The sequence below is a fragment of the Ammospiza caudacuta genome, chromosome Z, assembly GCF_027887145.1.
Source record: "Ammospiza caudacuta isolate bAmmCau1 chromosome Z, bAmmCau1.pri, whole genome shotgun sequence".
NCBI classification, from domain to species: domain Eukaryota; kingdom Metazoa; phylum Chordata; class Aves; order Passeriformes; family Passerellidae; genus Ammospiza; species Ammospiza caudacuta.
This window is the reverse complement of record NC_080632.1, coordinates 7,193,897-7,264,947: the sequence shown is the minus strand read 5'-3', so window position 1 is coordinate 7,264,947 and position 71,051 is coordinate 7,193,897. Positions and strand designations below refer to the sequence as shown.

General features: G+C 44.8%; 1 protein-coding gene across 1 annotated transcript; it reads left to right on the top strand.

The window, feature by feature from the left end:
• Positions 1 to 32,373: 32,373 nt before the first annotated feature.
• On the top strand, positions 32,374 to 43,976 carry ELL2 (elongation factor for RNA polymerase II 2). The gene is made up of 10 exons (XM_058823921.1): positions 32,374 to 32,502; positions 33,806 to 33,872; positions 33,940 to 34,006; positions 35,273 to 35,417; positions 37,451 to 37,575; positions 38,591 to 38,757; positions 41,565 to 41,631; positions 43,087 to 43,258; positions 43,693 to 43,737; positions 43,878 to 43,976. The coding sequence occupies exons 1-10, from the start codon at positions 32,374 to 32,376 to the stop codon at positions 43,974 to 43,976; spliced, it is 1,083 nt and encodes a 360-aa protein (XP_058679904.1).
• The last annotated feature ends 27,075 nt before the right edge of the window (positions 43,977 to 71,051 follow it).

The window sequence follows — 71,051 nt, the reverse complement described above, 5'->3', positions numbered from 1 at the left end:
TTAAAAAATGTTCTTAGATTGATAAACATTTTAGTGATGTGTGAGTTCCAATGGGATGCGACATATTCTGTACTAAATGATGTGTTCAGCCAAGCAACCCAAATTTCATTACAACTGAAAAACTCTTTCCATTTCACATCTAGGAAAATAATAATTTCTGGAGCTGAGGAAAAGAGAAAGGGTTTTCATGCATGTTGAGAGTTGAAATTCAGATTGTGCAGATGAAATTCTTCTTAGAGCTGACACTGTGATGTGCTTCCATAGTGCCAAGTAAATCCCAGTGCTGGTCCTGCCCTGAATTCTTGGTTGTTTTGTGAACCACTCTCATCAGGATTGTTCGCTGAGTCAAGCTGGCCAGCTCAATTGTACTCAGGCACTGGAATTCAAGGGAAGCCTATGCCTATAAATGCCAGCAATTGGGAAAGGATGACTTGCTACTCCAAGGCTTGGCTGCATTAGAGGCTGAGTGAGGGTGGCTCTCTCAGGGCACTTTTGTAGCTGGCTCATTTCAGAGGGAGAGCTGTGTCAAAGCAGCCCTTTTTGGTGATGTGACAGCAAACCTTTGCAAATACAGGTCCTGTTTAAAAAGAAGGGTGTCAGAAATCAGAGTAATGGAGAGTAGGCTGAAGTTTTTACAGAAAATTTCTTTCCCTTTTTAGCCAAATGCCAGTGATGCCTGGCAAAATGGAAGTGCACAGGATGTCAAATTGTGTAACCCACTTGGAGGTATGGCTGCCTTTCATCTTTTGCTCAATGTCTGTAAGACTTTCAACTTGGTAATTCTTTTACACAGCATATTGTTGGGACAGGCCATCTCTAGTGTTCAGAGACCTCAAACTGGAGGTGGAGGTCAGCCTCAGGTCAGCCTTGCAGTCTCTTGTCACTGCATTCAGACAGTGGTTTATTTCCCCTGAGAAAGCCTGCCAGTCCTTCCTTGTTCCCATACTGCTTGATGGGTTGCAATTTGGAGCAAGGAGGTCAAGGTTTGGATCACCTTATGCATTTAAATTCACAGACTTGGTAGCTAAGATGTTGGTTTTGGAACACCTAGGCACTGTCATTACCCATTAAACTAAATTGGGACATTGAAATAGAGTGACCTTGAGCAAGTTGCATAGAGAATTTCATAAGATCAATATGAAAAACCATGCTAGATTAAATTTTTCATCTTGGTAATTAATAAGTGATGTTGCCACAATACTACACTAGGTTCTTTTCAAGGAAATGGAAAGGAAGATATCGATTTCATCTTACTGACAGATTCCAACATTCCCCTGAAAGCACAATGTGCTTAGGTGGTGCCATTTGTATTAAGCTGTTCTGAGTGCAGTTTCCCCAAGGAGCCTGGCTCCAGGCAGACACCAGGTGCACATTCCCCTTCCAGGCACTCAGTGGTGCTGCCTGCAGCAGGGAGCTGAGCCAGGCACAGCCAGGTGCCCTGAGCAAAACAGGCTCTGACCTGGCTGTGGCTGCAGTCACCTGCCTGCAGGGACATCCCTGCCCCTGCGAGTGCAGCTCTTGCTCTGCCTTAGCCTAGTGCAGTGGATTTTAAGGCAGCATCATGATGGCTTTTGGAGAGACAAAACTCAACTCCTGAGTTCTTCATTGGGGATGTTCTGTTTCACGTGTGATTGATGATTTGTGTGATTCTTGCTGGTGGTCTACATAGATCCTTTGGGAATATTCAACCTTGAATACCTGGCATGTGAGGACTGGCATTAAAGAGTCAATTTTGGAACTTTGTGCCACATCTGCTTTGGGCTGGCACAGAGCAATTCAGTTGACACAGGTCTGGTTGCTGGTAGGGTACAGGGTGCCTTTGCAACATGCTCCATCCAGTACCAGTTAGGGATTGGGCTTTGTCACAGAATCAGAGAATATATTAATTCAAAGGGAACCACAAGGACAGTGAAAATCAGCTCTGTAGCCAAGATTTCTATCATCATTTTAAATCAACTCTTTTCCCTTCTGAAAACTTCCCATTTGACACTTCTTTTTCTGCTTTCCTTTCCGTTGGGAAAACCAGCAGATGTGAGAAGGGCCGAATCACACACTTCATGTCCTGTCCCTGAGGAGAAGAGAACAAAGCCCATGAAGCCTGCAGGGAGTGAACAGAATCCTTGCAGTGCTGTTTATCGCCGACCCTACAGGGACAGGGTGATTCATTTACTTGCTCTGAGGGCTTACAAGAAGCCAGAGTTGCTTGCTCGCTTGCAGAGAGATGGAGTCATGCAAAAGGACAAGGGCAGCCTTGCAAAGATCCTTCAGCAGGTGAGATTGTGCAGTTTGTGCCAGCATTATTTCCACCACTCTATTCTTTTCCTGATTGACACTTTAAATTCTCTCTCTTTAAATTAGATACCCATGAACAAGTTAGGGAATGCTCCCTGTTAAGTTCTTCCATCGGCTTCATCCAGAGGTCTCAAACTGAAAGTCCATTTGACAGAAAGAAGGAAAACTTCAAAACTTTTGAGGCATTGTTGTTTTCCTAGAATGGCTGGCAATGAGTAACACTTTGTAACATTGTTGGTCTTCATGCCTTATTGCATTCTCTTTCTTTTCCATGCACTGTTTAACTGCTTCATGGAGTACCAGGTGTTCCTTGATTGTGTGAAATGGTTTGTGATGGCACGTAAAATTTCCTGGGAGAAGCTCCAGACCAGAGAAGTTCAGGAACTGCAGAGGCCAGTGTTTCATTTGAACAGTGTTGGTGGCCTCTCAATGGTACTTGGCTTCTGCTGGGATCTGTGGGGATTGCCTTCCAGGGTGTTCCAGGCACATCCTCCATGTTAAAGATGGTAGCGAAAATTGAAGCAGAGGGATTCTTTGCTGTCATGTGAATTAAAGCTCCATCTTCCTTGGATCTCATTTATTTACCAACTTCTGAAGTACTCCTCTGAATTCCATGGTTATTTTGTTACTACAGCCAACAATAGGATGCACTTGCATTGAAAGATGCAGTGGTTCTTTCCTGCCTTTTTCAATATTCCCTGTTCCCCATGGCTGTTGCTGAATGATGCCATCCTTAATATATCCAGTAGCAACATTTCCTCCTTATCTAGGAAAACAGTGTCTTGGAACCTAGCCCAAGGAGGAGAATTCAACATGGATACAGTTTTGGTTGATCCCACAGTGACTTTTAAGAACTCAATCCCTGAACCTGGGAAATTTGTTGCTGGATTTGCTCAAGGCCGTGGCAGAGCTTTTTCACCTTGAAGACATTCACAATATAATGAGAGCCTTGTTCTGCCACCCCAACTGAAGTAGCTCATTTAGATTTCAAGTTGGTTAGAAATTTTCAGCTCCTTAGATTGTAAAGGATGAAAACATTTTCTCCTGTGCCGTTGCAATATTTGATATTTCCCTGGAGTCAATGTGCTGTAGGAGGTGTGAACTGCCTCAGGGTCCAGGTTTGCATTGTGAAAGTTCTGTGTGAGCAGCCCTGCGGCCTGAAATGCCTTGCTCAGACTTTAGTGGACATCAGAGCAAGTGGGGGTTTATTTTGTAGAAATCTCAAATGGGCAGACTGAGTTTGCTGAGATCTGGTACACACACATTTGCTTCCTTTCCAACACAGCCTGAGTTCTGTTTCTAAGGAGTCAATCCCTGATTCTGGATATCTTTGTCACTTTTACATTTCTTTTTTAGCTGTGGGTAGATAGGCATCAATATAGACATAAATGATGTTTTCAAGGCAAAAAGTCAAAGCTGTGAAAATGGTGGTGGTGTGTTAGATGAGTTATGCAGTGTGTTGCAGGGGTCAAATTGATGGAGATTTTTCCCAATGCACTTTTCAGTGGAACTCTGCGCAGGTGTCAGGGGATGAAGTCAAAACCTGAACTTTAGAGATCAGTGGTCTGGAGGTTTTATTACCACAATTTACCTTTTTGAGTAGACTTTGTATTTGTCTTGAGGACGATATGATCCTCGTTTGAGTTCAGAAGAAAAGAGCAAGGCCTATGCATGGCCTTCTCATGGCAGGATTTGCTAGAATGAACCCTGGCTCTGCCACATGATGAGGGACCCTGGGCTTGATCCCCTCTCCTTACTCACTGTAGCTCTCAATGTTGTTTTCAAAGGAACTCTTGCTAGATATGGATGGAGATCCTTGGTGTTTTCTATTGGTGAAAGAGTAATATGGCTTAAAACTCATGTGATAGAGGAATAATCAAGCTCTGTACTAAAAGACATAATTTGGTTGAAACTGGGTTCTCACAAGCAGCTGTTCAGGACCAATCATATTTCTGTAGTTTGGCATGCAGCAAGCATAATAAAGGTTTGTTTTCCTACATATCTGCCTGTAGGTAGCCAAGTGGAATGCAAAGGATAATTCCTTCAGTCTGAAGGAACATCTCTTTCAAACCCTTCAGACTGATTGGCCTGGCTACACTGAAATAGACAGACAGAATTTGAAGTTAATCCTCTCTGGGTAAGTTCAGTTGCTCAGAGAAAGGGAAAAAAATCCCTAGTGAGTGAAGCTTAGATTGTTAGAATACGGGGAGGTAGAAGGAACCTGCCAGGATCCTGGCTCTGCACAGGACACCACAAGAATCACACCAGGTGCCCAAGAGTGTTGTCCAAACTCTTCTTGAAGCCTCCTGCAGTGGCCACTGGCCTGGGGAGCCTGTTGCAGTGCTCCAGCACCCTCTGGGGCAGAACATTTTCCTGGTATCCTGCCTAAAGCTCCCCCAACTCAGCTTCATGCTGTTTCCTTGAGTCCTGACACTGAAGGACTCTGATTTCCTTGCAAGGAAAGTACTATGACAGTTGATATTTAGGCTTTGTAACATAAAATATTGGCCCATCCATACAGAAAATTGACTCCATCTCAGAACACCACCAACACCAGCCAAGAGACATCTCCAGGGCCTTCTGAGACAGATGCTCCAGCAAGACCTGCTCAGGTATTTGTGCTTTTTTAAAATTCTGGACTCTATGGTAAATTTCAGAAGACGTGCAGGTGGTGTAAAAGCTGTGATGTGAAAGTGCAGGACGTTCCCTTTCAGGGAATCCTTTGATGGAGCTCCCAAAGGGAATGTCTTTCTCCCAAAGCTTTTTAGATACTGATATGAAGTAGGACTTGCTGAGTGCTAAGATGAGAAAGTAGGAGTGAGACAGACCCTCAGTACTTCCTTTACCTGCAGTACTTCCTGGTTTGAATGCACTTTTTAGTGCAGAAAAATCGTGTTTTCAACCTTTGCATGTTCAGAAGCGCTGCTTTTACAGAATGGGCGCAAAAGATGATCCCAATCATTGGTGAATGAATGAATTATTTTCTTCTTGATGCAGAAACGGCCTCTGGCTTCTGAGTTTTCCAGTCCTGTGACGAGCAAGAAGAGGAGAATTGGCCACCAGCACAGTCATGTCCAGCCAGCAGCTGGTGGCCACTTTTCTTCCTGCCTTCTGCCCTCCACATCTCTTTTCCCTTTGGACATGTCTCCAAGTGCTGGCTCCATTTCCCCCTGCACCCATGAGGTGCAACAAACGGAGACATTTCCGAGTTCCAGCGTCCCAGCACCTGCCAGGGAGCAGAAGGAGATCCCCAATTCAAACGGGGAGAAAAATGAATTGGGGCGGCTGAAGCAGTGGCACCGCTTGGATTTCGATGAAGGTATTGATGTGCTGGTTTTCCTGACTCCTGTGTGGATAACTGTGGTGTAGAGATTTGGTATTAAGGGAAGCTTCTGCCTAAATGAAGGTGCAAGCATGACTCTTTTCTACAGTCAATAATAAAAATGTTATTGAACAGTAAATGCAAACTAGGGAGATAGAAAGAAATGAGAGAAGAGAAGCAGGGTGAGGGGAAGAGAGAGACATTAAGTGTGGAGATAACATCATCAAATGGACTCTCTGTTGTCCAGCCTGTCCTTCTTCACCCTTGGTCTTCTCAATGGTGGGGATCTCCAAGTCTCTCTGGAGGTGCCACCTTCATACTTTCCAAGATTGGAGTATCCACAGGGTGGTCACAGCTGTCCCCACATCTTGGGCTAGAAGCCACGAAAGCAGCAATTTTCCTTACCCACAGTCTCTACTGTGGAGGTTTTTGTCTTGTGTCCTAATTGCAAACCTCCGCTTCTGTTATGCCAAGACTTGGAGGTTTTCTTCTTGCCATCTGTGTTTCTCTCACATTCCTGTTGTGTTGGCTTATCTTATGGGAAAATCCTTCTTTGTCAGTGTTCTGAAATAGTTAATTGTGTTTTTACACCCTGTGAAAAGGTAGCTTTGAAAGCGGGCACTGGATATACAAAGGCGCTGCACTGCATGACTGCTCAATCATTTTCCTTGATGTATGGTCATGATAAATCAAGACTTCTTTCTATTTCTGCCATTACATAAGATTTTGTCTCTTGGTTTAAAAGACAACTCTAACAAAGCCCAGAACCTGTGCTGATGGAACCTTGTTGAAAACTACAAAAAACTACAATCTCTAAACTCATTTTTAGAAATTATTTCTTTCTTTAAATAGTTCAAAACCAATGAAGAACAATGAATTGTGAAATAGATTGCTGTTAGGAGAAGCTGGTTAAAAGGAAGAGCCAGACAATGGATAGCCACAGGCAATGGATTGTTTTCTTTCCATCTGATTTCTAGTAAAATCGCAAGTGTTGATTGAGTCAGCCCTTTTTCAATCAGCAGATTTTCATGTTGAAGGCAGAAACCTGTCACACATTTATTGCAGACTCGTTTACTGATACATATTGATAAAATCTCAGTGATTCCATGGTTGTTTTCATTGACCTCAGCCTTTTCATGGAAACTGCAAAAGCTACAAATCCTGGGCTGTGGTTTCCTGGAGTTCTACTTTGAACTGCGCTGGCAGTTTCCTCTCCATCCCAGCTGCAGAATTTCATTCTTCAAAAGGTGTGGAAGTGGTACAGATTGGAAACAACATAGAAAAGGTAAACAGAAATGCATAAAGAACCCTTGATTTCTGATGACAGGGACACAGCCAGCAAGGCACAGTTCAGTTGCTTTGTTAAATCTGTGGGTTGTCTCTTTTCGAGGTTGAGCTTGCAAATTCCAAGTTGGGTTCAGCCTGGAGGCAGGTTTGAAGTGTGCAGATGCCTCTTGCAAGTGGTGGTGTGCTTGTGGAGACAGGTGCTTTGAGATGGTCTTTCCACATTTCTTCTGGACACAGACACGGTACCTGCAAACCTTGGGATGCCTTTGGAAAGATTTTTGCTTAAATTTATAAACTCGTGAGCAGCTTTGTTCAGGAGCCAGTTCCCAAATTCTGCCCAGCAAGTGAAGGAAAAATCTGTTCCGTGTTTCAAGTTGGGGCTTAGGTTGAAACTTTCATGTGGACTGAGGCATGAGAGCAAGTGTACTTTTAGGAATGAAATGCTCACAGCAAAGCTGCTCTTCCAAGTTGCTCTGAACAAACTGTGACTCTTGGTCTTTCTGTCCAGTTTTACTCCCACTTTTACTCTTCTTTTTATACCTCTGCTATACAACTGAAATCAAGAAAAGAAAGTGGAACATCACACAACAGTTCTTTCCTCAAGAATTGAAGTTCAGATATCTTCAATATTGTCAAGAATGGCTGAGTTTTCACAAGATTAATTTGCAAACAATGGCAAATGGAAGGTCACAAGGAATGGAACAGATCGTGTGGAGTTATTATGCTTGCCACAAGACCTGAAATGGAAAGCAGAGAGAGATTACCATGATCTTGATTGTTCCTTCCAGTTTCAGCTGCCTTGTCTTTATGGCAGCTCTTTTTCTTATGATGGTAATTCTTGAACATTTCTTTGGAAAGAGGGCTGAGAGGTTACGTGTGCACTGTTTCCCAAATGCCTCTGCCAAGAGCCAAAGGGCAATTCCCAAGTGCAGAGCTGTTTCCAACCCCATCCTGCCACGTTAATGAGGAGCACTGGGCTTGGTCTGCAGGGTATTGGAGCCTTAGTGCCAGTAAGCCCTATAGAATGGAATTGGCTTTCCTGCTGACAAGAGTGCAGGCACTCATCGAAACTTTGGGCCTCTGGATTTGGCAGGGAAGTGGGGATAAAATCGTGGCATGAGAAGAACTTCTGATTTCTTCTTTGTTTCTTGTCGGAACATCGATATTGATTTCTCTCAAGCTGTTGTCTTTTGTGAAGCTGCATCTTTTGCTGCATGACTTCATTGGCTGTGTAGATGCCACCTCATGCCTTCAAATAAGAAAAGCTGAGCTGGGGCTAACGCTGTGGAAATGCACAAACTGTAGATTACACTTGCCATTCCCTCTTTCTACTTCCCTGGAAGGGCTACTTTGGAGAAGGTCTTATGTGCTTTATTGTTTCATGTTGTTGCTTCTTGTGAGTAATTAGCTGTGAGAAGAACACTCTGAAGGACTTTTTCAAGACTGTCCAAGTGGGATCTTTTGGCCTTTTAACAATCTCCTGATGGAGAGTGTCAAAATTCTCCTTTTCTCTAGGAACTACTAAAGATACTTCCATTGCCTCCACATGCTCTGCAACAAGTGACCAACCAGATTACTTGAGGTGAGTAAAAGAACAATTCACCCTTGCCCCTACCAGTGGGGTGCAGTGTCCAGCTCTTTCCTGTGCTGAAAGGGTGAGTTTGAGCAGGTTGAGTTGGGCCTGGAAGGCTCAGAGCAGAGATGAACACCGAGGTGGGTTAGGCCCGGACGGGCCCTCCCTTCCTGCACTGCAGTTGCACAGGCTCAGCTGCAGCAGTGCTGCTGCATTCCATCATTGAATTTCCAGTGCAGGAGGGGAGGGAGAAGTGTGTCTGTGTGTGTGGTATAAAAGACTGGAACTTGCTGCCAGCTTGTGTGAGAGCAGGGCTGTTGGCAAGGGCAGTCAGGCCTCCTGCAGCTCTGGGGCAGCCGCGGCCTTTGGAGCAGGCGCGGCAGGGCCCTGGGTCACATTGCTCCTGGGCCTCCCAAAATGTTGAAAGCCATCTGTAGTTTTCTTTTCAAAATTATCCTGCACACTAGTCAGGTGTGTCTGGCCTGGAATGCATCCTTGGCACCAGTTGTTTTCAGTCCTTGTTAAAAATTTACTCCTTTTTATATCAGTCTCAGGATGGTTTGAAGTACTTACTCCCATGTGGAGGCAGCTTTTGTTATTGAAAAAGAGCAAGATCTTAAGGCCTAGAGGAGCAGAAGCTTTGGTGTGAGAGTGTTGGGAAGTGGCATCTATTGTTCTCATTGCCTCTTCATCCTGGACTTTTATCATGTACTTGATAAACGTCATGCCTGTTGAATTGAAGGAGAAGGGAATGAAGAAGGTTTGACTCCCATCAGTGGCCTGAAGCATTAATGAATTGTGCCCTCCTTAGGAGCAGATGTTCTTTATGGAGTATTGTTTCAGGCTGATCTAGAGATTGATTTTGTGGCTGTATTGCAAATGCCTCAGTTCCATGATCAGTGATGTCACTGCTGTCCGCTTGAAGAATCCAATATTATAATTAACTCTGACGTTAGACAGTAAAGAATGTAGCTCAAAAGTCCAACTCTGGGCACTCAACTCCATAAATGAGGTCCCTGACAAATATGTTTTAGACACGTATTGTCACAAGAAAGTGTAACTAATTGAAGCTTTTCCCACAGACGAAGAGATTATAATCTAGTAATGGATCTCCTCTTCCTTAAGCTGCTGTGTATTTCCTTTGACATTTGAAATTAAAGCAAATGTTTTCTAAGTGTGCTCCACTTCCTAATGGAGAAAACCTCTACAATGTCAAGTGTTAGTAACTAAGTGTGATAGAAATGTGACAGATTCCTGAGCTACCTAATTGCATTCTCTTCATGCACATGAGCTTGAAAGTAGAAACTGTTGGTCCCAGAGCAAGTGACGCAAAGCTTGGGTGTCTGTGCTTGACATTACCCAGTGCTTAGCGTAAAATTACACATGTGTTTTATGGACTAGAAACATACTGGAATGTTCTCTTAGAGTTCACTCATGGAAAAATGGACTCATTTTTTCCCTAAGAAAATACATAGCCATCGTCTCCTTGGAGCAACGCCAGCGCTACCAGGATGACTTCAATGCAGAGTATGACGAATACCGGAATTTACATTCTCAGATTGAGAAGATCACAAAGAAGTTCAGACAGTTTCAGGAGCAATGGAAGTGTCTGACTCCAGGCTCTGAATCCCATCAGGTAAAGAAGGACAAAACCATGAAGACTGTGCTTCATCATCACAGCAGTGTTTTGGATTCCCTGCAGCTGCTCAGTGAAACAATGGGAACCTGCAAATTGGCAAATATGGTCAGACACTGCTTGGGCTGGGTCTGATTTTTTCCAGACCGTGCCCAAAAGCCCCTGTTTGAGCTGTCTGCGAAGGAGCAGTAAGGGGAGAGGTGTCCCAAGCAGAGTCTTAGAGCATGGGCTCCTTCTGTTGCCTGTTGAGAGGCTTAATTGCAGATCTTGGGTGCTGCTGGGCGGGGGACATTTGTTTTTGTAAATCTCCCAGAAGAGTGGTGGCTGACAGGGAAGGAAAAGTCTAGAGTCAGACTGAGCGAACATTTAGTGTTTTACCAACGTTTGCATTTCATAGTGGTGGTGAAATACTCCTCATTTTCTTTCTCTTGTAGGCACTGCATCATCGAATCCTAGCAGATTATCAGCAGTTACAACAGGTACGTGTGACACCAGAGCTGCGGGGCCATGGTAACTGCTGAGTCTGCCTCAAGACTTTCTAAAGCAAAGGACATCCGAGTGTAGACTCTGTAAAAGTGTTTGCAGGCTCTAATTTTTCTTTTGCTTTCTCCTTCACAGGGTAGCCCCAGCTACTCTGAAATGAAGAGCAGGTGCCTGTACCTCCACAACAAGCTGGCCCATATTCAGAGCCGCATTTCTGAATTTGACCAGCTGTAAGTGGAGTACTGGCACCAGACACCTGCTTCAGCCTCCTGAAATTTGCGAACCCTGGATTTTTTATTTCAACTACAAGATTAGGTTTTTAGGATTTTTTAAGTTAGTATTGTACAGTAGGTTCCTTTAACACTGAGCAGTAGGGTATTTCTTAAAAGCGTAGAATTAGTTCAAAGAAGTTTAGTAAGTTTAAGAAGTTGAAAGATGATAGTGTTGAACATTAACAATAAAGAAATCTCACTGTTTGTAATTCTTTCTCCTGTTGTTGCTTGTATTATATTTGGAGTGTGTTTCTTCCGGTCAATTCAGTTCCTCAAGTCTTAAGTTTGTCCACTGAAATGAATTCATCAGTAGAGGTTGGAAACCCACTAGCTCTACTGTGAAGTTGTGCCTCATTTTAGGAAAAGATGGTGGCAGATGGAAATTGTTTAGGACATGTGTTTTTGGACCTTTCTTGTTGTGTCAAACTCTTTGCCTGAGTGTCCATTGAAGTTTGGACAATAACCCCTCCCCAAATGCCCTTGTTCAGGAGGGTTACAGAGCAGTGCACATGGGCTGCTCTAAGGTGTCAGCTGAGGCAGCTCTCAGGACTGCTTGTAAATCACGGCATCACCTTGACAGTGGGCGCCAAGGAGTATCCAGTTCTTTTCAAGAGTTTTGAAAAACACATGGAGAAGTGTTGGAGTCAAGGTACTTCCATGGGTTTTGAAGAGAAATTGGGTTCAAGAGTCTCCAAAGGAATCTCAATGAGTTTTGTAGTTTTCTCCAAACTACTCTGTCACAACCCATCTTTCTAGAGATACACAAATGTTAATTCCTGCACAGACTTATGGGGACTTTGAAGTCTAGACCCTTTCCTAAGTTTCTTGTCAGGAATATATTCAGCTGAGAGGGTAGAGATGTGGCCAGCAATGCCAGAATCTTCTTTTGGCAGAGATATGACATTGACTGAGGGAGGATAACATTTGGGAACACGCAAGTAGGACGTTTTTCCTTGGAAAGTATTCTACAAATTCCTGAATCACCTGCGTGCCAATTATGTTGAGTGCCCATTCCTGAGAATTCTTGGGGCATTTTAGATTGAACATCTGAGCCATTTTTTCCCTTCTGTTCTCTGTCAAGTGTAGTTCAGCAAAATGTCACCTCTTAAACCCTGAGACTTGGGTGCTTTTTTGCCTGGGTCAGGAGTTTCTCCTACAGCTCTGCAGTGCAGCAGCCCCAGGAACGCTGCCTAGGGGGCATGGGGTGAATTGTGCTGGGGAGCCTCCCCTTGGCCCAGTGGCTGCTGCTGGTTGACAGAGCGTGCAGGAATGCTGCTGGCAAGATTGTGGGCTGAGAGTGAGGATTTTTCATAGCTACTCATTCATGACTTATCTGGTATTTTATAGAATTTCTTCTAACTAATTCAACACAGCAAAAAACGTGTATTATTTCCAACCTTTGCAAATCTAAGCTTCAAATTCTCAACTATATTTTCCTCTCCAGTTCCTTGTGAGTAGGGGCAGGCTCCCCTTGGGGGAAGGTGTATCATAGTACTGGTCCCATCTCCTTTTATTGCTGCACGAGTGCTTAGGAATACTTCAAATGGTTCTTCCAACTTATCTTGAAGTGCCTTGTTGCTGTGCTTTCTGACACAGACACTGTCCCCAGCTTGATGAGGATGTACCTGAGCATCCAATCTCATCAGGGATGGTCATACCCAAAATGGCTGTAGAGATGAGAGCACTTGGCCAAAAGATGATGAAAAGGGACTTAAATTATCACTTCCTCTCAGCTGACTTCCTCTAGATTAGGATTGTGATTGACTAAGGTCTTCCATAGAGCATTTCCTGTGGGGTCAGTTTTTCTTTAGAAGCCACTGGAATTCTGATTCTCAGTAGTGCAAGGGGAACCTCTTGTGGTCTGCTGTGTGCTTTCCTGGCAAATTGTACTCATTTCTGTCTTTGTAGGCTCTGATTTGTTCTCTCAATCTCGCTGCTGGGGTAAGACCTCCATGTGCTAAGTAGGTCTCAACTGGGAGTTATTTCTTTTATTATTACTTGAGCTATGCCTAAAGCTTTGTTTGGTGTGGCAAGGAAAAGTCTCTGGCCATGCAGAAAAAGGGCCTACTAAGGCAAATAAATACCTAGACCCTTCCTGCTGAGGTAAGTCAGAAAATAGTCTTTGGAAATAAATCTCCTGTACTACTTCCCTTTTATTGGATCCCTACGGGCAGTCTTTTGTAAAACTCTGCATTGTTCTGTACAAAGATTTTACATTTCACTTGTCACCATCCCTGTCAGCCTACCACCAAGTAGCTGCCTTTCCAAATTGTCTGCTCTACCTTCAATACACCATTGGGTTTCTTTATCTTTGTCTTCTCAAGTTTGTGTCATTGCTGCTTGACGCACTCTAACTAGTTCAGTTGTTGCTACCTACCATCCTTCAGGACAATTAAGGTATTTGAAGAATGATTGTTTTCATTGTAGTGTTTGGGATCTAATTTGGAAAAATTCACAATTTGGAAAAATATGCTAACAAGACGCTTTGTTCTGCCTCATCTCTAGCAGTTTTTCTCCTCATCAGTCTGCTGTTGAGCCCTGTGGCACATTATTGCTAATTCAGCAGGGAACTGGATGCTCCCAAAGCTGTCCCTATTTGATTTGAGAAGCTGATTCCTTGCAGAGGGATTGAGGAACACAGCAGGGTTCAAGGCAGTAGCTGTCTTTAGCACCATGTCTTTTGTTCCAGGAGTGCCATCTATTCCTTTAGGAAAACCAGTGAGCTCTTTTTGCTCTTCACCAGACCTAACCATGCGCAGGACATCAATTGCTTTTTGCCCCCCATGTATTTTCAGGCCTATTCTATCAAAAGAATAGCCTCACCTGTTCTGGCTCCTGCTCTGAGGTGCACTGGCCATCCCTCAGTTACACTGTTTAGCTCTTTTTTAAGAAATACACTCTTTTCAACCGGCTTCTTCCATAGATTGCCAGCCCTTGAGCGAACTGTGGAGTGACTGTGCAAGGCAAAGGCACTCATGTCTGAACAGTGCAAAAGGTTCAGTCAAATCTGGTAACTCCAGGGCAGGAGCTGCCATCAATGTCTTTTTAAGAGATGGAAAGGCTGTTGGACATTTTGCAGTCCGGTGTAACACCTCCTTGGATTTCTTTCATGGAATCCAATCCATACAAAGGCTTTTCCCAAAGTTCATCCATTGGACATCCAATTGGAGTGGATCAATACGACCCTGTCATTCCTAAAAAGGAACACAGTTCTTCTATACATGTTGTGTCTGGTGTTTGATAAGTTGCTTCCTTCCTTTCTGTCCCCAAATTACAATGTCCTTGTGAGTGTGGCAGCCAGATGAGACATGGGCAACAATGGACATGGTCTTGAAAACAAAGACAAGATTTCATGAGAAATCAGCTTTGGATGGTAATATTCAACCCATTGTCTATGACATGCTTTCATTACATCTCCCTGTAATGACTGGACAACAGTTTCATGGGTGCCAGCTGGCTGAAATCAGGAGTAAGCTTGGGTGTGGGGAAAATAAAAGTCAAATGATCATAAGCGGAGTATGAAATGTTTTTCCAGGTGCGTCAGTAATTTCAATGGCCACCTGCAGTCAGCACAGCTGTCAGCCAACTGTAATTGTGTTCATGGTCCTCCCTGGCCTTTCCATGTCAGCTCCTCCTGCAGAGCACCTGGGGGCCTGGGCATGCTGCTGGCTTGTTTCCATTGAGGAGGCTGGGATGAGGAAAGGCCGGGGCATTGTGTCAAAGAGATGATATTTGAGTGAGCGTGTGTGTGCTGGAAGCCTCACAGACTGACGGGCCCACGACAGGATGGCCCAGAGCTGGCAGGGCTGCACCTTGCTGCCCTGGTTAGAGGTGTTGAGCTGCTCCTTTGCCTCAGAGAGAGCCAAGAGCAGCGCTTTGGTGCAGAAACACTTCATTAGCCCTGGTTTGCACAGCAGAAGCTGCTGGGGTTGGTGGGGTGCCCCTTTCTGCACTTGGAAATGAGCAGAGCCAGTGATGGGACAGGGCGGGGCATTCCCTACCTGTGCCCATTGTGAAATCCCTCTGCCCCCACTGTGTCACGTCCCGCTCCTCAGTGACATCCCGGCCAGCCTGGCACACGGAACTCCCCGTTTCCAAGGACACGTGGCCATTGTCAACGGCACAGGGCAGGAGCGCTCAGAGCCTTCGGCGGCTGCAGCGAGAGCGGGGGTGTCAGAGCCACAGCGAGTGTTGTTCCACCTTGGCTGGCTCCAGCACCCGTTGTTCAAGAGCCCGATCCACCCACTGAGTGGAGGTAATTATTTACAGATCTGTGCAGAAAGGGGGGCTCAGGGACAAATTCACAAATCCAGCAGCCCGAGAACCCAGAGTGTTTGAGTATTTATACATATGAGTAAAGAAAGGAATTAGTATTCAATGCTTGCAAGTTCCCTAGTTCTCTTCATAAGGAGTATTCTGTCTGCTGTTGGAAAATGATCTTCTCACTTCTCATGCTCATTAATCTTCATGCTCAGTCTCTCCCTTCTTCTTAGAGATAGGTTTCTTGAGTGTGTGGCCAGGGTCGGCTCTTGCTGGAATGGCCTTTTACCCTGCTGGAGCTGATTCAGCACAGTTGCTGCATTGCCTTTATCAGTTTGTTCCCTTTCTTGTGGGTTCTCCCAAATGTCCTTGTACCCATAAATTCTGCATTCTTTGTGTCCACCATCATGAGTGGTACATCCTTCTTGCCAAACCTCGCTGACCTGCCCTGTGTCTGAGGTCACTGAAGCCTGTCAGGCCCTGCACCTCCACAAGGCAATTCAGCCAAGAAGTCACCTGCCTTTCCATGGCCTGGCCATCACTTCCAGCTTGTTGGCTACTTCTTGTTTCATGGGAATCATCTCCCTTCTTGTTGATGAGCCTTCAAATCAACAAAGGCCAAACGTCCAGGAACATATTTTCCTAAGAAATATTTTACACTTTTCAGATTTTCATCAGGATCAGTGTGTGTGTGGGAGCGGGAGCAGCCGAGGCAGAGCGGGATGGCGGAGCTGCGGGCCTGGGCAGGATCCAGTGAGTTCCGCAGGGCCCCATTCCGCACTGCGTCCCGCAGGGCCCCCACCAGCACTGCCATGCCCGTCAGGGTGAGCCAGAGGTGCCAGGAGCAGCAGGTGAGGGGCAGGTGTGGGGCTGTGCGGGTTGGCAGCAGGCGGGGCTTAGCCATGGTGTTGGTGTCAGGTGCTGCTGAGCCCGCGGGACCTGTTGGGCAGGGCTGGGGCCCCTCTGGTGCTCCAAGGGCCCTTTGAGGCAGCTGCCCGGGGGGAAGCGACTCACAGCGATGGCACGGAGGAGCTGCCAGTGGAAGTCAGATATTCTCCATTCTTGGACACTCTGGAAATTCCTGCTCTGGTCATGGCTCACGGCCAAAATGCACGGATTTCTCCTAGTTTCAAGTTTGGACTGCACTCAGAGAATATGTCATGATAAAGGAAATCTCTAAAAGTATTTTCTGCTATTGGAAGGACCTGTTACTCTAATTCTTTCTGTGATGCCTAATAGAGAACTCCACCCACATGCACACTATTTTGAAAGCTTTTCCACTTATTGATACATTTTACCAAAGAAAGAAATTAATCCTCATTGGTTCTAAATTACAGTTCCCTTAAATACTATTCTACCTTCTATTTGGGATTTATGTCTGCCTTCTCACGCTAATTAGTCCACATTTTTCAGTCCATTTATCATAGCCTTTTAGATTTTATCTCGCCCAATTTTGCCTCAGAATGGAGCTGTTGGATGGCAGAAATTTGTTTTGTTAAAAAATGTTCTTAGATTGATAAACATTTTAGTGATGTGTGAGTTCCAATGGGATGCGACATATTCTGTACTAAATGATGTGTTCAGCCAAGCAACCCAAATTTCATTACAACTGAAAAACTCTTTCCATTTCACATCTAGGAAAATAATAATTTCTAGAGCTGAGGAAAAGAGAAAGGGTTTTCATGCATGTTGAGAGTTGAAATTCAGATTGTGCAGATGAAATTCTTCTTAGAGCTGACACTGTGATGTGCTTCCATAGTGCCAAGTAAATCCCAGTGCTGGTCCTGCCCTGAATTCTTGGTTGTTTTGTGAACCACTCTCATCAGGATTGTTCGCTGAGTCAAGCTGGCCAGCTCAATTGTACTCAGGCACTGGAATTCAAGGGAAGCCTATGCCTATAAATGCCAGCAATTGGGAAAGGATGACTTGCTACTCCAAGGCTTGGCTGCATTAGAGGCTGAGTGAGGGTGGCTCTCTCAGGGCACTTTTGTAGCTGGCTCATTTCAGAGGGAGAGCTGTGTCAAAGCAGCCCTTTTTGGTGATGTGACAGCAAACCTTTGCAAATACAGGTCCTGTTTAAAAAGAAGGGTGTCAGAAATCAGAGTAATGGAGAGTAGGCTGAAGTTTTTACAGAAAATTTCTTTCCCTTTTTAGCCAAATGCCAGTGATGCCTGGCAAAATGGAAGTGCACAGGATGTCAAATTGTGTAACCCACTTGGAGGTATGGCTGCCTTTCATCTTTTGCTCAATGTCTGTAAGACTTTCAACTTGGTAATTCTTTTACACAGCATATTGTTGGGACAGGCCATCTCTAGTGTTCAGAGACCTCAAACTGGAGGTGGAGGTCAGCCTCAGGTCAGCCTTGCAGTCTCTTGTCACTGCATTCAGACAGTGGTTTATTTCCCCTGAGAAAGCCTGCCAGTCCTTCCTTGTTCCCATACTGCTTGATGGGTTGCAATTTGGAGCAAGGAGGTCAAGGTTTGGATCACCTTATGCATTTAAATTCACAGACTTGGTAGCTAAGATGTTGGTTTTGGAACACCTAGGCACTGTCATTACCCATTAAACTAAATTGGGACATTGAAATAGAGTGACCTTGAGCAAGTTGCATAGAGAATTTCATAAGATCAATATGAAAAACCATGCTAGATTAAATTTTTCATCTTGGTAATTAATAAGTGATGTTGCCACAATACTACACTAGGTTCTTTTCAAGGAAATGGAAAGGAAGATATCGATTTCATCTTACTGACAGATTCCAACATTCCCCTGAAAGCACAATGTGCTTAGGTGGTGCCATTTGTATTAAGCTGTTCTGAGTGCAGTTTCCCCAAGGAGCCTGGCTCCAGGCAGACACCAGGTGCACATTCCCCTTCCAGGCACTCAGTGGTGCTGCCTGCAGCAGGGAGCTGAGCCAGGCACAGCCAGGTGCCCTGAGCAAAACAGGCTCTGACCTGGCTGTGGCTGCAGTCACCTGCCTGCAGGGACATCCCTGCCCCTGCGAGTGCAGCTCTTGCTCTGCCTTAGCCTAGTGCAGTGGATTTTAAGGCAGCATCATGATGGCTTTTGGAGAGACAAAACTCAACTCCTGAGTTCTTCATTGGGGATGTTCTGTTTCACGTGTGATTGATGATTTGTGTGATTCTTGCTGGTGGTCTACATAGATCCTTTGGGAATATTCAACCTTGAATACCTGGCATGTGAGGACTGGCATTAAAGAGTCAATTTTGGAACTTTGTGCCACATCTGCTTTGGGCTGGCACAGAGCAATTCAGTTGACACAGGTCTGGTTGCTGGTAGGGTACAGGGTGCCTTTGCAACATGCTCCATCCAGTACCAGTTAGGGATTGGGCTTTGTCACAGAATCAGAGAATATATTAATTCAAAGGGAACCACAAGGACAGTGAAAATCAGCTCTGTAGCCAAGATTTCTATCATCATTTTAAATCAACTCTTTTCCCTTCTGAAAACTTCCCATTTGACACTTCTTTTTCTGCTTTCCTTTCCGTTGGGAAAACCAGCAGATGTGAGAAGGGCCGAATCACACACTTCATGTCCTGTCCCTGAGGAGAAGAGAACAAAGCCCATGAAGCCTGCAGGGAGTGAACAGAATCCTTGCAGTGCTGTTTATCGCCGACCCTACAGGGACAGGGTGATTCATTTACTTGCTCTGAGGGCTTACAAGAAGCCAGAGTTGCTTGCTCGCTTGCAGAGAGATGGAGTCATGCAAAAGGACAAGGGCAGCCTTGCAAAGATCCTTCAGCAGGTGAGATTGTGCAGTTTGTGCCAGCATTATTTCCACCACTCTATTCTTTTCCTGATTGACACTTTAAATTCTCTCTCTTTAAATTAGATACCCATGAACAAGTTAGGGAATGCTCCCTGTTAAGTTCTTCCATCGGCTTCATCCAGAGGTCTCAAACTGAAAGTCCATTTGACAGAAAGAAGGAAAACTTCAAAACTTTTGAGGCATTGTTGTTTTCCTAGAATGGCTGGCAATGAGTAACACTTTGTAACATTGTTGGTCTTCATGCCTTATTGCATTCTCTTTCTTTTCCATGCACTGTTTAACTGCTTCATGGAGTACCAGGTGTTCCTTGATTGTGTGAAATGGTTTGTGATGGCACGTAAAATTTCCTGGGAGAAGCTCCAGACCAGAGAAGTTCAGGAACTGCAGAGGCCAGTGTTTCATTTGAACAGTGTTGGTGGCCTCTCAATGGTACTTGGCTTCTGCTGGGATCTGTGGGGATTGCCTTCCAGGGTGTTCCAGGCACATCCTCCATGTTAAAGATGGTAGCGAAAATTGAAGCAGAGGGATTCTTTGCTGTCATGTGAATTAAAGCTCCATCTTCCTTGGATCTCATTTATTTACCAACTTCTGAAGTACTCCTCTGAATTCCATGGTTATTTTGTTACTACAGCCAACAATAGGATGCACTTGCATTGAAAGATGCAGTGGTTCTTTCCTGCCTTTTTCAATATTCCCTGTTCCCCATGGCTGTTGCTGAATGATGCCATCCTTAATATATCCAGTAGCAACATTTCCTCCTTATCTAGGAAAACAGTGTCTTGGAACCTAGCCCAAGGAGGAGAATTCAACATGGATACAGTTTTGGTTGATCCCACAGTGACTTTTAAGAACTCAATCCCTGAACCTGGGAAATTTGTTGCTGGATTTGCTCAAGGCCGTGGCAGAGCTTTTTCACCTTGAAGACATTCACAATATAATGAGAGCCTTGTTCTGCCACCCCAACTGAAGTAGCTCATTTAGATTTCAAGTTGGTTAGAAATTTTCAGCTCCTTAGATTGTAAAGGATGAAAACATTTTCTCCTGTGCCGTTGCAATATTTGATATTTCCCTGGAGTCAATGTGCTGTAGGAGGTGTGAACTGCCTCAGGGTCCAGGTTTGCATTGTGAAAGTTCTGTGTGAGCAGCCCTGCGGCCTGAAATGCCTTGCTCAGACTTTAGTGGACATCAGAGCAAGTGGGGGTTTATTTTGTAGAAATCTCAAATGGGCAGACTGAGTTTGCTGAGATCTGGTACACACACATTTGCTTCCTTTCCAACACAGCCTGAGTTCTGTTTCTAAGGAGTCAATCCCTGATTCTGGATATCTTTGTCACTTTTACATTTCTTTTTTAGCTGTGGGTAGATAGGCATCAATATAGACATAAATGATGTTTTCAAGGCAAAAAGTCAAAGCTGTGAAAATGGTGGTGGTGTGTTAGATGAGTTATGCAGTGTGTTGCAGGGGTCAAATTGATGGAGATTTTTCCCAATGCACTTTTCAGTGGAACTCTGAGCAGGTGTCAGGGGATGAAGTCAAAACCTGAACTTTAGAGATCAGTGGTCTGGAGGTTTTATTACCACAATTTACCTTTTTGAGTAGACTTTGTATTTGTCTTGAGGACGATATGATCCTCATTTGAGTTCAGAAGAAAAGAGCAAGGCCTATGCATGGCCTTCTCATGGCAGGATTTGCTAGAATGAACCCTGGCTCTGCCACATGATGAGGGACCCTGGGCTTGATCCCCTCTCCTTACTCACTGTAGCTCTCAATGTTGTTTTCAAAGGAACTCTTGCTAGATATGGATGGAGATCCTTGGTGTTTTCTATTGGTGAAAGAGTAATATGGCTTAAAACTCATGTGATAGAGGAATAATCAAGCTCTGTACTAAAAGACATAATTTGGTTGAAACTGGGTTCTCACAAGCAGCTGTTCAGGACCAATCATATTTCTGTAGTTTGGCATGCAGCAAGCATAATAAAGGTTTGTTTTCCTACATATCTGCCTGTAGGTAGCCAAGTGGAATGCAAAGGATAATTCCTTCAGTCTGAAGGAACATCTCTTTCAAACCCTTCAGACTGATTGGCCTGGCTACACTGAAATAGACAGACAGAATTTGAAGTTAATCCTCTCTGGGTAAGTTCAGTTGCTCAGAGAAAGGGAAAAAAATCCCTAGTGAGTGAAGCTTAGATTGTTAGAATACGGGGAGGTAGAAGGAACCTGCCAGGATCCTGGCTCTGCACAGGACACCACAAGAATCACACCAGGTGCCCAAGAGTGTTGTCCAAACTCTTCTTGAAGCCTCCTGCAGTGGCCACTGGCCTGGGGAGCCTGTTGCAGTGCTCCAGCACCCTCTGGGGCAGAACATTTTCCTGGTATCCTGCCTAAAGCTCCCCCAACTCAGCTTCATGCTGTTTCCTTGAGTCCTGACACTGAAGGACTCTGATTTCCTTGCAAGGAAAGTACTATGACAGTTGATATTTAGGCTTTGTAACATAAAATATTGGCCCATCCATACAGAAAATTGACTCCATCTCAGAACACCACCAACACCAGCCAAGAGACATCTCCAGGGCCTTCTGAGACAGATGCTCCAGCAAGACCTGCTCAGGTATTTGTGCTTTTTTAAAATTCTGGACTCTATGGTAAATTTCAGAAGACGTGCAGGTGGTGTAAAAGCTGTGATGTGAAAGTGCAGGACGTTCCCTTTCAGGGAATCCTTTGATGGAGCTCCCAAAGGGAATGTCTTTCTCCCAAAGCTTTTTAGATACTGATATGAAGTAGGACTTGCTGAGTGCTAAGATGAGAAAGTAGGAGTGAGACAGACCCTCAGTACTTCCTTTACCTGCAGTACTTCCTGGTTTGAATGCACTTTTTAGTGCAGAAAAATCGTGTTTTCAACCTTTGCATGTTCAGAAGCGCTGCTTTTACAGAATGGGCGCAAAAGATGATCCCAATCATTGGTGAATGAATGAATTATTTTCTTCTTGATGCAGAAACGGCCTCTGGCTTCTGAGTTTTCCAGTCCTGTGACGAGCAAGAAGAGGAGAATTGGCCACCAGCACAGTCATGTCCAGCCAGCAGCTGGTGGCCACTTTTCTTCCTGCCTTCTGCCCTCCACATCTCTTTTCCCTTTGGACATGTCTCCAAGTGCTGGCTCCATTTCCCCCTGCACCCATGAGGTGCAACAAACGGAGACATTTCCGAGTTCCAGCGTCCCAGCACCTGCCAGGGAGCAGAAGGAGATCCCCAATTCAAACGGGGAGAAAAATGAATTGGGGCGGCTGAAGCAGTGGCACCGCTTGGATTTCGATGAAGGTATTGATGTGCTGGTTTTCCTGACTCCTGTGTGGATAACTGTGGTGTAGAGATTTGGTATTAAGGGAAGCTTCTGCCTAAATGAAGGTGCAAGCATGACTCTTTTCTACAGTCAATAATAAAAATGTTATTGAACAGTAAATGCAAACTAGGGAGATAGAAAGAAATGAGAGAAGAGAAGCAGGGTGAGGGGAAGAGAGAGACATTAAGTGTGGAGATAACATCATCAAATGGACTCTCTGTTGTCCAGCCTGTCCTTCTTCACCCTTGGTCTTCTCAATGGTGGGGATCTCCAAGTCTCTCTGGAGGTGCCACCTTCATACTGTCCAAGACTGGAGTATCCACAGGGTGGTCACAGCTGTCCCCACATCTTGGGCTAGAAGCCACGAAAGCAGCAATTTTCCTTACCCACAGTCTCTACTGTGGAGGTTTTTGTCTTGTGTCCTAATTGCAAACCTCCGCTTCTGTTATGCCAAGACTTGGAGGTTTTCTTCTTGCCATCTGTGTTTCTCTCACATTCCTGTTGTGTTGGCTTATCTTATGGGAAAATCCTTCTTTGTCAGTGTTCTGAAATAGTTAATTGTGTTTTTACACCCTGTGAAAAGGTAGCTTTGAAAGCGGGCACTGGATATACAAAGGCGCTGCACTGCATGACTGCTCAATCATTTTCCTTGATGTATGGTCATGATAAATCAAGACTTCTTTCTATTTCTGCCATTACATAAGATTTTGTCTCTTGGTTTAAAAGACAACTCTAACAAAGCCCAGAACCTGTGCTGATGGAACCTTGTTGAAAACTACAAAAAAACTACAATCTCTAAACTCATTTTTAGAAATTATTTCTTTCTTTAAATAGTTCAAAACCAATGAAGAACAATGAATTGTGAAATAGATTGCTGTTAGGAGAAGCTGGTTAAAAGGAAGAGCCAGACAATGGATAGCCACAGGCAATGGATTGTTTTCTTTCCATCTGATTTCTAGTAAAATCGCAAGTGTTGATTGAGTCAGCCCTTTTTCAATCAGCAGATTTTCATGTTGAAGGCAGAAACCTGTCACACATTTATTGCAGACTCGTTTACTGATACATATTGATAAAATCTCAGTGATTCCATGGTTGTTTTCATTGACCTCAGCCTTTTCATGGAAACTGCAAAAGCTACAAATCCTGGGCTGTGGTTTCCTGGAGTTCTACTTTGAACTGCGCTGGCAGTTTCCTCTCCATCCCAGCTGCAGAATTTCATTCTTCAAAAGGTGTGGAAGTGGTACAGATTGGAAACAACATAGAAAAGGTAAACAGAAATGCATAAAGAACCCTTGATTTCTGATGACAGGGACACAGCCAGCAAGGCACAGTTCAGTTGCTTTGTTAAATCTGTGGGTTGTCTCTTTTCGAGGTTGAGCTTGCAAATTCCAAGTTGGGTTCAGCCTGGAGGCAGGTTTGAAGTGTGCAGATGCCTCTTGCAAGTGGTGGTGTGCTTGTGGAGACAGGTGCTTTGAGATGGTCTTTCCACATTTCTTCTGGACACAGACACGGTACCTGCAAACCTTGGGATGCCTTTGGAAAGATTTTTGCTTAAATTTATAAACTCGTGAGCAGCTTTGTTCAGGAGCCAGTTCCCAAATTCTGCCCAGCAAGTGAAGGAAAAATCTGTTCCGTGTTTCAAGTTGGGGCTTAGGTTGAAACTTTCATGTGGACTGAGGCATGAGAGCAAGTGTACTTTTAGGAATGAAATGCTCACAGCAAAGCTGCTCTTCCAAGTTGCTCTGAACATACTGTGACTCTTGGTCTTTCTGTCCAGTTTTACTCCCACTTTTACTCTTCTTTTTATACCTCTGCTATACAACTGAAATCAAGAAAAGAAAGTGGAACATCACACAACAGTTCTTTCCTCAAGAATTGAAGTTCAGATATCTTCAATATTGTCAAGAATGGCTGAGTTTTCACAAGATTAATTTGCAAACAATGGCAAATGGAAGGTCACAAGGAATGGAACAGATCGTGTGGAGTTATTATGCTTGCCACAAGACCTGAAATGGAAAGCAGAGAGAGATTACCATGATCTTGATTGTTCCTTCCAGTTTCAGCTGCCTTGTCTTTATGGCAGCTCTTTTTCTTATGATGGTAATTCTTGAACATTTCTTTGGAAAGAGGGCTGAGAGGTTACGTGTGCACTGTTTCCCAAATGCCTCTGCCAAGAGCCAAAGGGCAATTCCCAAGTGCAGAGCTGTTTCCAACCCCATCCTGCCACGTTAATGAGGAGCACTGGGCTTGGTCTGCAGGGTATTGGAGCCTTAGTGCCAGTAAGCCCTATAGAATGGAATTGGCTTTCCTGCTGACAAGAGTGCAGGCACTCATCGAAACTTTGGGCCTCTGGATTTGGCAGGGAAGTGGGGATAAAATCGTGGCATGAGAAGAACTTCTGATTTCTTCTTTGTTTCTTGTCGGAACATCGATATTGATTTCTCTCAAGCTGTTGTCTTTTGTGAAGCTGCATCTTTTGCTGCATGACTTCATTGGCTGTGTAGATGCCACCTCATGCCTTCAAATAAGAAAAGCTGAGCTGGGGCTAACGCTGTGGAAATGCACAAACTGTAGATTACACTTGCCATTCCCTCTTTCTACTTCCCTGGAAGGGCTACTTTGGAGAAGGTCTTATGTGCTTTATTGTTTCATGTTGTTGCTTCTTGTGAGTAATTAGCTGTGAGAAGAACACTCTGAAGGACTTTTTCAAGACTGTCCAAGTGGGATCTTTTGGCCTTTTAACAATCTCCTGATGGAGAGTGTCAAAATTCTCCTTTTCTCTAGGAACTACTAAAGATACTTCCATTGCCTCCACATGCTCTGCAACAAGTGACCAACCAGATTACTTGAGGTGAGTAAAAGAACAATTCACCCTTGCCCCTACCAGTGGGGTGCAGTGTCCAGCTCTTTCCTGTGCTGAAAGGGTGAGTTTGAGCAGGTTGAGTTGGGCCTGGAAGGCTCAGAGCAGAGATGAACACCGAGGTGGGTTAGGCCCGGACGGGCCCTCCCTTCCTGCACTGCAGTTGCACAGGCTCAGCTGCAGCAGTGCTGCTGCATTCCATCATTGAATTTCCAGTGCAGGAGGGGAGGGAGAAGTGTGTCTGTGTGTGTGGTATAAAAGACTGGAACTTGCTGCCAGCTTGTGTGAGAGCAGGGCTGTTGGCAAGGGCAGTCAGGCCTCCTGCAGCTCTGGGGCAGCCGCGGCCTTTGGAGCAGGCGCGGCAGGGCCCTGGGTCACATTGCTCCTGGGCCTCCCAAAATGTTGAAAGCCATCTGTAGTTTTCTTTTCAAAATTATCCTGCACACTAGTCAGGTGTGTCTGGCCTGGAATGCATCCTTGGCACCAGTTGTTTTCAGTCCTTGTTAAAAATTTACTCCTTTTTATATCAGTCTCAGGATGGTTTGAAGTACTTACTCCCATGTGGAGGCAGCTTTTGTTATTGAAAAAGAGCAAGATCTTAAGGCCTAGAGGAGCAGAAGCTTTGGTGTGAGAGTGTTGGGAAGTGGCATCTATTGTTCTCATTGCCTCTTCATCCTGGACTTTTATCATGTACTTGATAAACCTCATGCCTGTTGATTTGAAGGAGAAGGGAATGAAGAAGGTTTGACTCCCATCAGTGGCCTGAAGCATTAATGAATTGTGCCCTCCTTAGGAGCAGATGTTCTTTATGGAGTATTGTTTCAGGCTGATCTAGAGATTGATTTTGTGGCTGTATTGCAAATGCCTCAGTTCCATGATCAGTGATGTCACTGCTGTCCGCTTGAAGAATCCAATATTATAATTAACTCTGACGTTAGACAGTAAAGAATGTAGCTCAAAAGTCCAACTCTGGGCACTCAACTCCATAAATGAGGTCCCTGACAAATATGTTTTAGACACGTATTGTCACAAGAAAGTGTAACTAATTGAAGCTTTTCCCACAGACGAAGAGATTATAATCTAGTAATGGATCTCCTCTTCCTTAAGCTGCTGTGTATTTCCTTTGACATTTGAAATTAAAGCAAATGTTTTCTAAGTGTGCTCCACTTCCTAATGGAGAAAACCTCTACAATGTCAAGTGTTAGTAACTAAGTGTGATAGAAATGTGACAGATTCCTGAGCTACCTAATTGCATTCTCTTCATGCACATGAGCTTGAAAGTAGAAACTGTTGGTCCCAGAGCAAGTGACGCAAAGCTTGGGTGTCTGTGTTTGACATTACCCAGTGCTTAGCGTAAAATTACACATGTGTTTTATGGACTAGAAACATACTGGAATGTTCTCTTAGAGTTCACTCATGGAAAAATGGACTCATTTTTTCCCTAAGAAAATACGTAGCCATCGTCTCCTTGGAGCAACGCCAGCGCTACCAGGATGACTTCAATGCAGAGTATGACGAATACCGGAATTTACATTCTCAGATTGAGAAGATCACAAAGAAGTTCAGACAGTTTCAGGAGCAATGGAAGTGTCTGACTCCAGGCTCTGAATCCCATCAGGTAAAGAAGGACAAAACCATGAAGACTGTGCTTCATCATCACAGCAGTGTTTTGGATTCCCTGCAGCTGCTCAGTGAAACAATGGGAACCTGCAAATTGGCAAATATGGTCAGACACTGCTTGGGCTGGGTCTGATTTTTTCCAGACCGTGTCCAAAAGCCCCTGTTTGAGCTGTCTGCGAAGGAGCAGTAAGGGGAGAGGTGTCCCAAGCAGAGTCTTAGAGCATGGGCTCCTTCTGTTGCCTGTTGAGAGGCTTAATTGCAGATCTTGGGTGCTGCTGGGCGGGGGACATTTGTTTTTGCAAATCTCCCAGAAGAGTGGTGGCTGAAAGAGAAGAAAATGTCTAGAGTCAGACTGAGTGAACTTTTAGTGCTTTACCAACGTTTGCATTTCATAGTGGTGGTGAAATACTCCTCATTTTTTTTCTCTTGTAGGCACTGCATCATCGAATCCTAGCAGATTATCAGCAGTTACAACAGGTACGTGTGACACCAGAGCTGCGGGGCCATGGTAACTGCTGAGTCTGCCTCAAGACTTTCTAAAGCAAAGGACATCCGAGTGTAGACTCTGTAAAAGTGTTTGCAGGCTCTAATTTTTCTTTTGCTTTCTCCTTCACAGGGTAGCCCCAGCTACTCTGAAATGAAGAGCAGGTGCCTGTACCTCCACAACAAGCTGGCCCATATTCAGAGCCGCATTTCTGAATTTGACCAGCTGTAAGTGGAGTACTGGCACCAGACACCTGCTTCAGCCTCCTGAAATTTGCGAACCCTGGATTTTTTATTTCAACTACAAGATTAGGTTTTTAGGATTTTTTAAGTTAGTATTGTACAGTAGGTTCCTTTAGCACTGAGCAGTAGGTTATTTCTTAATAGCGTAGAATTAGTTCAAAGAAGTTTAGTAAGTTTAAGAAGTTGAAAGATGATAGTGTTGAACATTAACAATAAAGAAATCTCACTGTTTGTAATTCTTTCTCCTGTTGTTGCTTGTATTATATTTGGAGTGTGTTTCTTCCGGTCAATTCAGTTCCTCAAGTCTTAAGTTTGTCCACTGAAATGAATTCATCAGTAGAGGTTGGAAACCCACTAGCTCTACTGTGAAGTTGTGCCTCATTTTAGGAAAAGATGGTGGCAGATGGAAATTGTTTAGGACATGTGTTTTTGGACCTTTCTTGTTGTGTCAAACTCTTTGCCTGAGTGGTCAAAGGCATTGAAGTTTGGACAATAACCCCTCCCCAAATGCCCTTGTTCAGGAGGGTTACAGAGCAGTGCACATGGGCTGCTCTAAGGTGTCAGCTGAGGCAGCTCTCAGGACTGCTTGTAAATCACGGCATCACCTTGACAGTGGGCGCCAAGGAGTATCCAGTTCTTTTCAAGAGTTTTGAAAAACACATGGAGAGGTGTTGGAGTCAAGGTACTTCCATGGGTTTTGAAGAGAAATTGGGTTCAAGAGTCTCCAAAGGAATCTCAATGAGTTTTGTAGTTTTCTCCAAACTACTCTGTCACAACCCATCTTTCTAGAGATACACAAATGTTAATTCCTGCACAGACTTATGGGGACTTTGAAGTCTAGACCCTTTCCTAAGTTTCTTGTCAGGAATATATTCAGCTGAGAGGGTAGAGATGTGGCCAGCAATGCCAGAATCTTCTTTTGGCAGAGATATGACATTGACTGAGGGAGGATAACATTTGGGAACACGCAAGTAGGACGTTTTTCCTTGGAAAGTATTCTACAAATTCCTGAATCACCTGCGTGCCAATTATGTTGAGTGCCCATTCCTGAGAATTCTTGGGGCATTTTAGATTGAACATCTGAGCCATTTTTTCCCTTCTGTTCTCTGTCAAGTGTAGTTCAGCAAAATGTCACCTCTTAAACCCTGAGACTTGGGTGCTTTTTTGCCTGGGTCAGGAGTTTCTCCTACAGCTCTGCAGTGCAGCAGCCCCAGGAACGCTGCCTAGGGGGCATGGGGTGAATTGTGCTGGGGAGCCTCCCCTTGGCCCAGTGGCTGCTGCTGGTTGACAGAGCGTGCAGGAATGCTGCTGGCAAGATTGTGGGCTGAGAGTGAGGATTTTTCATAGCTACTCATTCATGACTTATCTGGTATTTTATAGAATTTCTTCTAACTAATTCAACACAGCAAAAAACGTGTATTATTTCCAACCTTTGCAAATCTAAGCTTCAAATTCTCAACTATATTTTCCTCTCCAGTTCCTTGTGAGTAGGGGCAGGCTCCCCTTGGGGGAAGGTGTATCATAGTACTGGTCCCATCTCCTTTTATTGCTGCACGAGTGCTTAGGAATACTTCAAATGGTTCTTCCAACTTATCTTGAAGTGCCTTGTTGCTGTGCTTTCTGACACAGACACTGTCCCCAGCTTGATGAGGATGTACCTGAGCATCCAATCTCATCAGGGATGGTCATACCCAAAATGGCTGTAGAGATGAGAGCACTTGGCCAAAAGATGATGAAAAGGGACTTAAATTATCACTTCCTCTCAGCTGACTTCCTCTAGAACCTCTTGTGGTCTGCTGTGTGCTTTCCTGGCAAATTGTACTCATTTCTGTCTTTGTAGGCTCTGATTTGTTCTCTCAATCTCGCTGCTGGGGTAAGACCTCCATGTGCTAAGTAGGTCTCAACTGGGAGTTATTTCTTTTATTATTACTTGAGCTATGCCTAAAGCTTTGTTTGGTGTGGCAAGGAAAAGTCTCTGGCCATGCAGAAAAAGGGCCTACTAAGGCAAATAAATACCTAGACCCTTCCTGCTGAGGTAAGTCAGAAAATAGTCTTTGGAAATAAATCTCCTGTACTACTTCCCTTTTATTGGATCCCTACGGGCAGTCTTTTGTAAAACTCTGCATTGTTCTGTACAAAGATTTTACATTTCACTTGTCACCATCCCTGTCAGCCTACCACCAAGTAGCTGCCTTTCCAAATTGTCTGCTCTACCTTCAATACACCATTGGGTTTCTTTATCTTTGTCTTCTCAAGTTTGTGTCATTGCTGCTTGACGCACTCTAACTAGTTCAGTTGTTGCTACCTACCATCCTTCAGGACAATTAAGGTATTTGAAGAATGATTGTTTTCATTGTAGTGTTTGGGATCTAATTTGGAAAAATTCACAATTTGGAAAAATATGCTAACAAGACGCTTTGTTCTGCCTCATCTCTAGCAGTTTTTCTCCTCATCAGTCTGCTGTTGAGCCCTGTGGCACATTATTGCTAATTCAGCAGGGAACTGGATGCTCCCAAAGCTGTCCCTATTTGATTTGAGAAGCTGATTCCTTGCAGAGGGATTGAGGAACACAGCAGGGTTCAAGGCAGTAGCTGTCTTTAGCACCATGTCTTTTGTTCCAGGAGTGCCATCTATTCCTTTAGGAAAACCAGTGAGCTCTTTTTGCTCTTCACCAGACCTAACCATGCGCAGGACATCAATTGCTTTTTGCCCCCCATGTATTTTCAGGCCTATTCTATCAAAAGAATAGCCTCACCTGTTCTGGCTCCTGCTCTGAGGTGCACTGGCCATCCCTCAGTTACACTGTTTAGCTCTTTTTTAAGAAATACACTCTTTTCAACCGGCTTCTTCCATAGATTGCCAGCCCTTGAGCGAACTGTGGAGTGACTGTGCAAGGCAAAGGCACTCATGTCTGAACAGTGCAAAAGGTTCAGTCAAATCTGGTAACTCCAGGGCAGGAGCTGCCATCAATGTCTTTTTAAGAGATGGAAAGGCTGTTGGACATTTTGCAGTCCGGTGTAACACCTCCTTGGATTTCTTTCATGGAATCCAATCCATACAAAGGCTTTTCCCAAAGTTCATCCATTGGACATCCAATTGGAGTGGATCAATACGACCCTGTCATTCCTAAAAAGGAACACAGTTCTTCTATACATGTTGTGTCTGGTGTTTGATAAGTTGCTTCCTTCCTTTCTGTCCCCAAATTACAATGTCCTTGTGAGTGTGGCAGCCAGATGAGACATGGGCAACAATGGACATGGTCTTGAAAACAAAGACAAGATTTCATGAGAAATCAGCTTTGGATGGTAATATTCAACCCATTGTCTATGACATGCTTTCATTACATCTCCCTGTAATGACTGGACAACAGTTTCATGGGTGCCAGCTGGCTGAAATCAGGAGTAAGCTTGGGTGTGGGGAAAATAAAAGTCAAATGATCATAAGCGGAGTATGAAATGTTTTTCCAGGTGCGTCAGTAATTTCAATGGCCACCTGCAGTCAGCACAGCTGTCAGCCAACTGTAATTGTGTTCATGGTCCTCCCTGGCCTTTCCATGTCAGCTCCTCCTGCAGAGCACCTGGGGGCCTGGGCATGCTGCTGGCTTGTTTCCATTGAGGAGGATGGGATGAGGAAAGGCCGGGGCATTGTGTCAAAGAGATGATATTTGAGTGAGCGTGTGTGTGCTGGAAGCCTCACAGACTGACGGGCCCACGACAGGATGGCCCAGAGCTGGCAGGGCTGCACCTTGCTGCCCTGGTTAGAGGTGTTGAGCTGCTCCTTTGCCTCAGAGAGAGCCAAGAGCAGCGCTTTGGTGCAGAAACACTTCATTAGCCCTGGTTTGCACAGCAGAAGCTGCTGGGGTTGGTGGGGTGCCCCTTTCTGCACTTGGAAATGAGCAGAGCCAGTGATGGGACAGGGCGGGGCATTCCCTACCTGTGCCCATTGTGAAATCCCTCTGCCCCCACTGTGTCACGTCCCGCTCCTCAGTGACATCCCGGCCAGCCTGGCACACGGAACTCCCCGTTTCCAAGGACACGTGGCCATTGTCAACGGCACAGGGCAGGAGCGCTCAGAGCCTTCGGCGGCTGCAGCGAGAGCGGGGGTGTCAGAGCCACAGCGAGTGTTGTTCCACCTTGGCTGGCTCCAGCACCCGTTGTTCAAGAGCCCGATCCACCCACTGAGTGGAGGTAATTATTTACAGATCTGTGCAGAAAGGGGGGCTCAGGGACAAATTCACAAATCCAGCAGCCCGAGAACCCAGAGTGTTTGAGTATTTATACATATGAGTAAAGAAAGGAATTAGTATTCAATGCTTGCAAGTTCCCTAGTTCTCTTCATAAGGAGTATTCTGTCTGCTGTTGGAAAATGATCTTCTCACTTCTCATGCTCATTAATCTTCATGCTCAGTCTCTCCCTTCTTCTTAGAGATAGGTTTCTTGAGTGTGTGGCCAGGGTCGGCTCTTGCTGGAATGGCCTTTTACCCTGCTGGAGCTGATTCAGCACAGTTGCTGCATTGCCTTTATCAGTTTGTTCCCTTTCTTGTGGGTTCTCCCAAATGTCCTTGTACCCATAAATTCTGCATTCTTTGTGTCCACCATCATGAGTGGTACATCCTTCTTGCCAAACCTCGCTGACCTGCCCTGTGTCTGAGGTCACTGAAGCCTGTCAGGCCCTGCACCTCCACAAGGCAATTCAGCCAAGAAGTCACCTGCCTTTCCATGGCCTGGCCATCACTTCCAGCTTGTTGGCTACTTCTTGTTTCATGGGAATCATCTCCCTTCTTGTTGATGAGCCTTCAAATCAACAAAGGCCAAACGTCCAGGAACATATTTTCCTAAGAAATATTTTACACTTTTCAGATTTTCATCAGGATCAGTGTGTGTGTGGGAGCGGGAGCAGCCGAGGCAGAGCGGGATGGCGGAGCTGCGGGCCTGGGCAGGATCCAGTGAGTTCCGCAGGGCCCCATTCCGCACTGCGTCCCGCAGGGCCCCCACCAGCACTGCCATGCCCGTCAGGGTGAGCCAGAGGTGCCAGGAGCAGCAGGTGAGGGGCAGGTGTGGGGCTGTGCGGGTTGGCAGCAGGCGGGGCTTAGCCATGGTGTTGGTGTCAGGTGCTGCTGAGCCCGCGGGACCTGTTGGGCAGGGCTGGGGCCCCTCTGGTGCTCCAAGGGCCCTTTGAGGCAGCTGCCCGGGGGGAAGCGACTCACAGCGATGGCACGGAGGAGCTGCCAGTGGAAGTCAGATATTCTCCATTCTTGAACACTCTGGAAATTCCTGCTCTGGTCATGGCTCACGGCCAAAATGCACGGATTTCTCCTAGTTTCAAGTTTGGACTGCACTCAGAGAATATGTCATGATAAAGGAAATCTCTAAAAGTATTTTCTGCTATTGGAAGGACCTGTTACTCTAATTCTTTCTGTGATGCCTAATAGAGAACTCCACCCACATGCACACTATTTTGAAAGCTTTTCCACTTATTGATACATTTTACCAAAGAAAGAAATTAATCCTCATTGGTTCTAAATTACAGTTCCCTTAAATACTATTCTACCTTCTATTTGGGATTTATGTCTGCCTTCTCACGCTAATTAGTCCACATTTTTCAGTCCATTTATCATAGCCTTTTAGATTTTATCTCGCCCAATTTTGCCTCAGAATGGAGCTGTTGGATGGCAGAAATTTGTTTTGTTAAAAAATGTTCTTAGATTGATAAACATTTTAGTGATGTGTGAGTTCCAATGGGATGCGACATATTCTGTACTAAATGATGTGTTCAGCCAAGCAACCCAAATTTCATTACAACTGAAAAACTCTTTCCATTTCACATCTAGGAAAATAATAATTTCTGGAGCTGAGGAAAAGAGAAAGGGTTTTCATGCATGTTGAGAGTTGAAATTCAGATTGTGCAGATGAAATTCTTCTTAGAGCTGACACTGTGATGTGCTTCCATAGTGCCAAGTAAATCCCAGTGCTGGTCCTGCCCTGAATTCTTGGTTGTTTTGTGAACCACTCTCATCAGGATTGTTCGCTGAGTCAAGCTGGCCAGCTCAATTGTACTCAGGCACTGGAATTCAAGGGAAGCCTATGCCTATAAATGCCAGCAATTGGGAAAGGATGACTTGCTACTCCAAGGCTTGGCTGCATTAGAGGCTGAGTGAGGGTGGCTCTCTCAGGGCACTTTTGTAGCTGGCTCATTTCAGAGGGAGAGCTGTGTCAAAGCAGCCCTTTTTGGTGATGTGACAGCAAACCTTTGCAAATACAGGTCCTGTTTAAAAAGAAGGGTGTCAGAAATCAGAGTAATGGAGAGTAGGCTGAAGTTTTTACAGAAAATTTCTTTCCCTTTTTAGCCAAATGCCAGTGATGCCTGGCAAAATGGAAGTGCACAGGATGTCAAATTGTGTAACCCACTTGGAGGTATGGCTGCCTTTCATCTTTTGCTCAATGTCTGTAAGACTTTCAACTTGGTAATTCTTTTACACAGCATATTGTTGGGACAGGCCATCTCTAGTGTTCAGAGACCTCAAACTGGAGGTGGAGGTCAGCCTCAGGTCAGCCTTGCAGTCTCTTGTCACTGCATTCAGACAGTGGTTTATTTCCCCTGAGAAAGCCTGCCAGTCCTTCCTTGTTCCCATACTGCTTGATGGGTTGCAATTTGGAGCAAGGAGGTCAAGGTTTGGATCACCTTATGCATTTAAATTCACAGACTTGGTAGCTAAGATGTTGGTTTTGGAACACCTAGGCACTGTCATTACCCATTAAACTAAATTGGGACATTGAAATAGAGTGACCTTGAGCAAGTTGCATAGAGAATTTCATAAGATCAATATGAAAAACCATGCTAGATTAAATTTTTCATCTTGGTAATTAATAAGTGATGTTGCCACAATACTACACTAGGTTCTTTTCAAGGAAATGGAAAGGAAGATATCGATTTCATCTTACTGACAGATTCCAACATTCCCCTGAAAGCACAATGTGCTTAGGTGGTGCCATTTGTATTAAGCTGTTCTGAGTGCAGTTTCCCCAAGGAGCCTGGCTCCAGGCAGACACCAGGTGCACATTCCCCTTCCAGGCACTCAGTGGTGCTGCCTGCAGCAGGGAGCTGAGCCAGGCACAGCCAGGTGCCCTGAGCAAAGCAGGCTCTGACCTGGCTGTGGCTGCAGTCACCTGCCTGCAGGGACATCCCTGCCCCTGCGAGTGCAGCTCTTGCTCTGCCTTAGCCTAGTGCAGTGGATTTTAAGGCAGCATCATGATGGCTTTTGGAGAGACAAAACTCAACTCCTGAGTTCTTCATTGGGGATGTTCTGTTTCACGTGTGATTGATGATTTGTGTGATTCTTGCTGGTGGTCTACATAGATCCTTTGGGAATATTCAACCTTGAATACCTGGCATGTGAGGACTGGCATTAAAGAGTCAATTTTGGAACTTTGTGCCACATCTGCTTTGGGCTGGCACAGAGCAATTCAGTTGACACAGGTCTGGTTGCTGGTAGGGTACAGGGTGCCTTTGCAACATGCTCCATCCAGTACCAGTTAGGGATTGGGCTTTGTCACAGAATCAGAGAATATATTAATTCAAAGGGAACCACAAGGACAGTGAAAATCAGCTCTGTAGCCAAGATTTCTATCATCATTTTAAATCAACTCTTTTCCCTTCTGAAAACTTCCCATTTGACACTTCTTTTTCTGCTTTCCTTTCCGTTGGGAAAACCAGCAGATGTGAGAAGGGCCGAATCACACACTTCATGTCCTGTCCCTGAGGAGAAGAGAACAAAGCCCATGAAGCCTGCAGGGAGTGAACAGAATCCTTGCAGTGCTGTTTATCGCCGACCCTACAGGGACAGGGTGATTCATTTACTTGCTCTGAGGGCTTACAAGAAGCCAGAGTTGCTTGCTCGCTTGCAGAGAGATGGAGTCATGCAAAAGGACAAGGGCAGCCTTGCAAAGATCCTTCAGCAGGTGAGATTGTGCAGTTTGTGCCAGCATTATTTCCACCACTCTATTCTTTTCCTGATTGACACTTTAAATTCTGTCTCTTTAAATTAGATACCCATGAACAAGTTAGGGAATGCTCCCTGTTAAGTTCTTCCATCGGCTTCATCCAGAGGTCTCAAACTGAAAGTCCATTTGACAGAAAGAAGGAAAACTTCAAAACTTTTGAGGCATTGTTGTTTTCCTAGAATGGCTGGCAATGAGTAACACTTTGTAACATTGTTGGTCTTCATGCCTTATTGCATTCTCTTTCTTTTCCATGCACTGTTTAACTGCTTCATGGAGTACCAGGTGTTCCTTGATTGTGTGAAATGGTTTGTGATGGCACGTAAAATTTCCTGGGAGAAGCTCCAGACCAGAGAAGTTCAGGAACTGCAGAGGCCAGTGTTTCATTTGAACAGTGTTGGTGGCCTCTCAATGGTACTTGGCTTCTGCTGGGATCTGTGGGGATTGCCTTCCAGGGTGTTCCAGGCACATCCTCCATGTTAAAGATGGTAGCGAAAATTGAAGCAGAGGGATTCTTTGCTGTCATGTGAATTAAAGCTCCATCTTCCTTGGATCTCATTTATTTACCAACTTCTGAAGTACTCCTCTGAATTCCATGGTTATTTTGTTACTACAGCCAACAATAGGATGCACTTGCATTGAAAGATGCAGTGGTTCTTTCCTGCCTTTTTCAATATTCCCTGTTCCCCATGGCTGTTGCTGAATGATGCCATCCTTAATATATCCAGTAGCAACATTTCCTCCTTATCTAGGAAAACAGTGTCTTGGAACCTAGCCCAAGGAGGAGAATTCAACATGGATACAGTTTTGGTTGATCCCACAGTGACTTTTAAGAACTCAATCCCTGAACCTGGGAAATTTGTTGCTGGATTTGCTCAAGGCCGTGGCAGAGCTTTTTCACCTTGAAGACATTCACAATATAATGAGAGCCTTGTTCTGCCACCCCAACTGAAGTAGCTCATTTAGATTTCAAGTTGGTTAGAAATTTTCAGCTCCTTAGATTGTAAAGGATGAAAACATTTTCTCCTGTGCCGTTGCAATATTTGATATTTCCCTGGAGTCAATGTGCTGTAGGAGGTGTGAACTGCCTCAGGGTCCAGGTTTGCATTGTGAAAGTTCTGTGTGAGCAGCCCTGCGGCCTGAAATGCCTTGCTCAGACTTTAGTGGACATCAGAGCAAGTGGGGGTTTATTTTGTAGAAATCTCAAATGGGCAGACTGAGTTTGCTGAGATCTGGTACACACACATTTGCTTCCTTTCCAACACAGCCTGAGTTCTGTTTCTAAGGAGTCAATCCCTGATTCTGGATATCTTTGTCACTTTTACATTTCTTTTTTAGCTGTGGGTAGATAGGCATCAATATAGACATAAATGATGTTTTCAAGGCAAAAAGTCAAAGCTGTGAAAATGGTGGTGGTGTGTTAGATGAGTTATGCAGTGTGTTGCAGGGGTCAAATTGATGGAGATTTTTCCCAATGCACTTTTCAGTGGAACTCTGCGCAGGTGTCAGGGGATGAAGTCAAAACCTGAACTTTAGAGATCAGTGGTCTGGAGGTTTTATTACCACAATTTACCTTTTTGAGTAGACTTTGTATTTGTCTTGAGGACGATATGATCCTCATTTGAGTTCAGAAGAAAAGAGCAAGGCCTATGCATGGCCTTCTCATGGCAGGATTTGCTAGAATGAACCCTGGCTCTGCCACATGATGAGGGACCCTGGGCTTGATCCCCTCTCCTTACTCACTGTAGCTCTCAATGTTGTTTTCAAAGGAACTCTTGCTAGATATGGATGGAGATCCTTGGTGTTTTCTATTGGTGAAAGAGTAATATGGCTTAAAACTCATGTGATAGAGGAATAATCAAGCTCTGTACTAAAAGACATAATTTGGTTGAAACTGGGTTCTCACAAGCAGCTGTTCAGGACCAATCATATTTCTGTAGTTTGGCATGCAGCAAGCATAATAAAGGTTTGTTTTCCTACATATCTGCCTGTAGGTAGCCAAGTGGAATGCAAAGGATAATTCCTTCAGTCTGAAGGAACATCTCTTTCAAACCCTTCAGACTGATTGGCCTGGCTACACTGAAATAGACAGACAGAATTTGAAGTTAATCCTCTCTGGGTAAGTTCAGTTGCTCAGAGAAAGGGAAAAAAATCCCTAGTGAGTGAAGCTTAGATTGTTAGAATACGGGGAGGTAGAAGGAACCTGCCAGGATCCTGGCTCTGCACAGGACACCACAAGAATCACACCAGGTGCCCAAGAGTGTTGTCCAAACTCTTCTTGAAGCCTCCTGCAGTGGCCACTGGCCTGGGGAGCCTGTTGCAGTGCTCCAGCACCCTCTGGGGCAGAACATTTTCCTGGTATCCTGCCTAAAGCTCCCCCAACTCAGCTTCATGCTGTTTCCTTGAGTCCTGACACTGAAGGACTCTGATTTCCTTGCAAGGAAAGTACTATGACAGTTGATATTTAGGCTTTGTAACATAAAATATTGGCCCATCCATACAGAAAATTGACTCCATCTCAGAACACCACCAACACCAGCCAAGAGACATCTCCAGGGCCTTCTGAGACAGATGCTCCAGCAAGACCTGCTCAGGTATTTGTGCTTTTTTAAAATTCTGGACTCTATGGTAAATTTCAGAAGACGTGCAGGTGGTGTAAAAGCTGTGATGTGAAAGTGCAGGACGTTCCCTTTCAGGGAATCCTTTGATGGAGCTCCCAAAGGGAATGTCTTTCTCCCAAAGCTTTTTAGATACTGATATGAAGTAGGACTTGCTGAGTGCTAAGATGAGAAAGTAGGAGTGAGACAGACCTTCAGTACTTCCTTTACCTGCAGTACTTCCTGGTTTGAATGCACTTTTTAGTGCAGAAAAATCGTGTTTTCAACCTTTGCATGTTCAGAAGCGCTGCTTTTACAGAATGGGCGCAAAAGATGATCCCAATCATTGGTGAATGAATGAATTATTTTCTTCTTGATGCAGAAACGGCCTCTGGCTTCTGAGTTTTCCAGTCCTGTGACGATCAAGAAGAGGAGAATTGGCCACCAGCACAGTCATGTCCAGCCAGCAGCTGGTGGCCACTTTTCTTCCTGCCTTCTGCCCTCCACATCTCTTTTCCCTTTGGACATGTCTCCAAGTGCTGGCTCCATTTCCCCCTGCACCCATGAGGTGCAACAAACGGAGACATTTCCGAGTTCCAGCGTCCCAGCACCTGCCAGGGAGCAGAAGGAGATCCCCAATTCAAACGGGGAGAAAAATGAATTGGGGCGGCTGAAGCAGTGGCACCGCTTGGATTTCGATGAAGGTATTGATGTGCTGGTTTTCCTGACTCCTGTGTGGATAACTGTGGTGTAGAGATTTGGTATTAAGGGAAGCTTCTGCCTAAATGAAGGTGCAAGCATGACTCTTTTCTACAGTCAATAATAAAAATGTTATTGAACAGTAAATGCAAACTAGGGAGATAGAAAGAAATGAGAGAAGAGAAGCAGGGTGAGGGGAAGAGAGAGACATTAAGTGTGGAGATAACATCATCAAATGGACTCTCTGTTGTCCAGCCTGTCCTTCTTCACCCTTGGTCTTCTCAATGGTGGGGATCTCCAAGTCTCTCTGGAGGTGCCACCTTCATACTGTCCAAGACTGGAGTATCCACAGGGTGGTCACAGCTGTCCCCACATCTTGGGCTAGAAGCCACGAAAGCAGCAATTTTCCTTACCCACAGTCTCTACTGTGGAGGTTTTTGTCTTGTGTCCTAATTGCAAACCTCCGCTTCTGTTATGCCAAGACTTGGAGGTTTTCTTCTTGCCATCTGTGTTTCTCTCACATTCCTGTTGTGTTGGCTTATCTTATGGGAAAATCCTTCTTTGTCAGTGTTCTGAAATAGTTAATTGTGTTTTTACACCCTGTGAAAAGGTAGCTTTGAAAGCGGGCACTGGATATACAAAGGCGCTGCACTGCATGACTGCTCAATCATTTTCCTTGATGTATGGTCATGATAAATCAAGACTTCTTTCTATTTCTGCCATTACATAAGATTTTGTCTCTTGGTTTAAAAGACAACTCTAACAAAGCCCAGAACCTGTGCTGATGGAACCTTGTTGAAAACTACAAAAAAACTACAATCTCTAAACTCATTTTTAGAAATTATTTCTTTCTTTAAATAGTTCAAAACCAATGAAGAACAATGAATTGTGAAATAGATTGCTGTTAGGAGAAGCTGGTTAAAAGGAAGAGCCAGACAATGGATAGCCACAGGCAATGGATTGTTTTCTTTCCATCTGATTTCTAGTAAAATCGCAAGTGTTGATTGAGTCAGCCCTTTTTCAATCAGCAGATTTTCATGTTGAAGGCAGAAACCTGTCACACATTTATTGCAGACTCGTTTACTGATACATATTGATAAAATCTCAGTGATTCCATGGTTGTTTTCATTGACCTCAGCCTTTTCATGGAAACTGCAAAAGCTACAAATCCTGGGCTGTGGTTTCCTGGAGTTCTACTTTGAACTGCGCTGGCAGTTTCCTCTCCATCCAGCTGCAGAATTTCATTCTTCAAAAGGTGTGGAAGTGGTACAGATTGGAAACAACATAGAAAAGGTAAACAGAAATGCATAAAGAACCCTTGATTTCTGATGACAGGGACACAGCCAGCAAGGCACAGTTCAGTTGCTTTGTTAAATCTGTGGGTTGTCTCTTTTCGAGGTTGAGCTTGCAAATTCCAAGTTGGGTTCAGCCTGGAGGCAGGTTTGAAGTGTGCAGATGCCTCTTGCAAGTGGTGGTGTGCTTGTGGAGACAGGTGCTTTGAGATGGTCTTTCCACATTTCTTCTGGACACAGACACGGTACCTGCAAACCTTGGGATGCCTTTGGAAAGATTTTTGCTTAAATCTATAAACTCTCGTGAGCAGCTTTGTTCAGGAGCCAGTTCCCAAATTCTGCCCAGCAAGTGAAGGAAAAATCTGTTCCGTGTTTCAAGTTGGGGCTTAGGTTGAAACTTTCATGTGGACTGAGGCATGAGAGCAAGTGTACTTTTAGGAATGAAATGCTCACAGCAAAGCTGCTCTTCCAAGTTGCTCTGAACAAACTGTGACTCTTGGTCTTTCTGTCCAGTTTTACTCCCACTTTTACTCTTCTTTTTATACCTCTGCTATACAACTGAAATCAAGAAAAGAAAGTGGAACATCACACAACAGTTCTTTCCTCAAGAATTGAAGTTCAGATATCTTCAATATTGTCAAGAATGGCTGAGTTTTCACAAGATTAATTTGCAAACAATGGCAAATGGAAGGTCACAAGGAATGGAACGGATCGTGTGGAGTTATTATGCTTGCCACAAGACCTGAAATGGAAAGCAGAGAGAGATTACCATGATCTTGATTGTTCCTTCCAGTTTCAGCTGCCTTGTCTTTATGGCAGCTCTTTTTCTTATGATGGTAATTCTTGAACATTTCTTTGGAAAGAGGGCTGAGAGGTTACGTGTGCACTGTTTCCCAAATGCCTCTGCCAAGAGCCAAAGGGCAATTCCCAAGTGCAGAGCTGTTTCCAACCCCATCCTGCCACGTTAATGAGGAGCACTGGGCTTGGTCTGCAGGGTATTGGAGCCTTAGTGCCAGTAAGCCCTATAGAATGGAATTGGCTTTCCTGCTGACAAGAGTGCAGGCACTCATCGAAACTTTGGGCCTCTGGATTTGGCAGGGAAGTGGGGATAAAATCGTGGCATGAGAAGAACTTCTGATTTCTTCTTTGTTTCTTGTCGGAACATCGATATTGATTTCTCTCAAGCTGTTGTCTTTTGTGAAGCTGCATCTTTTGCTGCATGACTTCATTGGCTGTGTAGATGCCACCTCATGCCTTCAAATAAGAAAAGCTGAGCTGGGGCTAACGCTGTGGAAATGCACAAACTGTAGATTACACTTGCCATTCCCTCTTTCTACTTCCCTGGAAGGGCTACTTTGGAGAAGGTCTTATGTGCTTTATTGTTTCATGTTGTTGCTTCTTGTGAGTAATTAGCTGTGAGAAGAACACTCTGAAGGACTTTTTCAAGACTGTCCAAGTGGGATCTTTTGGCCTTTTAACAATCTCCTGATGGAGAGTGTCAAAATTCTCCTTTTCTCTAGGAACTACTAAAGATACTTCCATTGCCTCCACATGCTCTGCAACAAGTGACCAACCAGATTACTTGAGGTGAGTAAAAGAACAATTCACCCTTGCTCCTATCAGTGGGGTGCAGTGTCCAGCTCTTTCCTGTGCTGAAAGGGTGAGTTTGAGCAGGTTGAGTTGGGCCTGGAAGGCTCAGAGCAGAGATGAACACCGAGGTGGGTTAGGCCCGGACGGGCCCTCCCTTCCTGCACTGCAGTTGCACAGGCTCAGCTGCAGCAGTGCTGCTGCATTCCATCATTGAATTTCCAGTGCAGGAGGGGAGGGAGAAGTGTGTCTGTGTGTGTGGTATAAAAGACTGGAACTTGCTGCCAGCTTGTGTGAGAGCAGGGCTGTTGGCAAGGGCAGTCAGGCCTCCTGCAGCTCTGGGGCAGCCGCGGCCTTTGGAGCAGGCGTGGCAGGGCCCTGGGTCACATTGCTCCTGGGCCTCCCAAAATGTTGAAAGCCATCTGTAGTTTTCTTTTCAAAATTATCCTGCACACTAGTCAGGTGTGTCTGGCCTGGAATGCATCCTTGGCACCAGTTGTTTTCAGTCCTTGTTAAAAATTTACTCCTTTTTATATCAGTCTCAGGATGGTTTGAAGTACTTACTCCCATGTGGAGGCAGCTTTTGTTATTGAAAAAGAGCAAGATCTTAAGGCCTAGAGGAGCAGAAGCTTTGGTGTGAGAGTGTTGGGAAGTGGCATCTATTGTTCTCATTGCCTCTTCATCCTGGACTTTTATCATGTACTTGATAAACGTCATGCCTGTTGAATTGAAGGAGAAGGGAATGAAGAAGGTTTGACTCCCATCAGTGGCCTGAAGCATTAATGAATTGTGCCCTCCTTAGGAGCAGATGTTCTTTATGGAGTATTGTTTCAGGCTGATCTAGAGATTGATTTTGTGGCTGTATTGCAAATGCCTCAGTTCCATGATCAGTGATGTCACTGCTGTCCGCTTGAAGAATCCAATATTATAATTAACTCTGACGTTAGACAGTAAAGAATGTAGCTCAAAAGTCCAACTCTGGGCACTCAACTCCATAAATGAGGTCCCTGACAAATATGTTTTAGACACGTATTGTCACAAGAAAGTGTAACTAATTGAAGCTTTTCCCACAGACGAAGAGATTATAATCTAGTAATGGATCTCCTCTTCCTTAAGCTGCTGTGTATTTCCTTTGACATTTGAAATTAAAGCAAATGTTTTCTAAGTGTGCTCCACTTCCTAATGGAGAAAACCTCTACAATGTCAAGTGTTAGTAACTAAGTGTGATAGAAATGTGACAGATTCCTGAGCTACCTAATTGCATTCTCTTCATGCACATGAGCTTGAAAGTAGAAACTGTTGGTCCCAGAGCAAGTGACGCAAAGCTTGGGTGTCTGTGCTTGACATTACCCAGTGCTTAGCGTAAAATTACACATGTGTTTTATGGACTAGAAACATACTGGAATGTTCTCTTAGAGTTCACTCATGGAAAAATGGACTCATTTTTTCCCTAAGAAAATACGTAGCCATCGTCTCCTTGGAGCAACGCCAGCGCTACAAGGATGACTTCAATGCAGAGTATGACGAATACCGGAATTTACATTCTCAGATTGAGAAGATCACAAAGAAGTTCAGACAGTTTCAGGAGCAATGGAAGTGTCTGACTCCAGGCTCTGAATCCCATCAGGTAAAGAAGGACAAAACCATGAAGACTGTGCTTCATCATCACAGCAGTGTTTTGGATTCCCTGCAGCTGCTCAGTGAAACAATGGGAACCTGCAAATTGGCAAATATGGTCAGACACTGCTTGGGCTGGGTCTGATTTTTTCCAGACCGTGTCCAAAAGCCCCTGTTTGAGCTGTCTGCGAAGGAGCAGTAAGGGGAGAGGTGTCCCAAGCAGAGTCTTAGAGCATGGGCTCCTTCTGTTGCCTGTTGAGAGGCTTAATTGCAGATCTTGGGTGCTGCTGGGCGGGGGACATTTGTTTTTGCAAATCTCCCAGAAGAGTGGTGGCTGACAGGGAAGGAAAAGTCTAGAGTCAGACTGAGCGAACATTTAGTGTTTTACCAACGTTTGCATTTCATAGTGGTGGTGAAATACTCCTCATTTTCTTTCTCTTGTAGGCACTGCATCATCGAATCCTAGCAGATTATCAGCAGTTACAACAGGTACGTGTGACACCAGAGCTGTGGGGCCATGGTAACTGCTGAGTCTGCCTCAAGACGATTTCTAAAGCAAAGGACATCCGAGTGTAGACTCTGTAAAAGTGTTTGCATGCCCTGATTTTCTTTTGCTTTCTCCTTCACAGGGTAGCCCCAGCTACTCTGAAATGAAGAGCAGGTGCCTGTACCTCCACAACAAGCTGGCCCATATTCAGAGCCGCATTTCTGAATTTGACCAGCTGTAAGTGGAGTACTGGCACCAGACACCTGCTTCAGCCTCCTGAAATTTGCGAACCCTGGATTTTTTATTTCAACTACAAGATTAGGTTTTTAGGATTTTTTAAGTTAGTATTGTACAGTAGGTTCCTTTAACACTGAGCAGTAGGGTATTTCTTAATAGCGTAGAATTAGTTCAAAGAAGTTTAGTAAGTTTAAGAAGTTGAAAGATGATAGTGTTGAACATTAACAATAAAGAAATCTCACTGTTTGTAATTCTTTCTCCTGTTGTTGCTTGTATTATATTTGGAGTGTGTTTCTTCCGGTCAATTCAGTTCCTCAAGTCTTAAGTTTGTCCACTGAAATGAATTCATCAGTAGAGGTTGGAAACCCACTAGCTCTACTGTGAAGTTGTGCCTCATTTTAGGAAAAGATGGTGGCAGATGGAAATTGTTTAGGACATGTGTTTTTGGACCTTTCTTGTTGTGTCAAACTCTTTGCCTGAGTGGTCAAAGGCATTGAAGTTTGGACAATAACCCCTCCCCAAATGCCCTTGTTCAGGAGGGTTACAGAGCAGTGCACATGGGCTGCTCTAAGGTGTCAGCTGAGGCAGCTCTCAGGACTGCTTGTAAATCACGGCATCACCTTGACAGTGGGCGCCAAGGAGTATCCAGTTCTTTTCAAGAGTTTTGAAAAACACATGGAGAAGTGTTGGAGTCAAGGTACTTCCATGGGTTTTGAAGAGAAATTGGGTTCAAGAGTCTCCAAAGGAATCTCAATGAGTTTTGTAGTTTTCTCCAAACTACTCTGTCACAACCCATCTTTCTAGAGATACACAAATGTTAATTCCTGCACAGACTTATGGGGACTTTGAAGTCTAGACCCTTTCCTAAGTTTCTTGTCAGGAATATATTCAGCTGAGAGGGTAGAGATGTGGCCAGCAATGCCAGAATCTTCTTTTGGCAGAGATATGACATTGACTGAGGGAGGATAACATTTGGGAACACGCAAGTAGGACGTTTTTCCTTGGAAAGTATTCTACAAATTCCTGAATCACCTGCGTGCCAATTATGTTGAGTGCCCATTCCTGAGAATTCTTGGGGCATTTTAGATTGAACATCTGAGCCATTTTTTCCCTTCTGTTCTCTGTCAAGTGTAGTTCAGCAAAATGTCACCTCTTAAACCCTGAGACTTGGGTGCTTTTTTGCCTGGGTCAGGAGTTTCTCCTACAGCTCTGCAGTGCAGCAGCCCCAGGAACGCTGCCTAGGGGGCATGGGGTGAATTGTGCTGGGGAGCCTCCCCTTGGCCCAGTGGCTGCTGCTGGTTGACAGAGCGTGCAGGAATGCTGCTGGCAAGATTGTGGGCTGAGAGTGAGGATTTTTCATAGCTACTCATTCATGACTTATCTGGTATTTTATAGAATTTCTTCTAACTAATTCAACACAGCAAAAAACGTGTATTATTTCCAACCTTTGCAAATCTAAGCTTCAAATTCTCAACTATATTTTCCTCTCCAGTTCCTTGTGAGTAGGGGCAGGCTCCCCTTGGGGGAAGGTGTATCATAGTACTGGTCCCATCTCCTTTTATTGCTGCACGAGTGCTTAGGAATACTTCAAATGGTTCTTCCAACTTATCTTGAAGTGCCTTGTTGCTGTGCTTTCTGACACAGACACTGTCCCCAGCTTGATGAGGATGTACCTGAGCATCCAATCTCATCAGGGATGGTCATACCCAAAATGGCTGTAGAGATGAGAGCACTTGGCCAAAAGATGATGAAAAGGGACTTAAATTATCACTTCCTCTCAGCTGACTTCCTCTAGATTAGGATTGTGATTGACTAAGGTCTTCCATAGAGCATTTCCTGTGGGGTCAGTTTTTCTTTAGAAGCCACTGGAATTCTGATTCTCAGTAGTGCAAGGGGAACCTCTTGTGGTCTGCTGTGTGCTTTCCTGGCAAATTGTACTCATTTCTGTCTTTGTAGGCTCTGATTTGTTCTCTCAATCTCGCTGCTGGGGTAAGACCTCCATGTGCTAAGTAGGTCTCAACTGGGAGTTATTTCTTTTATTATTACTTGAGCTATGCCTAAAGCTTTGTTTGGTGTGGCAAGGAAAAGTCTCTGGCCATGCAGAAAAAGGGCCTACTAAGGCAAATAAATACCTAGACCCTTCCTGCTGAGGTAAGTCAGAAAATAGTCTTTGGAAATAAATCTCCTGTACTACTTCCCTTTTATTGGATCCCTACGGGCAGTCTTTTGTAAAACTCTGCATTGTTCTGTACAAAGATTTTACATTTCACTTGTCACCATCCCTGTCAGCCTACCACCAAGTAGCTGCCTTTCCAAATTGTCTGCTCTACCTTCAATACACCATTGGGTTTCTTTATCTTTGTCTTCTCAAGTTTGTGTCATTGCTGCTTGACGCACTCTAACTAGTTCAGTTGTTGCTACCTACCATCCTTCAGGACAATTAAGGTATTTGAAGAATGATTGTTTTCATTGTAGTGTTTGGGATCTAATTTGGAAAAATTCACAATTTGGAAAAATATGCTAACAAGACGCTTTGTTCTGCCTCATCTCTAGCAGTTTTTCTCCTCATCAGTCTGCTGTTGAGCCCTGTGGCACATTATTGCTAATTCAGCAGGGAACTGGATGCTCCCAAAGCTGTCCCTATTTGATTTGAGAAGCTGATTCCTTGCAGAGGGATTGAGGAACACAGCAGGGTTCAAGGCAGTAGCTGTCTTTAGCACCATGTCTTTTGTTCCAGGAGTGCCATCTATTCCTTTAGGAAAACCAGTGAGCTCTTTTTGCTCTTCACCAGACCTAACCATGCGCAGGACATCAATTGCTTTTTGCCCCCCATGTATTTTCAGGCCTATTCTATCAAAAGAATAGCCTCACCTGTTCTGGCTCCTGCTCTGAGGTGCACTGGCCATCCCTCAGTTACACTGTTTAGCTCTTTTTTAAGAAATACACTCTTTTCAACCGGCTTCTTCCATAGATTGCCAGCCCTTGAGCGAACTGTGGAGTGACTGTGCAAGGCAAAGGCACTCATGTCTGAACAGTGCAAAAGGTTCAGTCAAATCTGGTAACTCCAGGGCAGGAGCTGCCATCAATGTCTTTTTAAGAGATGGAAAGGCTGTTGGACATTTTGCAGTCCGGTGTAACACCTCCTTGGATTTCTTTCATGGAATCCAATCCATACAAAGGCTTTTCCCAAAGTTCATCCATTGGACATCCAATTGGAGTGGATCAATACGACCCTGTCATTCCTAAAAAGGAACACAGTTCTTCTATACATGTTGTGTCTGGTGTTTGATAAGTTGCTTCCTTCCTTTCTGTCCCCAAATTACAATGTCCTTGTGAGTGTGGCAGCCAGATGAGACATGGGCAACAATGGACATGGTCTTGAAAACAAAGACAAGATTTCATGAGAAATCAGCTTTGGATGGTAATATTCAACCCATTGTCTATGACATGCTTTCATTACATCTCCCTGTAATGACTGGACAACAGTTTCATGGGTGCCAGCTGGCTGAAATCAGGAGTAAGCTTGGGTGTGGGGAAAATAAAAGTCAAATGATCATAAGCGGAGTATGAAATGGTTTTCCAGGTGCGTCAGTAATTTCAATGGCCACCTGCAGTCAGCACAGCTGTCAGCCAACTGTAATTGTGTTCATGGTCCTCCCTGGCCTTTCCATGTCAGCTCCTCCTGCAGAGCACCTGGGGGCCTGGGCATGCTGCTGGCTTGTTTCCATTGAGGAGGCTGGGATGAGGAAAGGCCGGGGCATTGTGTCAAAGAGATGATATTTGAGTGAGCGTGTGTGTGCTGGAAGCCTCACAGACTGACGGGCCCACGACAGGATGGCCCAGAGCTGGCAGGGCTGCACCTTGCTGCCCTGGTTAGAGGTGTTGAGCTGCTCCTTTGCCTCAGAGAGAGCCAAGAGCAGCGCTTTGGTGCAGAAACACTTCATTAGCCCTGGTTTGCACAGCAGAAGCTGCTGGGGTTGGTGGGGTGCCCCTTTCTGCACTTGGAAATGAGCAGAGCCAGTGATGGGACAGGGCGGGGCATTCCCTACCTGTGCCCATTGTGAAATCCCTCTGCCCCCACTGTGTCACGTCCCGCTCCTCAGTGACATCCCGGCCAGCCTGGCACACGGAACTCCCCGTTTCCAAGGACACGTGGCCATTGTCACCGGCACAGGGCAGGAGCGCTCAGAGCCTTCGGCGGCTGCAGCGAGAGCGGGGGTGTCAGAGCCACAGCGAGTGTTGTTCCACCTTGGCTGGCTCCAGCACCCGTTGTTCAAGAGCCCGATCCACCCACTGAGCAGAGGTAAGTATTTACAGATCTGTGCAGAAAGGGGGGCTCAGGGACAAATTCACAAATCCAGCAGCCCGAGAACCCAGAGTGTTTGAGTATTTATACATATGAGTAAAGAAAGGAATTGGTGTTCAATGCTTGCAAGTTCCCTAGTTCTCTTCATAAGGAGTATTCTGTCTGCTGTTGGAAAATGATCTTCTCACTTCTCATGCTCATTAGTCTGCATGCTCAGTCTCTCCCTTCTTCTTAGAGAGAGGTTTCTTGAGTGTGTGGCCATGGTCTGCTCTTGCTGGAAAGGCCTTTTCCCCTGCTGGAGCTGATTCAGTAGAGTTGATGCATTGCCTTTATCCGTTTGTTCCTTTTTTGGGGGGTTTGTCCAAATGTGCTTGTACCCATAAGTTCTGCATTCTTTGTATCCACAATCAGTGTCTCATCCTTCTTGCCAAACCTTGCTGACCTGCCCTGTGTCTGAGGTCACTGAAGCCTGTCAGGCCCTGCACCTCCACAAGGCAATTCAGCCAAGAAGTCACCTGCCTTTCCATGGCCTGGCCATCACTTCCAGCTTGTTGGCTACTTCTTGTTTCATGGGAATCATCTCCCTTCTTGTTGATGAGCCTTCAAATCAACAAAGGCCAAACGTCCAGGAACATATTTTCCTAAGACATATTTTACACTTTTCAGATTTTCATCAGGATCAGTGTGTGTGTGGGAGCGGGAGCAGCCGAGGCAGAGCGGGATGGCGGAGCTGCGGGCCTGGGCAGGATCCAGTGAGTTCCGCAGGGCCCCATTCCGCACTGCGTCCCGCAGGGCCCCCACCAGCACTGCCATGCCCGTCAGGGTGAGCCAGAGGTGCCAGGAGCAGCAGGTGAGGGGCAGGTGTGGGGCTGTGCGGGTTGGCAGCAGGCGGGGCTTAGCCATGGTGTTGGTGTCAGGTGCTGCTGAGCCCGCGGGACCTGTTGGGCAGGGCTGGGGCCCCTCTGGTGCTCCAAGGGCCCTTTGAGGCAGCTGCCCGGGGGGAAGCGACTCACAGCGATGGCACGGAGGAGCTGCCAGTGGAAGTCAGATATTCTCCATTCTTGGACACTCTGGAAATTCCTGCTCTGGTCATGGCTCACGGCCAAAATGCACGGATTTCTCCTAGTTTCAAGTTTGGACTGCACTCAGAGAATATGTCATGATAAAGGAAATCTCTAAAAGTATTTTCTGCTATTGGAAGGACCTGTTACTCTAATTCTTTCTGTGATGCCTAATAGAGAACTCCACCCACATGCACACTATTTTGAAAGCTTTTCCACTTATTGATACATTTTACCAAAGAAAGAAATTAATCCTCATTGGTTCTAAATTACAGTTCCCTTAAATACTATTCTACCTTCTATTTGGGATTTATGTCTGCCTTCTCACGCTAATTAGTCCACATTTTTCAGTCCATTTATCATAGCCTTTTAGATTTTATCTCGCCCAATTTTGCCTCAGAATGGAGCTGTTGGATGGCAGAAATTTGTTTTGTTAAAAAATGTTCTTAGATTGATAAACATTTTAGTGATGTGTGAGTTCCAATGGGATGCGACATATTCTGTACTAAATGATGTGTTCAGCCAAGCAACCCAAATTTCATTACAACTGAAAAACTCTTTCCATTTCACATCTAGGAAAATAATAATTTCTGGAGCTGAGGAAAAGAGAAAGGGTTTTCATGCATGTTGAGAGTTGAAATTCAGATTGTGCAGATGAAATTCTTCTTAGAGCTGACACTGTGATGTGCTTCCATAGTGCCAAGTAAATCCCAGTGCTGGTCCTGCCCTGAATTCTTGGTTGTTTTGTGAACCACTCTCATCAGGATTGTTCGCTGAGTCAAGCTGGCCAGCTCAATTGTACTCAGGCACTGGAATTCAAGGGAAGCCTATGCCTATAAATGCCAGCAATTGGGAAAGGATGACTTGCTACTCCAAGGCTTGGCTGCATTAGAGGCTGAGTGAGGGTGGCTCTCTCAGGGCACTTTTGTAGCTGGCTCATTTCAGAGGGAGAGCTGTGTCAAAGCAGCCCTTTTTGGTGATGTGACAGCAAACCTTTGCAAATACAGGTCCTGTTTAAAAAGAAGGGTGTCAGAAATCAGAGTAATGGAGAGTAGGCTGAAGTTTTTACAGAAAATTTCTTTCCCTTTTTAGCCAAATGCCAGTGATGCCTGGCAAAATGGAAGTGCACAGGATGTCAAATTGTGTAACCCACTTGGAGGTATGGCTGCCTTTCATCTTTTGCTCAATGTCTGTAAGACTTTCAACTTGGTAATTCTTTTACACAGCATATTGTTGGGACAGGCCATCTCTAGTGTTCAGAGACCTCAAACTGGAGGTGGAGGTCAGCCTCAGGTCAGCCTTGCAGTCTCTTGTCACTGCATTCAGACAGTGGTTTATTTCCCCTGAGAAAGCCTGCCAGTCCTTCCTTGTTCCCATACTGCTTGATGGGTTGCAATTTGGAGCAAGGAGGTCAAGGTTTGGATCACCTTATGCATTTAAATTCACAGACTTGGTAGCTAAGATGTTGGTTTTGGAACACCTAGGCACTGTCATTACCCATTAAACTAAATTGGGACATTGAAATAGAGTGACCTTGAGCAAGTTGCATAGAGAATTTCATAAGATCAATATGAAAAACCATGCTAGATTAAATTTTTCATCTTGGTAATTAATAAGTGATGTTGCCACAATACTACACTAGGTTCTTTTCAAGGAAATGGAAAGGAAGATATCGATTTCATCTTACTGACAGATTCCAACATTCCCCTGAAAGCACAATGTGCTTAGGTGGTGCCATTTGTATTAAGCTGTTCTGAGTGCAGTTTCCCCAAGGAGCCTGGCTCCAGGCAGACACCAGGTGCACATTCCCCTTCCAGGCACTCAGTGGTGCTGCCTGCAGCAGGGAGCTGAGCCAGGCACAGCCAGGTGCCCTGAGCAAAACAGGCTCTGACCTGGCTGTGGCTGCAGTCACCTGCCTGCAGGGACATCCCTGCCCCTGCGAGTGCAGCTCTTGCTCTGCCTTAGCCTAGTGCAGTGGATTTTAAGGCAGCATCATGATGGCTTTTGGAGAGACAAAACTCAACTCCTGAGTTCTTCATTGGGGATGTTCTGTTTCACGTGTGATTGATGATTTGTGTGATTCTTGCTGGTGGTCTACATAGATCCTTTGGGAATATTCAACCTTGAATACCTGGCATGTGAGGACTGGCATTAAAGAGTCAATTTTGGAACTTTGTGCCACATCTGCTTTGGGCTGGCACAGAGCAATTCAGTTGACACAGGTCTGGTTGCTGGTAGGGTACAGGGTGCCTTTGCAACATGCTCCATCCAGTACCAGTTAGGGATTGGGCTTTGTCACAGAATCAGAGAATATATTAATTCAAAGGGAACCACAAGGACAGTGAAAATCAGCTCTGTAGCCAAGATTTCTATCATCATTTTAAATCAACTCTTTTCCCTTCTGAAAACTTCCCATTTGACACTTCTTTTTCTGCTTTCCTTTCCGTTGGGAAAACCAGCAGATGTGAGAAGGGCCGAATCACACACTTCATGTCCTGTCCCTGAGGAGAAGAGAACAAAGCCCATGAAGCCTGCAGGGAGTGAACAGAATCCTTGCAGTGCTGTTTATCGCCGACCCTACAGGGACAGGGTGATTCATTTACTTGCTCTGAGGGCTTACAAGAAGCCAGAGTTGCTTGCTCGCTTGCAGAGAGATGGAGTCATGCAAAAGGACAAGGGCAGCCTTGCAAAGATCCTTCAGCAGGTGAGATTGTGCAGTTTGTGCCAGCATTATTTCCACCACTCTATTCTTTTCCTGATTGACACTTTAAATTCTGTCTCTTTAAATTAGATACCCATGAACAAGTTAGGGAATGCTCCCTGTTAAGTTCTTCCATCGGCTTCATCCAGAGGTCTCAAACTGAAAGTCCATTTGACAGAAAGAAGGAAAACTTCAAAACTTTTGAGGCATTGTTGTTTTCCTAGAATGGCTGGCAATGAGTAACACTTTGTAACATTGTTGGTCTTCATGCCTTATTGCATTCTCTTTCTTTTCCATGCACTGTTTAACTGCTTCATGGAGTACCAGGTGTTCCTTGATTGTGTGAAATGGTTTGTGATGGCACGTAAAATTTCCTGGGAGAAGCTCCAGACCAGAGAAGTTCAGTAACTGCAGAGGCCAGTGTTTCATTTGAACAGTGTTGGTGGCCTCTCAATGGTACTTGGCTTCTGCTGGGATCTGTGGGGATTGCCTTCCAGGGTGTTCCAGGCACATCCTCCATGTTAAAGATGGTAGCGAAAATTGAAGCAGAGGGATTCTTTGCTGTCATGTGAATTAAAGCTCCATCTTCCTTGGATCTCATTTATTTACCAACTTCTGAAGTACTCCTCTGAATTCCATGGTTATTTTGTTACTACAGCCAACAATAGGATGCACTTGCATTGAAAGATGCAGTGGTTCTTTCCTGCCTTTTTCAATATTCCCTGTTCCCCATGGCTGTTGCTGAATGATGCCATCCTTAATATATCCAGTAGCAACATTTCCTCCTTATCTAGGAAAACAGTGTCTTGGAACCTAGCCCAAGGAGGAGAATTCAACATGGATACAGTTTTGGTTGATCCCACAGTGACTTTTAAGAACTCAATCCCTGAACCTGGGAAATTTGTTGCTGGATTTGCTCAAGGCCGTGGCAGAGCTTTTTCACCTTGAAGACATTCACAATATAATGAGAGCCTTGTTCTGCCACCCCAACTGAAGTAGCTCATTTAGATTTCAAGTTGGTTAGAAATTTTCAGCTCCTTAGATTGTAAAGGATGAAAACATTTTCTCCTGTGCCGTTGCAATATTTGATATTTCCCTGGAGTCAATGTGCTGTAGGAGGTGTGAACTGCCTCAGGGTCCAGGTTTGCATTGTGAAAGTTCTGTGTGAGCAGCCCTGCGGCCTGAAATGCCTTGCTCAGACTTTAGTGGACATCAGAGCAAGTGGGGGTTTATTTTGTAGAAATCTCAAATGGGCAGACTGAGTTTGCTGAGATCTGGTACACACACATTTGCTTCCTTTCCAACACAGCCTGAGTTCTGTTTCTAAGGAGTCAATCCCTGATTCTGGATATCTTTGTCACTTTTACATTTCTTTTTTAGCTGTGGGTAGATAGGCATCAATATAGACATAAATGATGTTTTCAAGGCAAAAAGTCAAAGCTGTGAAAATGGTGGTGGTGTGTTAGATGAGTTATGCAGTGTGTTGCAGGGGTCAAATTGATGGAGATTTTTCCCAATGCACTTTTCAGTGGAACTCTGCGCAGGTGTCAGGGGATGAAGTCAAAACCTGAACTTTAGAGATCAGTGGTCTGGAGGTTTTATTACCACAATTTACCTTTTTGAGTAGACTTTGTATTTGTCTTGAGGACGATATGATCCTCATTTGAGTTCAGAAGAAAAGAGCAAGGCCTATGCATGGCCTTCTCATGGCAGGATTTGCTAGAATGAACCCTGGCTCTGCCACATGATGAGGGACCCTGGGCTTGATCCCCTCTCCTTACTCACTGTAGCTCTCAATGTTGTTTTCAAAGGAACTCTTGCTAGATATGGATGGAGATCCTTGGTGTTTTCTATTGGTGAAAGAGTAATATGGCTTAAAACTCATGTGATAGAGGAATAATCAAGCTCTGTACTAAAAGACATAATTTGGTTGAAACTGGGTTCTCACAAGCAGCTGTTCAGGACCAATCATATTTCTGTAGTTTGGCATGCAGCAAGCATAATAAAGGTTTGTTTTCCTACATATCTGCCTGTAGGTAGCCAAGTGGAATGCAAAGGATAATTCCTTCAGTCTGAAGGAACATCTCTTTCAAACCCTTCAGACTGATTGGCCTGGCTACACTGAAATAGACAGACAGAATTTGAAGTTAATCCTCTCTGGGTAAGTTCAGTTGCTCAGAGAAAGGGAAAAAAATCCCTAGTGAGTGAAGCTTAGATTGTTAGAATACGGGGAGGTAGAAGGAACCTGCCAGGATCCTGGCTCTGCACAGGACACCACAAGAATCACACCAGGTGCCCAAGAGTGTTGTCCAAACTCTTCTTGAAGCCTCCTGCAGTGGCCACTGGCCTGGGGAGCCTGTTGCAGTGCTCCAGCACCCTCTGGGGCAGAACATTTTCCTGGTATCCTGCCTAAAGCTCCCCCAACTCAGCTTCATGCTGTTTCCTTGAGTCCTGACACTGAAGGACTCTGATTTCCTTGCAAGGAAAGTACTATGACAGTTGATATTTAGGCTTTGTAACATAAAATATTGGCCCATCCATACAGAAAATTGACTCCATCTCAGAACACCACCAACACCAGCCAAGAGACATCTCCAGGGCCTTCTGAGACAGATGCTCCAGCAAGACCTGCTCAGGTATTTGTGCTTTTTTAAAATTCTGGACTCTATGGTAAATTTCAGAAGACGTGCAGGTGGTGTAAAAGCTGTGATGTGAAAGTGCAGGACGTTCCCTTTCAGGGAATCCTTTGATGGAGCTCCCAAAGGGAATGTCTTTCTCCCAAAGCTTTTTAGATACTGATATGAAGTAGGACTTGCTGAGTGCTAAGATGAGAAAGTAGGAGTGAGACAGACCTTCAGTACTTCCTTTACCTGCAGTACTTCCTGGTTTGAATGCACTTTTTAGTGCAGAAAAATCGTGTTTTCAACCTTTGCATGTTCAGAAGCGCTGCTTTTACAGAATGGGCGCAAAAGATGATCCCAATCATTGGTGAATGAATGAATTATTTTCTTCTTGATGCAGAAACGGCCTCTGGCTTCTGAGTTTTCCAGTCCTGTGACGATCAAGAAGAGGAGAATTGGCCACCAGCACAGTCATGTCCAGCCAGCAGCTGGTGGCCACTTTTCTTCCTGCCTTCTGCCCTCCACATCTCTTTTCCCTTTGGACATGTCTCCAAGTGCTGGCTCCATTTCCCCCTGCACCCATGAGGTGCAACAAACGGAGACATTTCCGAGTTCCAGCGTCCCAGCACCTGCCAGGGAGCAGAAGGAGATCCCCAATTCAAACGGGGAGAAAAATGAATTGGGGCGGCTGAAGCAGTGGCACCGCTTGGATTTCGATGAAGGTATTGATGTGCTGGTTTTCCTGACTCCTGTGTGGATAACTGTGGTGTAGAGATTTGGTATTAAGGGAAGCTTCTGCCTAAATGAAGGTGCAAGCATGACTCTTTTCTACAGTCAATAATAAAAATGTTATTGAACAGTAAATGCAAACTAGGGAGATAGAAAGAAATGAGAGAAGAGAAGCAGGGTGAGGGGAAGAGAGAGACATTAAGTGTGGAGATAACATCATCAAATGGACTCTCTGTTGTCCAGCCTGTCCTTCTTCACCCTTGGTCTTCTCAATGGTGGGGATCTCCAAGTCTCTCTGGAGGTGCCACCTTCATACTGTCCAAGACTGGAGTATCCACAGGGTGGTCACAGCTGTCCCCACATCTTGGGCTAGAAGCCACGAAAGCAGCAATTTTCCTTACCCACAGTCTCTACTGTGGAGGTTTTTGTCTTGTGTCCTAATTGCAAACCTCCGCTTCTGTTATGCCAAGACTTGGAGGTTTTCTTCTTGCCATCTGTGTTTCTCTCACATTCCTGTTGTGTTGGCTTATCTTATGGGAAAATCCTTCTTTGTCAGTGTTCTGAAATAGTTAATTGTGTTTTTACACCCTGTGAAAAGGTAGCTTTGAAAGCGGGCACTGGATATACAAAGGCGCTGCACTGCATGACTGCTCAATCATTTTCCTTGATGTATGGTCATGATAAATCAAGACTTCTTTCTATTTCTGCCATTACATAAGATTTTGTCTCTTGGTTTAAAAGACAACTCTAACAAAGCCCAGAACCTGTGCTGATGGAACCTTGTTGAAAACTACAAAAAAACTACAATCTCTAAACTCATTTTTAGAAATTATTTCTTTCTTTAAATAGTTCAAAACCAATGAAGAACAATGAATTGTGAAATAGATTGCTGTTAGGAGAAGCTGGTTAAAAGGAAGAGCCAGACAATGGATAGCCACAGGCAATGGATTGTTTTCTTTCCATCTGATTTCTAGTAAAATCGCAAGTGTTGATTGAGTCAGCCCTTTTTCAATCAGCAGATTTTCATGTTGAAGGCAGAAACCTGTCACACATTTATTGCAGACTCGTTTACTGATACATATTGATAAAATCTCAGTGATTCCATGGTTGTTTTCATTGACCTCAGCCTTTTCATGGAAACTGCAAAAGCTACAAATCCTGGGCTGTGGTTTCCTGGAGTTCTACTTTGAACTGCGCTGGCAGTTTCCTCTCCATCCCAGCTGCAGAATTTCATTCTTCAAAAGGTGTGGAAGTGGTACAGATTGGAAACAACATAGAAAAGGTAAACAGAAATGCATAAAGAACCCTTGATTTCTGATGACAGGGACACAGCCAGCAAGGCACAGTTCAGTTGCTTTGTTAAATCTGTGGGTTGTCTCTTTTCGAGGTTGAGCTTGCAAATTCCAAGTTGGGTTCAGCCTGGAGGCAGGTTTGAAGTGTGCAGATGCCTCTTGCAAGTGGTGGTGTGCTTGTGGAGACAGGTGCTTTGAGATGGTCTTTCCACATTTCTTCTGGACACAGACACGGTACCTGCAAACCTTGGGATGCCTTTGGAAAGATTTTTGCTTAAATCTATAAACTCTCGTGAGCAGCTTTGTTCAGGAGCCAGTTCCCAAATTCTGCCCAGCAAGTGAAGGAAAAATCTGTTCCGTGTTTCAAGTTGGGGCTTAGGTTGAAACTTTCATGTGGACTGAGGCATGAGAGCAAGTGTACTTTTAGGAATGAAATGCTCACAGCAAAGCTGCTCTTCCAAGTTGCTCTGAACATACTGTGACTCTTGGTCTTTCTGTCCAGTTTTACTCCCACTTTTACTCTTCTTTTTATACCTCTGCTATACAACTGAAATCAAGAAAAGAAAGTGGAACATCACACAACAGTTCTTTCCTCAAGAATTGAAGTTCAGATATCTTCAATATTGTCAAGAATGGCTGAGTTTTCACAAGATTAATTTGCAAACAATGGCAAATGGAAGGTCACAAGGAATGGAACGGATCGTGTGGAGTTATTATGCTTGCCACAAGACCTGAAATGGAAAGCAGAGAGAGATTACCATGATCTTGATTGTTCCTTCCAGTTTCAGCTGCCTTGTCTTTATGGCAGCTCTTTTTCTTATGATGGTAATTCTTGAACATTTCTTTGGAAAGAGGGCTGAGAGGTTACGTGTGCACTGTTTCCCAAATGCCTCTGCCAAGAGCCAAAGGGCAATTCCCAAGTGCAGAGCTGTTTCCAACCCCATCCTGCCACGTTAATGAGGAGCACTGGGCTTGGTCTGCAGGGTATTGGAGCCTTAGTGCCAGTAAGCCCTATAGAATGGAATTGGCTTTCCTGCTGACAAGAGTGCAGGCACTCATCGAAACTTTGGGCCTCTGGATTTGGCAGGGAAGTGGGGATAAAATCGTGGCATGAGAAGAGCTTCTGATTTCTTCTTTGTTTCTTGTCGGAACATCGATATTGATTTCTCTCAAGCTGTTGTCTTTTGTGAAGCTGCATCTTTTGCTGCATGACTTCATTGGCTGTGTAGATGCCACCTCATGCCTTCAAATAAGAAAAGCTGAGCTGGGGCTAACGCTGTGGAAATGCACAAACTGTAGATTACACTTGCCATTCCCTCTTTCTACTTCCCTGGAAGGGCTACTTTGGAGAAGGTCTTATGTGCTTTATTGTTTCATGTTGTTGCTTCTTGTGAGTAATTAGCTGTGAGAAGAACACTCTGAAGGACTTTTTCAAGACTGTCCAAGTGGGATCTTTTGGCCTTTTAACAATCTCCTGATGGAGAGTGTCAAAATTCTCCTTTTCTCTAGGAACTACTAAAGATACTTCCATTGCCTCCACATGCTCTGCAACAAGTGACCAACCAGATTACTTGAGGTGAGTAAAAGAACAATTCACCCTTGCCCCTACCAGTGGGGTGCAGTGTCCAGCTCTTTCCTGTGCTGAAAGGGTGAGTTTGAGCAGGTTGAGTTGGGCCTGGAAGGCTCAGAGCAGAGATGAACACCGAGGTGGGTTAGGCCCGGACGGGCCCTCCCTTCCTGCACTGCAGTTGCACAGGCTCAGCTGCAGCAGTGCTGCTGCATTCCATCATTGAATTTCCAGTGCAGGAGGGGAGGGAGAAGTGTGTCTGTGTGTGTGGTATAAAAGACTGGAACTTGCTGCCAGCTTGTGTGAGAGCAGGGCTGTTAGCAAGGGCAGTCAGGCCTCCTGCAGCTCTGGGGCAGCCGCGGCCTTTGGAGCAGGCGCGGCAGGGCCCTGGGTCACATTGCTCCTGGGCCTCCCAAAATGTTGAAAGCCATCTGTAGTTTTCTTTTCAAAATTATCCTGCACACTAGTCAGGTGTGTCTGGCCTGGAATGCATCCTTGGCACCAGTTGTTTTCAGTCCTTGTTAAAAATTTACTCCTTTTTATATCAGTCTCAGGATGGTTTGAAGTACTTACTCCCATGTGGAGGCAGCTTTTGTTATTGAAAAAGAGCAAGATCTTAAGGCCTAGAGGAGCAGAAGCTTTGGTGTGAGAGTGTTGGGAAGTGGCATCTATTGTTCTCATTGCCTCTTCATCCTGGACTTTTATCATGTACTTGATAAACCTCATGCCTGTTGATTTGAAGGAGAAGGGAATGAAGAAGGTTTGACTCCCATCAGTGGCCTGAAGCATTAATGAATTGTGCCCTCCTTAGGAGCAGATGTTCTTTATGGAGTATTGTTTCAGGCTGATCTAGAGATTGATTTTGTGGCTGTATTGCAAATGCCTCAGTTCCATGATCAGTGATGTCACTGCTGTCCGCTTGAAGAATCCAATATTATAATTAACTCTGACGTTAGACAGTAAAGAATGTAGCTCAAAAGTCCAACTCTGGGCACTCAACTCCATAAATGAGGTCCCTGACAAATATGTTTTAGACACGTATTGTCACAAGAAAGTGTAACTAATTGAAGCTTTTCCCACAGACGAAGAGATTATAATCTAGTAATGGATCTCCTCTTCCTTAAGCTGCTGTGTATTTCCTTTGACATTTGAATTTAAAGCAAATGTTTTCTAAGTGTGCTCCACTTCCTAATGGAGAAAACCTCTACAATGTCAAGTGTTAGTAACTAAGTGTGATAGAAATGTGACAGATTCCTGAGCTACCTAATTGCATTCTCTTCATGCACATGAGCTTGAAAGTAGAAACTGTTGGTCCCAGAGCAAGTGACGCAAAGCTTGGGTGTCTGTGCTTGACATTACCCAGTGCTTAGCGTAAAATTACACATGTGTTTTATGGACTAGAAACATACTGGAATGTTCTCTTAGAGTTCACTCATGGAAAAATGGACTCATTTTTTCCCTAAGAAAATACGTAGCCATCGTCTCCTTGGAGCAACGCCAGCGCTACCAGGATGACTTCAATGCAGAGTATGACGAATACCGGAATTTACATTCTCAGATTGAGAAGATCACAAAGAAGTTCAGACAGTTTCAGGAGCAATGGAAGTGTCTGACTCCAGGCTCTGAATCCCATCAGGTAAAGAAGGACAAAACCATGAAGACTGTGCTTCATCATCACAGCAGTGTTTTGGATTCCCTGCAGCTGCTCAGTGAAACAATGGGAACCTGCAAATTGGCAAATATGGTCAGACACTGCTTGGGCTGGGTCTGATTTTTTCCAGACCGTGTCCAAAAGCCCCTGTTTGAGCTGTCTGCGAAGGAGCAGTAAGGGGAGAGGTGTCCCAAGCAGAGTCTTAGAGCATGGGCTCCTTCTGTTGCCTGTTGAGAGGCTTAATTGCAGATCTTGGGTGCTGCTGGGCGGGGGACATTTGTTTTTGTAAATCTCCCAGAAGAGTGGTGGCTGACAGGGAAGGAAAAATCTAGAGTCAGACTGAGCGAACATTTAGTGTTTTACCAACGTTTGCATTTCATAGTGGTGGTGAAGTACTCCTCATTTTCTTTCTCTTGTAGGCACTGCATCATCGAATCCTAGCAGATTATCAGCAGTTACAACAGGTACGTGTGACACCAGAGCTGTGGGGCCATGGTAACTGCTGAGTCTGCCTCAAGACTTTCTAAAGCAAAGGACATCCGAGTGTAGACTCTGTAAAAGTGTTTGCATGCCCTGATTTTCTTTTGCTTTCTCCTTCACAGGGTAGCCCCAGCTACTCTGAAATGAAGAGCAGGTGCCTGTACCTCCACAACAAGCTGGCCCATATTCAGAGCCGCATTTCTGAATTTGACCAGCTGTAAGTGGAGTACTGGCACCAGACACCTGCTTCAGCCTCCTGAAATTTGCGAACCCTGGATTTTTTATTTCAACTACAAGATTAGGTTTTTAGGATTTTTTAAGTTAGTATTGTACAGTAGGTTCCTTTAACACTGAGCAGTAGGGTATTTCTTAATAGCGTAGAATTAGTTCAAAGAAGTTTAGTAAGTTTAAGAAGTTGAAAGATGATAGTGTTGAACATTAACAATAAAGAAATCTCACTGTTTGTAATTCTTTCTCCTGTTGTTGCTTGTATTATATTTGGAGTGTGTTTCTTCCGGTCAATTCAGTTCCTCAAGTCTTAAGTTTGTCCACTGAAATGAATTCATCAGTAGAGGTTGGAAACCCACTAGCTCTACTGTGAAGTTGTGCCTCATTTTAGGAAAAGATGGTGGCAGATGGAAATTGTTTAGGACATGTGTTTTTGGACCTTTCTTGTTGTGTCAAACTCTTTGCCTGAGTGGTCAAAGGCATTGAAGTTTGGACAATAACCCCTCCCCAAATGCCCTTGTTCAGGAGGGTTACAGAGCAGTGCACATGGGCTGCTCTAAGGTGTCAGCTGAGGCAGCTCTCAGGACTGCTTGTAAATCACGGCATCACCTTGACAGTGGGCGCCAAGGAGTATCCAGTTCTTTTCAAGAGTTTTGAAAAACACATGGAGAAGTGTTGGAGTCAAGGTACTTCCATGGGTTTTGAAGAGAAATTGGGTTCAAGAGTCTCCAAAGGAATCTCAATGAGTTTTGTAGTTTTCTCCAAACTACTCTGTCACAACCCATCTTTCTAGAGATACACAAATGTTAATTCCTGCACAGACTTATGGGGACTTTGAAGTCTAGACCCTTTCCTAAGTTTCTTGTCAGGAATATATTCAGCTGAGAGGGTAGAGATGTGGCCAGCAATGCCAGAATCTTCTTTTGGCAGAGATATGACATTGACTGAGGGAGGATAACATTTGGGAACACGCAAGTAGGACGTTTTTCCTTGGAAAGTATTCTACAAATTCCTGAATCACCTGCGTGCCAATTATGTTGAGTGCCCATTCCTGAGAATTCTTGGGGCATTTTAGATTGAACATCTGAGCCATTTTTTCCCTTCTGTTCTCTGTCAAGTGTAGTTCAGCAAAATGTCACCTCTTAAACCCTGAGACTTGGGTGCTTTTTTGCCTGGGTCAGGAGTTTCTCCTACAGCTCTGCAGTGCAGCAGCCCCAGGAACGCTGCCTAGGGGGCATGGGGTGAATTGTGCTGGGGAGCCTCCCCTTGGCCCAGTGGCTGCTGCTGGTTGACAGAGCGTGCAGGAATGCTGCTGGCAAGATTGTGGGCTGAGAGTGAGGATTTTTCATAGCTACTCATTCATGACTTATCTGGTATTTTATAGAATTTCTTCTAACTAATTCAACACAGCAAAAAACGTGTATTATTTCCAACCTTTGCAAATCTAAGCTTCAAATTCTCAACTATATTTTCCTCTCCAGTTCCTTGTGAGTAGGGGCAGGCTCCCCTTGGGGGAAGGTGTATCATAGTACTGGTCCCATCTCCTTTTATTGCTGCACGAGTGCTTAGGAATACTTCAAATGGTTCTTCCAACTTATCTTGAAGTGCCTTGTTGCTGTGCTTTCTGACACAGACACTGTCCCCAGCTTGATGAGGATGTACCTGAGCATCCAATCTCATCAGGGATGGTCATACCCAAAATGGCTGTAGAGATGAGAGCACTTGGCCAAAAGATGATGAAAAGGGACTTAAATTATCACTTCCTCTCAGCTGACTTCCTCTAGAACCTCTTGTGGTCTGCTGTGTGCTTTCCTGGCAAATTGTACTCATTTCTGTCTTTGTAGGCTCTGATTTGTTCTCTCAATCTCGCTGCTGGGGTAAGACCTCCATGTGCTAAGTAGGTCTCAACTGGGAGTTATTTCTTTTATTATTACTTGAGCTATGCCTAAAGCTTTGTTTGGTGTGGCAAGGAAAAGTCTCTGGCCATGCAGAAAAAGGGCCTACTAAGGCAAATAAATACCTAGACCCTTCCTGCTGAGGTAAGTCAGAAAATAGTCTTTGGAAATAAATCTCCTGTACTACTTCCCTTTTATTGGATCCCTACGGGCAGTCTTTTGTAAAACTCTGCATTGTTCTGTACAAAGATTTTACATTTCACTTGTCACCATCCCTGTCAGCCTACCACCAAGTAGCTGCCTTTCCAAATTGTCTGCTCTACCTTCAATACACCATTGGGTTTCTTTATCTTTGTCTTCTCAAGTTTGTGTCATTGCTGCTTGACGCACTCTAACTAGTTCAGTTGTTGCTACCTACCATCCTTCAGGACAATTAAGGTATTTGAAGAATGATTGTTTTCATTGTAGTGTTTGGGATCTAATTTGGAAAAATTCACAATTTGGAAAAATATGCTAACAAGACGCTTTGTTCTGCCTCATCTCTAGCAGTTTTTCTCCTCATCAGTCTGCTGTTGAGCCCTGTGGCACATTATTGCTAATTCAGCAGGGAACTGGATGCTCCCAAAGCTGTCCCTATTTGATTTGAGAAGCTGATTCCTTGCAGAGGGATTGAGGAACACAGCAGGGTTCAAGGCAGTAGCTGTCTTTAGCACCATGTCTTTTGTTCCAGGAGTGCCATCTATTCCTTTAGGAAAACCAGTGAGCTCTTTTTGCTCTTCACCAGACCTAACCATGCGCAGGGCATCAATTGCTTTTTGCCCCCCATGTATTTTCAGGCCTATTCTATCAAAAGAATAGCCTCACCTGTTCTGGCTCCTGCTCTGAGGTGCACTGGCCATCCCTCAGTTACACTGTTTAGCTCTTTTTTAAGAAATACACTCTTTTCAACCGGCTTCTTCCATAGATTGCCAGCCCTTGAGCGAACTGTGGAGTGACTGTGCAAGGCAAAGGCACTCATGTCTGAACAGTGCAAAAGGTTCAGTCAAATCTGGTAACTCCAGGGCAGGAGCTGCCATCAATGTCTTTTTAAGAGATGGAAAGGCTGTTGGACATTTTGCAGTCCGGTGTAACACCTCCTTGGATTTCTTTCATGGAATCCAATCCATACAAAGGCTTTTCCCAAAGTTCATCCATTGGACATCCAATTGGAGTGGATCAATACGACCCTGTCATTCCTAAAAAGGAACACAGTTCTTCTATACATGTTGTGTCTGGTGTTTGATAAGTTGCTTCCTTCCTTTCTGTCCCCAAATTACAATGTCCTTGTGAGTGTGGCAGCCAGATGAGACATGGGCAACAATGGACATGGTCTTGAAAACAAAGACAAGATTTCATGAGAAATCAGCTTTGGATGGTAATATTCAACCCATTGTCTATGACATGCTTTCATTACATCTCCCTGTAATGACTGGACAACAGTTTCATGGGTGCCAGCTGGCTGAAATCAGGAGTAAGCTTGGGTGTGGGGAAAATAAAAGTCAAATGATCATAAGCGGAGTATGAAATGGTTTTCCAGGTGCGTCAGTAATTTCAATGGCCACCTGCAGTCAGCACAGCTGTCAGCCAACTGTAATTGTGTTCATGGTCCTCCCTGGCCTTTCCATGTCAGCTCCTCCTGCAGAGCACCTGGGGGCCTGGGCATGCTGCTGGCTTGTTTCCATTGAGGAGGCTGGGATGAGGAAAGGCCGGGGCATTGTGTCAAAGAGATGATATTTGAGTGAGCGTGTGTGTGCTGGAAGCCTCACAGACTGACGGGCCCACGACAGGATGGCCCAGAGCTGGCAGGGCTGCACCTTGCTGCCCTGGTTAGAGGTGTTGAGCTGCTCCTTTGCCTCAGAGAGAGCCAAGAGCAGCGCTTTGGTGCAGAAACACTTCATTAGCCCTGGTTTGCACAGCAGAAGCTGCTGGGGTTGGTGGGGTGCCCCTTTCTGCACTTGGAAATGAGCAGAGCCAGTGATGGGACAGGGCGGGGCATTCCCTACCTGTGCCCATTGTGAAATCCCTCTGCCCCCACTGTGTCACGTCCCGCTCCTCAGTGACATCCCGGCCAGCCTGGCACACGGAACTCCCCGTTTCCAAGGACACGTGGCCATTGTCACCGGCACAGGGCAGGAGCGCTCAGAGCCTTCGGCGGCTGCAGCGAGAGCGGGGGTGTCAGAGCCACAGCGAGTGTTGTTCCACCTTGGCTGGCTCCAGCACCCGTTGTTCAAGAGCCCGATCCACCCACTGAGTGGAGGTAATTATTTACAGATCTGTGCAGAAAGGGGGGCTCAGGGACAAATTCACAAATCCAGCAGCCCGAGAACCCAGAGTGTTTGAGTATTTATACATTTGAGCAAAGAAAGGAATTAGTATTCAATGCTTGCAAGTTCCCTAGTTCTCTTCATAAGGAGTATTCTGTCTGCTGTTGGAAAATGATCTTCTCACTTCTCATGCTCATTAATCTTCATGCTCAGTCTCTCCCTTCTTCTTAGAGATAGGTTTCTTGAGTGTGTGGCCATGGTCGGCTCTTGCTGGAATGGCCTTTTACCCTGCTGGAGCTGATTCAGCACAGTTGCTGCATTGCCTTTATCAGTTTGTTCCCTTTCTTGTGGGTTCTCCCAAATGTCCTTGTACCCATAAATTCTGCATTCTTTGTGTCCACCATCATGAGTGGTACATCCTTCTTGCCAAACCTCGCTGACCTGCCCTGTGTCTGAGGTCACTGAAGCCTGTCAGGCCCTGCACCTCCACAAGGCAATTCAGCCAAGAAGTCACCTGCCTTTCCATGGCCTGGCCATCACTTCCAGCTTGTTGGCTACTTCTTGTTTCATGGGAATCATCTCCCTTCTTGTTGATGAGCCTTCAAATCAACAAAGGCCAAACGTCCAGGAACATATTTTCCTAAGAAATATTTTACACTTTTCAGATTTTCATCAGGATCAGTGTGTGTGTGGGAGCGGGAGCAGCCGAGGCAGAGCGGGATGGCGGAGCTGCGGGCCTGGGCAGGATCCAGTGAGTTCCGCAGGGCCCCATTCCGCACTGCGTCCCGCAGGGCCCCCACCAGCACTGCCATGCCCGTCAGGGTGAGCCAGAGGTGCCAGGAGCAGCAGGTGAGGGGCAGGTGTGGGGCTGTGCGGGTTGGCAGCAGGCGGGGCTTAGCCATGGTGTTGGTGTCAGGTGCTGCTGAGCCCGCGGGACCTGTTGGGCAGGGCTGGGGCCCCTCTGGTGCTCCAAGGGCCCTTTGAGGCAGCTGCCCGGGGGGAAGCGACTCACAGCGATGGCACGGAGGAGCTGCCAGTGGAAGTCAGATATTCTCCATTCTTGGACACTCTGGAAATTCCTGCTCTGGTCATGGCTCACGGCCAAAATGCACGGATTTCTCCTAGTTTCAAGTTTGGACTGCACTCAGAGAATATGTCATGATAAAGGAAATCTCTAAAAGTATTTTCTGCTATTGGAAGGACCTGTTACTCTAATTCTTTCTGTGATGCCTAATAGAGAACTCCACCCACATGCACACTATTTTGAAAGCTTTTCCACTTATTGATACATTTTACCAAAGAAAGAAATTAATCCTCATTGGTTCTAAATTACAGTTCCCTTAAATACTATTCTACCTTCTATTTGGGATTTATGTCTGCCTTCTCACGCTAATTAGTCCACATTTTTCAGTCCATTTATCATAGCCTTTTAGATTTTATCTCGCCCAATTTTGCCTCAGAATGGAGCTGTTGGATGGCAGAAATTTGTTTTGTTAAAAAATGTTCTTAGATTGATAAACATTTTAGTGATGTGTGAGTTCCAATGGGATGCGACATATTCTGTACTAAATGATGTGTTCAGCCAAGCAACCCAAATTTCATTACAACTGAAAAACTCTTTCCATTTCACATCTAGGAAAATAATAATTTCTGGAGCTGAGGAAAAGAGAAAGGGTTTTCATGCATGTTGAGAGTTGAAATTCAGATTGTGCAGATGAAATTCTTCTTAGAGCTGACACTGTGATGTGCTTCCATAGTGCCAAGTAAATCCCAGTGCTGGTCCTGCCCTGAATTCTTGGTTGTTTTGTGAACCACTCTCATCAGGATTGTTCGCTGAGTCAAGCTGGCCAGCTCAATTGTACTCAGGCACTGGAATTCAAGGGAAGCCTATGCCTATAAATGCCAGCAATTGGGAAAGGATGACTTGCTACTCCAAGGCTTGGCTGCATTAGAGGCTGAGTGAGGGTGGCTCTCTCAGGGCACTTTTGTAGCTGGCTCATTTCAGAGGGAGAGCTGTGTCAAAGCAGCCCTTTTTGGTGATGTGACAGCAAACCTTTGCAAATACAGGTCCTGTTTAAAAAGAAGGGTGTCAGAAATCAGAGTAATGGAGAGTAGGCTGAAGTTTTTACAGAAAATTTCTTTCCCTTTTTAGCCAAATGCCAGTGATGCCTGGCAAAATGGAAGTGCACAGGATGTCAAATTGTGTAACCCACTTGGAGGTATGGCTGCCTTTCATCTTTTGCTCAATGTCTGTAAGACTTTCAACTTGGTAATTCTTTTACACAGCATATTGTTGGGACAGGCCATCTCTAGTGTTCAGAGACCTCAAACTGGAGGTGGAGGTCAGCCTCAGGTCAGCCTTGCAGTCTCTTGTCACTGCATTCAGACAGTGGTTTATTTCCCCTGAGAAAGCCTGCCAGTCCTTCCTTGTTCCCATACTGCTTGATGGGTTGCAATTTGGAGCAAGGAGGTCAAGGTTTGGATCACCTTATGCATTTAAATTCACAGACTTGGTAGCTAAGATGTTGGTTTTGGAACACCTAGGCACTGTCATTACCCATTAAACTAAATTGGGACATTGAAATAGAGTGACCTTGAGCAAGTTGCATAGAGAATTTCATAAGATCAATATGAAAAACCATGCTAGATTAAATTTTTCATCTTGGTAATTAATAAGTGATGTTGCCACAATACTACACTAGGTTCTTTTCAAGGAAATGGAAAGGAAGATATCGATTTCATCTTACTGACAGATTCCAACATTCCCCTGAAAGCACAATGTGCTTAGGTGGTGCCATTTGTATTAAGCTGTTCTGAGTGCAGTTTCCCCAAGGAGCCTGGCTCCAGGCAGACACCAGGTGCACATTCCCCTTCCAGGCACTCAGTGGTGCTGCCTGCAGCAGGGAGCTGAGCCAGGCACAGCCAGGTGCCCTGAGCAAAGCAGGCTCTGACCTGGCTGTGGCTGCAGTCACCTGCCTGCAGGGACATCCCTGCCCCTGCGAGTGCAGCTCTTGCTCTGCCTTAGCCTAGTGCAGTGGATTTTAAGGCAGCATCATGATGGCTTTTGGAGAGACAAAACTCAACTCCTGAGTTCTTCATTGGGGATGTTCTGTTTCACGTGTGATTGATGATTTGTGTGATTCTTGCTGGTGGTCTACATAGATCCTTTGGGAATATTCAACCTTGAATACCTGGCATGTGAGGACTGGCATTAAAGAGTCAATTTTGGAACTTTGTGCCACATCTGCTTTGGGCTGGCACAGAGCAATTCAGTTGACACAGGTCTGGTTGCTGGTAGGGTACAGGGTGCCTTTGCAACATGCTCCATCCAGTACCAGTTAGGGATTGGGCTTTGTCACAGAATCAGAGAATATATTAATTCAAAGGGAACCACAAGGACAGTGAAAATCAGCTCTGTAGCCAAGATTTCTATCATCATTTTAAATCAACTCTTTTCCCTTCTGAAAACTTCCCATTTGACACTTCTTTTTCTGCTTTCCTTTCCGTTGGGAAAACCAGCAGATGTGAGAAGGGCCGAATCACACACTTCATGTCCTGTCCCTGAGGAGAAGAGAACAAAGCCCATGAAGCCTGCAGGGAGTGAACAGAATCCTTGCAGTGCTGTTTATCGCCGACCCTACAGGGACAGGGTGATTCATTTACTTGCTCTGAGGGCTTACAAGAAGCCAGAGTTGCTTGCTCGCTTGCAGAGAGATGGAGTCATGCAAAAGGACAAGGGCAGCCTTGCAAAGATCCTTCAGCAGGTGAGATTGTGCAGTTTGTGCCAGCATTATTTCCACCACTCTATTCTTTTCCTGATTGACACTTTAAATTCTGTCTCTTTAAATTAGATACCCATGAACAAGTTAGGGAATGCTCCCTGTTAAGTTCTTCCATCGGCTTCATCCAGAGGTCTCAAACTGAAAGTCCATTTGACAGAAAGAAGGAAAACTTCAAAACTTTTGAGGCATTGTTGTTTTCCTAGAATGGCTGGCAATGAGTAACACTTTGTAACATTGTTGGTCTTCATGCCTTATTGCATTCTCTTTCTTTTCCATGCACTGTTTAACTGCTTCATGGAGTACCAGGTGTTCCTTGATTGTGTGAAATGGTTTGTGATGGCACGTAAAATTTCCTGGGAGAAGCTCCAGACCAGAGAAGTTCAGGAACTGCAGAGGCCAGTGTTTCATTTGAACAGTGTTGGTGGCCTCTCAATGGTACTTGGCTTCTGCTGGGATCTGTGGGGATTGCCTTCCAGGGTGTTCCAGGCACATCCTCCATGTTAAAGATGGTAGCGAAAATTGAAGCAGAGGGATTCTTTGCTGTCATGTGAATTAAAGCTCCATCTTCCTTGGATCTCATTTATTTACCAACTTCTGAAGTACTCCTCTGAATTCCATGGTTATTTTGTTACTACAGCCAACAATAGGATGCACTTGCATTGAAAGATGCAGTGGTTCTTTCCTGCCTTTTTCAATATTCCCTGTTCCCCATGGCTGTTGCTGAATGATGCCATCCTTAATATATCCAGTAGCAACATTTCCTCCTTATCTAGGAAAACAGTGTCTTGGAACCTAGCCCAAGGAGGAGAATTCAACATGGATACAGTTTTGGTTGATCCCACAGTGACTTTTAAGAACTCAATCCCTGAACCTGGGAAATTTGTTGCTGGATTTGCTCAAGGCCGTGGCAGAGCTTTTTCACCTTGAAGACATTCACAATATAATGAGAGCCTTGTTCTGCCACCCCAACTGAAGTAGCTCATTTAGATTTCAAGTTGGTTAGAAATTTTCAGCTCCTTAGATTGTAAAGGATGAAAACATTTTCTCCTGTGCCGTTGCAATATTTGATATTTCCCTGGAGTCAATGTGCTGTAGGAGGTGTGAACTGCCTCAGGGTCCAGGTTTGCATTGTGAAAGTTCTGTGTGAGCAGCCCTGCGGCCTGAAATGCCTTGCTCAGACTTTAGTGGACATCAGAGCAAGTGGGGGTTTATTTTGTAGAAATCTCAAATGGGCAGACTGAGTTTGCTGAGATCTGGTACACACACATTTGCTTCCTTTCCAACACAGCCTGAGTTCTGTTTCTAAGGAGTCAATCCCTGATTCTGGATATCTTTGTCACTTTTACATTTCTTTTTTAGCTGTGGGTAGATAGGCATCAATATAGACATAAATGATGTTTTCAAGGCAAAAAGTCAAAGCTGTGAAAATGGTGGTGGTGTGTTAGATGAGTTATGCAGTGTGTTGCAGGGGTCAAATTGATGGAGATTTTTCCCAATGCACTTTTCAGTGGAACTCTGCGCAGGTGTCAGGGGATGAAGTCAAAACCTGAACTTTAGAGATCAGTGGTCTGGAGGTTTTATTACCACAATTTACCTTTTTGAGTAGACTTTGTATTTGTCTTGAGGACGATATGATCCTCATTTGAGTTCAGAAGAAAAGAGCAAGGCCTATGCATGGCCTTCTCATGGCAGGATTTGCTAGAATGAACCCTGGCTCTGCCACATGATGAGGGACCCTGGGCTTGATCCCCTCTCCTTACTCACTGTAGCTCTCAATGTTGTTTTCAAAGGAACTCTTGCTAGATATGGATGGAGATCCTTGGTGTTTTCTATTGGTGAAAGAGTAATATGGCTTAAAACTCATGTGATAGAGGAATAATCAAGCTCTGTACTAAAAGACATAATTTGGTTGAAACTGGGTTCTCACAAGCAGCTGTTCAGGACCAATCATATTTCTGTAGTTTGGCATGCAGCAAGCATAATAAAGGTTTGTTTTCCTACATATCTGCCTGTAGGTAGCCAAGTGGAATGCAAAGGATAATTCCTTCAGTCTGAAGGAACATCTCTTTCAAACCCTTCAGACTGATTGGCCTGGCTACACTGAAATAGACAGACAGAATTTGAAGTTAATCCTCTCTGGGTAAGTTCAGTTGCTCAGAGAAAGGGAAAAAAATCCCTAGTGAGTGAAGCTTAGATTGTTAGAATACGGGGAGGTAGAAGGAACCTGCCAGGATCCTGGCTCTGCACAGGACACCACAAGAATCACACCAGGTGCCCAAGAGTGTTGTCCAAACTCTTCTTGAAGCCTCCTGCAGTGGCCACTGGCCTGGGGAGCCTGTTGCAGTGCTCCAGCACCCTCTGGGGCAGAACATTTTCCTGGTATCCTGCCTAAAGCTCCCCCAACTCAGCTTCATGCTGTTTCCTTGAGTCCTGACACTGAAGGACTCTGATTTCCTTGCAAGG

Bases quoted from the DNA above. Each gene is read 5' to 3' on its own strand.
- ELL2 (XM_058823921.1), top strand. From the start codon at position 32,374: ATGGCGGAGCTGCGGGCCTGGGCAGGATCCAGTGAGTTCCGCAGGGCC. The intron at 32,503-33,805 runs GTGAGGGGCAGG...TTCCCTTTTTAG, and splicing joins AGAGGTGCCAGGAGCAGCAG to CCAAATGCCAGTGATGCCTG. The intron at 37,576-38,590 runs GTAAGTTCAGTT...CATGTCTCCAAG, and splicing joins TTGAAGTTAATCCTCTCTGG to TGCTGGCTCCATTTCCCCCT.